The sequence below is a fragment of the Lathyrus oleraceus genome, chromosome 5, assembly GCF_024323335.1.
Source record: "Lathyrus oleraceus cultivar Zhongwan6 chromosome 5, CAAS_Psat_ZW6_1.0, whole genome shotgun sequence".
Lineage (NCBI taxonomy): Eukaryota > Viridiplantae > Streptophyta > Magnoliopsida > Fabales > Fabaceae > Lathyrus > Lathyrus oleraceus.
The window spans coordinates 523,984,583-524,056,671 of NC_066583.1; the positions used below are offsets into that span (position 1 = coordinate 523,984,583).

At 36.5% G+C, this 72,089-nt stretch overlaps 2 protein-coding genes and 1 non-coding gene across 3 annotated transcripts; 2 read left to right on the forward strand and 1 right to left on the reverse strand.

Moving 5' to 3' along the window:
* Positions 1 to 5,415: 5,415 nt before the first annotated feature.
* Positions 5,416 to 7,341, reverse strand: LOC127086031 (derlin-1). Its single transcript, XM_051026716.1, has 6 exons — positions 7,059 to 7,341; positions 6,896 to 6,969; positions 6,646 to 6,739; positions 6,422 to 6,550; positions 6,136 to 6,296; positions 5,416 to 5,878 (listed from the first exon to the last, which is right to left on the reverse strand). Exons 1-6 carry the CDS (start codon positions 7,209 to 7,211, stop codon positions 5,638 to 5,640), a joined length of 852 nt encoding a protein of 283 aa, XP_050882673.1. The 5' UTR covers positions 7,212 to 7,341; the 3' UTR covers positions 5,416 to 5,637.
* An 8,374-nt stretch (positions 7,342 to 15,715) lies between these two features.
* On the forward strand, positions 15,716 to 18,172 carry LOC127086032 (cell number regulator 6). The gene is made up of 5 exons (XM_051026717.1): positions 15,716 to 15,856; positions 15,979 to 16,077; positions 16,861 to 16,975; positions 17,137 to 17,405; positions 17,604 to 18,172. Exons 2-5 carry the CDS (start codon positions 15,979 to 15,981, stop codon positions 17,838 to 17,840), a joined length of 720 nt encoding a protein of 239 aa, XP_050882674.1. The 5' UTR covers positions 15,716 to 15,856; the 3' UTR covers positions 17,841 to 18,172.
* Positions 18,173 to 50,931: 32,759 nt separating this feature from the next.
* On the forward strand, positions 50,932 to 51,038 carry LOC127088685 (small nucleolar RNA R71). The gene has a single exon (XR_007790510.1). It is a non-coding gene; the product is annotated as a small nucleolar RNA R71 (small nucleolar RNA).
* The last annotated feature ends 21,051 nt before the right edge of the window (positions 51,039 to 72,089 follow it).

Below are 72,089 nucleotides of genomic sequence, written 5' to 3' on the forward strand. Positions count from 1 at the left end.
AAATACAAACTGGGTGTAGTATTATCGCCGGCCGCCATGAATCTATCGACTAGTTCATTCTTTACGGATGTTGGATTTTTCGTTATAAACGTTGTGTTGATACGGGAAGCAGCAATAAAATTGAATCGGTTACACGATTCAGTTCCCCGCATCAATGTTACATACATATACCTTAAATAGAAACATAATAAACATTAGACTACTCATTGAAATGTGTAAATAAATTGTTCAACTAAGTAAATAATAGATTGATCGGAGTACCATATGTATGTATGAATGACAGCGATGCCCAATTCTTCGTGTTCAAAAAGTTGTTGCATGTCCTCCTTTGCAATTATTTCGGAATGAGCAATTCCGAAAACACCTTCATCAAAATCTACACTACGGATGGCGCCGTGCATAATATCGGACTCTTCCACCATTTTCTCAAGACGCATCATAATTTGAGATTTTGTCTCGGACGTCGTTGGAATATCGTTACCAGCTTTTTTCAACTTTCGACCGGGAACCTAAAAATTCATATAAATTAAATCATGACTTTTTGTGATGCAACATAATCGTTGCGTATATAATTCAATGAGTATATATATTTGTACCTCTTTTTGAGATGCAACCGACTCGATGCGTCTTGAAATCCCTTTACCAGCTTTATGTGTGGGTCTTGTAGGAGTCTAACATTACCATGTAATAAGGATTGATTAAATATCATAATTGTAGCTGAATTGAAATGTGAATACTAAATATTCATAATCATTTAGAACATATATACCTCGGCATCTGGGAAAATTAGATCTGACGGCCATCCAACAAAGGATCCGACTGCATCTCGCATCAACGTTGTCTCTGAAACAACGTCAAGTAATGGTAGAAGCGCGTCGGTATCTAATACAAGGTCAACCGAAACTTTCATATATCCCACCGGGAGGGGATTATGGTGAAGTAATTCACCCGAAGTGTTGTGCACTTTTCCCTTGCCAACTATGCGATAAGTTGGTGACGATAGATACAACTGACAAGGTGTAATGCCCTAAACCAATAATAAATGTTATTGTTAACGTGTATATGTGTCAAGTAAAAAAGTGATATTTTAATTTCATAATAACATATATAATTACCTCGGGAAATTTCGGTTGACAATTGATACTAGCTCGGTCACTAGTATCTTTTGCCTCAGAACCGCACCTTTCCTCTCTATACCTTGCATTCTCCTTTTGCAGTTCGAGTACTTGTGCCCTTAACTCTGCCAAGGTCTCCATCACCTCTTTGTTTGTAGGATTTTTTGTTTTTGGTTTTTTATAAAATGACGACGGAGTCACACCAAAACCCTTACCCCTCACACGACCGGAATACTCAGGAACATTTAGTACTCGACTAAGTACGCTCCTGCAATCCTGGACCTCGGTTGAAGGTAAGGTTTGGGATAAAGTCTCCTGAAATATTATTAGAGGAGATTAAAAATGAATTATATGTCTAACAAAATTTTCGATATAATTAAAGAAATAATGTTACATATACTTACACATTCGTCATAAACATTTTGAACCGCTTCAACGACATCCCCATCCTTCCCAACCCGAGCAGCCTTCCACAATACGTGCTCCGGAAGAGATGTTGCGTCACTTTTCTCCTCGGCTAGCTACAAATTGAATCAGATTATAAGATCATCAATTATAACATATTGTAACAATGTATAAGCTCACAGCATTTGAATATACTCACAATTCTTTGTTGTAACCGTGCATATCCCGTACGCCCTTTTTTGTACGGATACGCGGGTTTTGATGCCCTTTTCCGATTTTTGTCGCTTACTTCCTGGATAAAAAAGTTTAAGGCATATTAGAACCAAGTAACTTAACAATTGTATAATACCATAATTAATAGACATTACATGGAATTTTTCGTTTCTTCGTTTGGCGACAAAGTTATCCCATTCTTCGGCTGAAATAATCTCCGCATACTTCATTGGCCGTTCTGCTTCAACAAAGTTTCCTTCCTCATCCTTGAGAAATTTGTTGGACAAAAAGGATCGAAATCCTCGGAGTCTTTTTCCGGCCAATTGAATACAATATTTTTGCCGGCTTTCATCGATGTGAAAGGATCTCTAAAAAACATACAAATGGAGTGTGTTATTATAAGTAATATTATAATAATATATGGTCAACAAATAGTCAACAAAAAAAACATATAATAATATATGGTAAGTACCTGTATCTCGGACCATATTTTTTCTTTGCCAACCTTTAATTCCGGACTTCTCCAATTATCACATGTAATCGGAATATGTTGTCGAACAAGGGAACCAATGTAACTTGCCAACATTGAACCGTTAGGCTCAATTAGTTGGTCTTCAGCACTCCAATGTACTTCGAATTTTTCACCCTTGTCTCTTGCACGAATGATTGACTTCATAACAGTCAATCCTCGTTTGATTTCTTTTTCAACATTGTTACGTGATCCACTCGCGTCATGGGTATCGTCTTGGTTAGCCATTTTATCTGTAATATAGAAATGATTCAATAAGACCCAAGTAAGACAATGACCATATTCGTGAAGCTACACAAAAAACACATTCATATACCTTCCATTTCTCTCATGTTACAACAATCTAAACTCTCTCTTTTTTTCATCATTATTGAATACAAACTCACACACACCTACTGCATACAAAAGACCAATGCAAAGTTATGGTGTTTGGAACATGAACAAACTTGCATCCATAATCATCAAACTTCCAAGCACAAGCTCAAACACACTCCAAATGACATCAGTTTTCAATCAGAAATAAAAAACCTTACAACAAGGTGCTCATGAACACCATATAGTGCTCGTTTGCCCTAAACAACATTAATCAACATAATGCACAAAATGTAAAACTCAGTTTAGAAAATGCCCTAATCAAACACCTGAAGAAAGTGAACGGTAACGATGGAGAAGAGAAATACCTTCAAGGTGACGGTAACGATGGAGAAGAAAGTGAACAGCGACGGTGGATGCAGATAACTCAGTGAACGTGAACGCAGCAGCAGAAAAAGGCGACGGCGACGACGACGGTGAGGGAGGGAGAACGAACGGAGGACGAGAGTAATCGCAGTAGAGAGTAATCGCAGTAGAGAGAAAACCCAGTTACGTAAACGAAATAACATATAGAGAGGGAAAATAAAGAGACATGCAGTATATATGTTATAATTTTAATGTTTAATAAAGGGGACCTTAGAGGGCGCTTGTGTAAAAAAAGCGCCCTCTAAAGGGGGCCTAAGAGGGCGCTTCTAAAAGCGCTCTCTAAGGCTTTCCAAAAGCGCTTTATAAACTGGAAATGTACATGGACTTAGAGAGCGCTTTTTTAAAAGCGCCCTCTAAGGGTACCCTTAGAGGGCGCTTTCATAAACGCGCCCTCTATTGGTGTCCCTCCATTTCCTCATTATTTTTTCGCTTCACTTTAGAGGGCGCTTTGTTACAGAAGCGCCCTCTAAAGTGCGCTGTCTATTCCTCCTTATTTTTCTCTTCACTTTAGAGTGCGCTTCTTTAAGAAAGCGCCCTCTAAGATGCGCTGTCTATTCCAGTTTTTGGCGTAGTGAAACTAGCTATAGCAGGAATTTTGACTTCTCCAATCGATTGAAGCATTTTCCAAATCAATTGAATTAGTTCGAAATTGAACCGCAAGTAATTGGGACATCGCCTTCATAATGTGCAATGGCTAAATATCCTTTCTTTCCTATATTTAAACTTACAATCGCTTGTATTTCAAGCTTCAAATTGATTGTGAAAACATGTCAATCGATTGGAAAGTGATAAAATGTATTTATTGAAAATTCCTTTTTGAGACTACCTCTGGCCTATAAATAGAGGTTATTTTTCTCATTTCATAACATTCAGAATCCTGTTTGACACACCTTTCTCACTCTTCCTCTCTCTCTAAAGTTTTGTTTAACTTTCTCTCACTAATGTTTTCGCCTAAGTGCTTTTGTGAGTGAGAAGATAATTATTATTCTGAAAAGGATAGAACTGTAAATTCATCAAGGAAATATCTTGTATACACCTTGGTTGAATACTGTCAAATTAGGAATTTATTTTGGTTAGAAGGTAAACCCGTTAAAAACTTTGGGTTGAGATTATGTGATTTAGTTCCGACTTATGTTCGAGATTAACCTGATATAAAATCTCTTAGGTTCTTGGTCAGCACGTATAAAATCAAGATTAGGTTCGAAAGTTCATCTCGTATAAAAGCTTTCATCAAAGTTCAGCCCGTATAAAAGTTTGGGAGGTTTGAGATCAACCCGATATAAAATCTCATAGGTTATTGGTTATCCCGTATAAAATCAAGGATTAAGGTTCGTGAGCTCATCCCGTAGAAAGAAGACTAACCGCTTCAATCTACCATTTGTGGAGAAGAAGACTAACAACTTCAATTCATCAAGAGAAGACGCACAAGATAAATCTATTGTCTTATATTATTTGGTTCGATGTCAACCATCATTTTCTTGTATAGGGGGGTTCACGAGTCTTTCCTACTAAAAACTCTCAATTATTATCGGAAACTCTCATGATTAATTCTTTGGGAGAAAAGTAGATCTTTTTGTTTTTTGAGCGAACCTCTATACATTGTGGTGTTCGTCTCTTTTCCTTAAACTCCTTTAAATTCCACAATTTATCTTATGCTGTTTGTTTTTTCCACTGCTAAGGTTTTGAAAAGTTTTTAGGCTCTGATATTATTTCTCAAAATATTTCAAATCCAAAATTTTCCAAACCACACAAATTACTCCACCCTCTTATTTGTGAAGTCTTAAATTCAACATTCTCAACACAATCTTCCTTCCCCAAAGACTATAGTATTGTGGTGGAAAAAACGGTGACCGAAGAGAGGATATCATAAGAAGCATCTAAAAAAGTTGTTCTAATACAAGAGAAATCTTATAAGGGTATGATCATTTGGATAAAAAACTTGTAACTAGTAGAAATGAGTGATTCAGAAGAAAAAAAAGAAATACCAATGGGGGATGATTTGGAGGATATGAAAGGCATGAAGGTGGAAAAACATGTTGAAGGAAGGTATGTGTGTCCAGAGTTCACCCTATCTTGATTTGAACAATGATTACTATCTAGTTATCTTCTCCCACAATGAAGATCATAATGTTGTGATCATGGATGAATTTAGTTTATCTATGATCACTACCTAATTGTTAAGGCGCAATTTTATTTTTATTCGGCAAGTGATACTATAGAGAAAACTCATATTTGAGTTTTAATTTCTGGATTGTCAATAAAATATTTATATTCGAAAGTCTTAACTTTTATTGGTAATAGAATTGGTACAAACGTTAAAGTTGATAAGAACATTTTGATGCAACAACGTAGGAAATATGCACGGTTGTGTGTTGAGGGTTTATTTAAGAAAACTGCTTCTGGCTATGCATCATCTTCTATTCATGAAATGGTTCTCTATAGCATATGTTATTTATGGTCTTGAGTACATAAAGTAACATACTAACTAATATAAAACCATAAACCTATTTTAAAGCTAAATCAGGCATCGAGCCAACGAGACGAAACTCGAATCAAGTTACACCATTCATATACAGTTTAACCGATTAAACCGTCCAGTTTCAGCATTGTTTTTAAAACATCATAGGATATACAATATCAACCATTTAAGCGATAACTTTTTCCGCGAAAAGCAACTCCATCACCCTGATTCTGCTGCCGAGTGGAAGAAGAAGAAGATGAATCATTGCCACTTGTTTCATGAGAAGTGCTTCTCGTTGTTGTTTGAGTTCCACCAAGACGATTGCTTCTTCCTCTAAACACAATTCCAGCTGAAGGATTAGATTGCACTGGTGCATTCATTTGAGTACCTTCTCCCCAATATGCCACTACTTTGTGACTAGTTTACATAAGTTAAGGACTATTATGAACGTTTTTGCTAGAGCATATGCCATGTACAAGTCCGCGAATCCCAACTTAACTGACAATAGGTTGGACGCCATCATCAGGGTTATAATTCTAGTATTCACGGTTATATATGTGGACTTTTAGTAGTTATTACTATATTCGTCTACCGACAAAAAAAATGTCATGTACAAAATTTGTTATAATCATTGTTGTGACCAATGCAAGTTGATATATAAAAGAAAAGGATACACTAAAAGAGGAGTGTTGAACTTGAACTTTCCACCAGCAAGAGGATGAAGAACTGTTAAGAAGTAATACAAGTGTCCTGCAAGCATTCCTAGAATGTCTGGCTTCAAAGGGTTTCCAAATATCAAATCAAGACCTAGCATAGCCCATGGAAGGTAAAAACCCTACATAACAAAAATGAAAAAAATAGATAATCACAAGTGTTAGTGTTGGTGTCTGACACATGCATGAACATGCATTTTTTCAGAGTCTGACACTAGTGTCGGTGCTTCGTAGAATTTCATGATACCTTCAATGATACCAAACCGTAAATGTTGATTCGTGCATTCGGAAATTCGCGGCTCCAAACATAGACAATCATGAAAACTAAAGAAACTCCCATGAATGGAGACCATAAATATGGCACAACACTCATCACCTAACAACAGAATCAAACTAAGTAATAGGAACATAAAAAAAATCAACAAATGTACAAAAGTTAAATAAAAACTGTATTTGTTGGAACATATATACCAGAAGTGAGACTGCACCAAATATCAACATCCAAACATAATCTGCAGTTCTTTTATCAAATGGCCCTCTTTCCAGTGAAACACCATATTTTGCTCTATAAAATTCAATATTCAAACCATTATTATGGTAATTTATACGTAATATTTATATAAGTTTCGTAATATTATAAACCCTAATTCATTCGGTATCAGTAATATAGAACTATAACTGCTATACAGTCGCAGATGTATAAGTCAAAGAATATATTTACATCATTATGAGACGAACTGCAAATGGAAATGAAAATGGTCCAAGAAAGAAGAAATTTGTGATAATCCTCCAAATCTGTAACAAACAAAGAAAAGTTAGAATGGTATAGAATATAGATCAATGGTTAATTAAGGATGATGAATATTTTTGGATTACAAACAAACCTGAAAGCGTTTAAACACTAAGCCATAAAACAGTGCTATGCTTCTTGCATCATAAAGATTGAGATAATAAGCAGCTGTGGTCATCAAACATGCTACTCCATAGGTCTTGCTCACAGGTGGGAGAGACCGGTAGTACTCTGCTGGTGTAGACATTATTGAATGAAATAGAGTGTTAGAACATGATGAAGAACAAGAAAGGAAGATATGTTTAAATATAAACTTAGAGTGAGTGGTGATTATGGAAGAAGAGATTATTATGCATTTAAAAGTCTAAGTCTAACACCAAATGATACTCCAATATGTTTTTTCTTGGTTGGAAACATTGGAGTTGACTTGTTGACTTTGAAATAATCTTTGTACACCAATTAGTTGGGTTGTCACTCCCAATTTGAATATTGTGACAGGCAATAAATGCATAAGGACTTAAGATATGACATCATACCACATTTTAGGGTGATAGATTTTTATAAATTTAGTTTGTATGTGTGAGTTTATTACCAAATAACCATATTTCTAATTTTAATTCTAAATTAACCATCATTCTCTATTATTTTCATTCTATTCATTTTTCAAATAAAAATAATCAACTTAAAAAAGACGGTATTCCTACTCGCGCCTCCGTAGAACAAGATAAACGAGGTTTTCCTCCAATTGACGCATCCTTGTAATATATTATTAAAAATTAAATAAATAATTCAATAAGAGGGAGTTTTCCTTCTATTGGTGTCGCACTCTTATAAATTCAAGACATACTACAATAAATCTCTCTCAAAACAGTTGGAATATGCATATCATCACGACTGATCAACTGTTGTAAGGTAAAGGGTGTTTATATGTATGGTCTTTTTCACCACGGACGTCTAATCGCTGTGATAAACTAGGTAGGACGTTAGCTATCACAACGATTATATTAAATAACCGTTGTGATATATATATATGTCATAAGTTCGAAACCCAGCAACAACAATTTAATTAAAGCGTGAATAAATTTAATATTTTACTACGATTATATATTTCCATCATGGTGGTATATATATGAGTTTATTATAAAATATGTGGATTGCTTATTTTTCCTTACCCTCAATAAACATATACAACCATTCAAATTAATTTAGAAGATAATAATCTGAAAAATTAAATTATTCTTGAAAAATAACTTAGACGCTCCACTGTTTTTCGAATTGCATGCATATTATAATTCATCTCTCCCTCTTTAACATATAGAATTTGGTTCAATGCCCTAAGTTCCTCAAAGCAATGTTCATTCTCTTATAGTTTATTTGGCAAAGCATAAATTTATTGACTAATTTCGAGTTGTCATCATCATTATTTTAATCGAGGATGATGATTATTATGAGGACAATGATGAAGATGATTCAAAATTTCTCAACAAATTTGATGATTTGCAATATAAATAGAAGAAAATGAACCGTTGCTTAGAAGAACTTGGGGCGTTGAACCAAATTCTATATGTTAAAGAACCAGAGATGAATTACAAGATGCATGAAATTCGAAAAATATTGATGCATCTAAGTTGATTTTCAAATATAACATAATTTTCAGAATATCATTTTCTAAATCAATTTAAATGAATGCATGTTTAGTGAGGGGTTAGTGAAACAAGTAATCTACATATGCTATAATAAACTCGGCTGATATTAAAAAACAAGGCAAACATTTTGAATAACAATAACATATCAACTCATAAATATTTCAGAAACATACCTTTTATTGAAAAGATTCGTGGCGAATGAAGACGAATAAATGATCTACTTGTCTCAGAATGGAATCCACAATAAAAGATGGATGAAGCTGAAGTGAGAGCGGAAAACTTGTGCCCATGATCTAGGTATTTCACACAAGTATGTTGCTTTCACATTACCTTCGTCCTCCTTGTATTTTTTTCTTCATTGCAACACAAACAATTTGTGAATCACACCTACAAGTCAAAATGTATACTATCATATTAACCCAATTTGAAAACATAAATTGGCATGCGATTGTAATCCTACAAATAACATGATAACCTGATTTGGAAACATAAACTAGCATGACATTAACAACAAAGTTAACATAAATGGAAACCTAAGTAATGTCTAATACACTGATATCTCTATTGAACAGAGATTTTTAGATTTTTAAGAACTAGTGTCATACATGTAACATATATGGTAATTGAGATCCATTTCAATAACAGAGACTCAAGTAGAGATAACCAAAAAACACGAAATTCATGCAAAATGGAAATCCTAAACCCTAAGCTTTCTGCCAAATAAAAACACGAAAATCATGCCAAATAAAAACATATGAAAAACAAAGAAAAATGGAAGAACCTATACATAGAAAAATGGAAGAAAGTGTATGAATAACACGAAAGAAAGCTTATGAAGAAGAAGAAGATTGATAAAATGTATGAACTTGAGTATCTTTTAGTATGGAGAAGCTTATGAGGACGAGTTCGTTGCATGTGGAAGAGAGAGATGTTAGGGTTTTGTTTAGAGAGTGATGACTATTCTAGGCGAAAGCTTGATAACTTCACTTATATATGTGTGTATAAATTATCACCACGACTGTTAACAAAACTCGTAATAAAATGTAAGTACTATTCATAACACTTTCTTATAATAATAGTGGTAATAGGCATTTTAATATTAATATATTTCAATAAAATATAAAATAATAAAATGTCTTTCACAACAGTTCTTATAAAGATTTGTGATAAAATGTATTTCAATAAAATAAAACTCAGGCGGTTGTTATCAAGTCCTTAGTATCTCAGCCCATACACAGCCAAAATATGAGAAGAAAAACTAGCATTAGATTTGTTATTGTACATAAGTTCAATGAGGCTATAGAGCTTTTATATATATAAATAAAATATATTCAGATACAGGGGTCATTAAACTAAAAGAAAAACTTAAATCTTCAGGACCAGAAGCTCTCTTTATTAATGAAGTCTGCAAACTTCATGCCTAATTGAATCTAAGAACTTATCCCAATATTCATTTGACTTGGTATCACTTGATTTCATTAGATCTTCAACAATAACTTCTACTTTTCTTATCTTCTCAGGATTCAAATTGGTGATCGTTATCTTCTTAGTTCCAGGTGTTCCACCAGAAGGTTCAATAATGGTGATGTTATTCCTAACATCTACTGCTTCCTTGGCCTTATTTAACTAAGAATCAATCATATCACCAACATCCTTAGGAAACTCAATTTCTTTGATAGGTATGCTCCCACTAGATTGGTTAGATAAATATTCAAAATTTTGGTTCATGTTGAGAGGAAGAAGCTAACGAGGACGAGTTCGCTTCCTATGGAAGAGGGGAATGTTAGGGTTTTGTTTTGAGAGTGACGACTATTTTGTGCAAAAAAGTTTGATAACTTCGCTTATATATATGTGTAAAACTTATCACCACGGTTGTTAACAAAATCCATAATAAAACGTGAGTATTATTTTAATATATTTATTAGACTATAAGGACAAGCCTTTTTTGTAACGAAATTTTTTAAAAAAATGTTGGTTATGAGAATCGAAACAAGTGACCTTTCATTTATCACAACGGTTGTTATTAAGGACCGTGATGAAATGTATTTTAATAAAATAATAAAAAATTCAGGCGAACAAAAATGAGATACTACTATGATTTTTTAAACGGCCATTGTGATACGGTGTTTTCAAAGATATATTTTGTAGTAGTGAGGGAGGGACTTTCTTTCAATTGGCGCCCCCTTACAATTTCAAGAGGGGGCTTTATTTCTATTGGCACCCCTTGTACAAGTTAGATTTTTTATTTGTTTGAAAGATGGGTAGATTGAAAATAATAAGGGGAAAATGGTTAGTTTGGAATTAGAGTTGGGAAATATGATTATTTGGGTAAAAAAATTGGCATGTGTTGGATTTTTAACAAATGTATTAAAAGTACGTTACAAATAACAAAAATTATTGTATTTTAACAAAACAATAGTATCATGAAGGTAACAATTGGGGTGCCCGAATGTTTTGAGTTAAAATAAAGGGTAAATAAGTATTAGAAAATATTAGATTAAAATGTGATTACGTTTTATTTGAATCTCTTAAATCTCACTGCTGATGACGACGTTTATTTGCTTTTAAATTAATCTCGCATGAAAACAACTATCTAACACAACTGTTGTACCCAATCTCTTATGTATAACTCATTAACTTATAAGATAACTCCCTAATTCCTTGGGCATTGTTCAAAGTTAAATTAGGAAAAAATAGTACGTTAATTCACACATCACGACTTTGAATTATTTATTCTAAATCAATTACTACGACGAACAATTAATGTAGATCATGCATAGGGTTAAGGTCAATAATCCCTAAAATCCTATATTCAATCTATGTGCTCGTCAACACATGCAAAACAAATAAGCAATGCACAAGAAAATAACTAAATAAACATGCAATATCAATTTAAGCAAATCATATGTCTCAGTAGATCAAACAAAAGGTTATCTCCTAAAACTTAATCAAAAGAGAAATTAGAAACTCATGGTAGCATAATTCATACAATAGAGATATAGAAATGATACATGATTTTTCGATAAGAAATTGGTCTTCAAATGATGAAAATCCTTCATTCAAAGACTCCAATGTGTTCTTCCGCCATCAAAACTACTTCAAAAATCGTACCCGAATGCCGCCTTGTAAAACTTGCATTTTTGGCTTTTAAACGCGTCATAAAAATGCATAAATCGTGCCATGGTGCCTTTCCATCGTACCACGATCTGAGTAATTAATGTGGGATCCTGCCACGATATGAGTAATTAATGCAATATCATGCCATGATTTAGGACACAATTTTTCCAGTGGCTGATTCTATTTTTGCCCCACAAATTCTTCATATTTTCTAAGTTTCACCTTGTTTCTTCAACTTCTTTGCTTTCTTCCTATTTCTTCATGAAACTCAGCCATAATATACTAAAAATTGCTAAAAACATATGAAAATTCTTACTAAAATTACATGATGATAGGGTGTCATTAAGCAGTTCAATAACTTCTATTAGTTGATTTAAATATTATGGACTAGAATGGAGCCCAATCCATCAGGAAATAAACCTGTAGCATTAGATATAAAGAATTGATATCCTCATTGCCTCCATCGATCCATTGAAAACAAGTGTGCATACAAAGAACTAAACACGAGTTAATAATCACATAATTGCTCAACAATTATGATTCTAGTCATAACTTTGGTCTCCACACATCATCTATATAAGAGTTTGGAATTCAGACAATTATATCCCATGAATATATAACTTCTCATATATGTTCAACAACTTGAGCGTCAAATGTTTGCAGATACGATCTATTCGCCTAATCAACCCACATAGTTGTTTCTCCATTGGTTTTCCTAAGGAGCCATTCTTCTTGGTTTAATTAAGATTAATGGCACACCCGATGCGTTTTTTATTTCCTTTCCTTTAGATAAAAACCCAAACATTTTCCTCAAACAAACCCAGGAAAAAAAAAGTAATACTCACCTCGTCAACATGATACTTTCTACTTCATCACATGAACCAACGAACCAATCTTAGAGAGACATTCTCGAAGTGATAGTTAATAGAGAGTCACTAATAAAATATTTGATGACACTAGTGTAAGATCGTCCATGAATGCTCATCAACCAAATTCCTTATATTGAGTAATTGGTGAAAAGTTAGAACGGATCTCCGAGAATCCACTTATTCGACTTAGAGGGCTTTCTTTTTCCCATTTATTTATTTATTTATGGGAACAAATTGTATGACATTTGTTCACAGGGTTTTTATTGAAAGGGTTGTGACTGCCAAGTTTTAATGGTTTAAGAGAAACAACCGCTGAGAGCTTTTGGGTTCTCATTACTTCTTCGACATTGTGTGCGAAGAGAGGATGCAGTTGAACCTCAAATGTGATGGTTTTTTCTTAAATTTGAATGCATAGCCAAATTAACTGAACAACTACTCTGCCCCTGGTTCGAATTAAGGTTTTTTGTTCATATAGAAAAAAACACCAGCTTCTAGGCTCAAAGGAGTTAACGAGGGATTAGCTTCCTCATATCTTTGATGTTTAGGAATTGAAACGATGTCTTATATCATCAATAAAGTTTTATTTGAAAGCATACTTATCAACAATTTTGGATATTTCATTTTCACCATTCTCCGTCCAGTCTTTGTTTAAACAAAAGTTTGATAAAGAAACGTGAAGTGGAGAAATATTGGTATTTCTTTTCTTTGTGAAAAAGGAAAGAATGAATATGTGCAGAGTGAATACGAACTGATTGATTCAAAACATGCATGCTTATTTCATTAATATTACCATTTAAAAACAATAAACTCCAAAGCAAACAGTACTTTAACAATCAAAGAAATTGCAAATGGAAATGATAAAGACAACCTAATTATTATTATCAACTATAAGAATAAGCTTTTCGTCTGATTCATCGTCTTCAAAGGATGCTTCTTGTAGTCTTGACACTCACTCGAGTATGGGGTTTCCGTTCACCGTCAGGTTTCCTCCTTGAAGGGTCAAGTACTTCTTGTCAATCAACAGTTGTACTTTAGCTTTGAAAGTGTTACAATCCTCGATCAAGCGCTCTGTTGATCCAGCATGATATCCAGATTGCACATTGGGATCATACCCAAGCGAGAATGTTGTGGTGGTGGCTTAATAAATTTGGGAACCACCAACAAGCTTTGAACCAGATGTGACAGAAGTTGAATGTAGGTCATAGGAATTGGATCCAGCGGAGCATTCCTTATTTCCATATTATTTCAATGTATGCACTGGCTTTGATGCTGATTTTGATATCTGCTGCCCTAGGCTTGTTGATTTGCATGAGGAACGACCCATGGTTGCTGGTATTGAGGACCAGGAAGTTGTGGTTACTGGGATTAAATAGTTGCTACATATGGATGTTGGCCATATGACACCTGGGGCGGAGCTTCCCAGATTGTATCAGTTTCATCCTCCTCTTCCTTTTGAGAATCATTAGAAGATTCCTGTCACTAGTCCGACTACTCGAGGCGCCTTGGAGTTTTCCGCTTTTGAGACCGCTCTCGGTGTATTCTCCAACTATCACGGGGTCAAAGAGCTTGATGAAATAATTCATATCATTCTTTCTAAGTATGGGCTCTGCATGGTACTCAAAAACACATCGACCAACTCCCTATCAAGCATTGGTGGTTGAACGTGAGCAGACAACTCTCTCCATCTTTGGGCATACTCCTTGAATGACTCATCACTCTTCTGAGAAAGATTTTGCAATTGAGTACGACTAGGAGCAATATTAGTGTTGTATTGGTACTGCTTCAGGAACGCCATAGCTAAGTCTTTCCAGGTATGGATATTGTTTCTTTCCAGTTGCATATACCATTCCAATGATTCCCCACTAAGACTATCTTGAAACAGTGGATGAGAAACTTTTTATCATGAGCGTACGCGACCATCTTCTGAATTAATATTGTCAAATGAATTTTTGGACAACTAACCCCTTTGTACTTCTTAAGGTACCTACTGAAATGCATGTAGCAACTATTAAAAGAATCCCAAGGCACCTACAAGGCACATTGGATCTTGACAGCTTGTGTAAACATAAATGCATAAATGGTCTCCAATTGTTGGGATGGACTTACTCTGGGGTGATAATGATGATAGAAAAACACTTTAGGATATGTATTCAAGATTGACCTTGGTTCAATATTTTGATCCTTAATGAATCAACCAATAGTCACATTGTCTACCACAGTAGAACGTGTGATTCTTGCTTCATGTTTTTTCCAAGAAGTTTGGCTAAGGAATGTATTAGCTCACTTAAGAAAGGGTCAATAATCTCATGTGATAACAATTATCACATATATATTTTCATTGCACTTAATTAATTGTTTTTATAGTATATATTATTAAAAAAATTAAATATAAAATAATAATATATAATTAAAAATGAGTGATATAATAAAAAAAACCGATTGTTGTTAACCAAATTGGTATTTAAATTATTTTATTTTTAAAAATTCAAATAAAATGTTAAAATATAAATGCGAGTATTCATTTTATTATCCAAATATAAACTCATACTCATAATAATAATTTAGTTTAGTTATTAAGTATCCAAATTTTATTATGTGTTAAATTTTTATTTGTATATCAAATTTATATTTTAAATTTCATAAAAAATAATTTTAAAAAAATATTTAGAATCTTTTTTTTTTCTATTTACGAAAAAATTATATTCGAAATTCTTTTTTGAAAGAATTGTATTTAGAAATTTTTTTTCAAATAAAAATATTTTTTTTCCTAAATATTTTTTTTTAATTTTTAGTAAAAAAAATTTACATTTTTTTTAAATAATTTTTTTGTTCAGGATTTTTTTTAATTTTCAAAAAAAAAAAATTTCAAATTTTTTTAGAATAAAAAGGTAATTTTTATTTTCAAAAAAAATTATATTTTATAATTTCAGAATATAAATTATTTTTTGTTTTTCAGAATTTTTTTATTTTTCACATTTTTTTTTCATTTTCGGAATATAATTTATTACTTTCAACATAATTCTTTATTTTTAAATATTTTTAATTAAACAATTTAAAAAATCATATTATTAAATTAGTAATTGTTCTTTGTATCAAAAAAATATTAATTTCCAAAAAAAAAAAGATATTCAATGATTTTTTTCGACAAACTTTGTTCATATTCAATGATTTTTTTTCTCGTACCGTTCCTAGTACGCCATGTCCCAACTTTGAAACTTCATTTTCAGATCTTAATTTTCCATTAGAATCTGTGATCAAAGGTGACCCACCACCACACTGCAACCTAGTATTCATTTAGATCTAAACTAAATTTTCTGTGATTCATTTCATTCCATTGTTGATTTCATTTTGTCTTTTGGGTTTGGTTTGTGTGAGAGATCAGATGGAGGAACGGAGCCGTTACGTGAAGCTGACTAAAGATCAGACACCTCATGAAGATATCAACCCTGGTGAACTTAATCAGCCAATTGAGGTTCCTCAGGTTTGAATTTCATGTTTTTTCATTATTCATTTCTAGAATGTTACGTCTTGTTCAGTGAATTACATTGGAGTATGCAACTTGAAACACTGACACGAACACAAACACAGACACCTGACATGACACTGATATCAGACGTGTGTCAGTGTGTTTTGTACACCGGATCTGCCTTCAATTTGAAGTGTCGGTGTGCGACATTGCGGTAACAATGTGTTGAATTGACTTAGAGGCAAAAAAGTCCTAAATAGTGTGGTTACAAATATAAGTGGGAGCATGAATTAATGGGCATAGTTTGTATATGATTTATTGTACATTTGATTTGCCTATGTTTTTTTGTGTGTTTGGAATCGGTCAATTGGGACTTTGTTGGGTAATAACACTACATTCTATGAAGCAAAGACACCTCTAGGATTAGGCGTGTTGCGTTGCTCGACACACGTCGGTGTTCGGCACTTCTATTACACTTGTACAACACGTGTTTGAAAAGTCGAACAAACATCTTAAAAGTATGTTTTTTTTTCTTTGCTTCAAAATTTTTGAATCGTTGACCGCACCTGGACCCTTAGGACTGATACAATACGTGTCGAACAATTCAGACAAGTGTTACTGTTAATTGATTTGTACGGTGGTTTAACTGCTGGTTTTATTGTTTGGATGTCAAGGAATGTAGCTCTTATTGTTTGTATGAAGGACTGTTCTCTAAATCTGTGTGATTGTGCTCCTTTTGGATCAGTTTTGATTTTAGTTAGTAGATGGAAGTCGGTTAATTTCCGTAATACTTTGCAGTTGGCGGTTCCGAAGTGCATGGAATGTGGACAGGCACTTCCAGAAAGCTATGCACCTCCTGCTGATGAGCCTTGGATGACTGGGATCTGTGGATGTGCTGAAGATAGAGATAGTTGTAAGTTAATGCATGACGAAACCGTCAAAATTTGCTCGAATCAGATTGTAATATGATTATTTAATATTGGACTAGTCATTTGTATTAGTAGTATTCGTAACTGTGATGACTAAGCAAGAAATCGCTTCCTTTTGTTACCGTTCGTTCGACCTTAATTGCAGGTTTGACAGGACTGTTTTGTCCCTGTGTTTTATTTGGCCGCAATGTAGAAAGCTTGTACGACGACGCTTCTTGGAATGCACCATGCGTTTGTCATGCCATTTTTATCGAGGGTGGGATCGCTCTGGCTACAGCAACTGCTATCTTTAATGGTATGATTGATCCAGGAACATCATTTCTCATTGTGGAGGGTTTGTTTTTTACTTGGTGGATGTGTGGCATATACACCGGTCAGGTTCGACAAACTTTGCAGAAGAATTATCACTTAGAGGTATGTGTTGTATTTCTTCTTCATTTGTTCTAGTAAATATTGTTTCCGAGTATTACCGACGGCAGTGCTGTCGATGGCGGAGACCCAAAATCTTGCCATACCGTCCGCTTTGTGCCGCTGTTATAGCGGATTATAGCAGAAAAACCTGCAATATCGGCCGATATTAACTATTACATGTAACTTTTTTGATGACTTCAGAATTCTCCTGCTGATCCTTGTTGTGTCCACTGCTTTCTGCACTGGTGTGCCTTGTGTCAAGAGCACAGGGAAATGAAGGGACGCCTCTCGGAAAGTATTTCCTCGGAAACGACCCTCGTAAACGCTCCCCCGATTCAAGAAATGAAGTCTAGTCGTGAAAAGAAAAGTGCCGAGTCCTCGTCCTCTTCCGCTGCTAACAACAGTGAGCATACTAGTTTAGAAATGCGGGCTCTATAAAGTATTACTACCATTGTTAGCATCCAAAAGAGTGGCATGAATTTTGAAATTTTGCTTGATAGAGAATTATCGTCTTTGGACTGAGTTCCCTGAGTTGCTTTGGACTTGGACACGTGGATCCCTCTCTAGCACCGATACCTCTAAAAAAAGTGTGTCGTGTCACTATCGGAGTTTGAAATTGACACCGACATTGACGTATCAGTATCGGTGTCGTGTTTCTGGTAATGCATGGAGTATTATCTTCGTAGATTTGTTGCAATGAATTTTTAAGATGAAAATTCACATGATTTAATGCATGTTGAATTAGACTTCAACCAAAATATTTTCTTTGATTTGTCTGCTAAAATTTCATTATGAATTTTAAACAAATAGTTCCAATGTCTCTGGATCAATTTCTGGAGATAAAAATTATTTGATTCAAAAATAAAATTATGTGCAGTTCTGTTTGGAAGAATCTTGTAAAAAAATCCAATATAATTTTATGTGATTTAATTTGGATTGATTTTTGAATCCTGCAAAAATTAACATAATCATCCAATTGGATATGATTATACGCACCTAAATTTTAAATTTGAACTCCAAAACATTGAAACCTTGTTTAACAAACAAAATCCATTAAAAAACAAAACACAAATGAACTTAAAACTTGTCTAACCATAAACTTCTCCAAATATTGTCAAGATTAGATCTAAAAGGTTGTCAAAACACACTTGTTTACCAATTATCCGACAAAACATAAACACATAGCAAGTTCAATTGGAAGAATGAAAAAAAAAACGATTAACATAAATAGTAATGAAAGAAATAAATGACTGAAAACTTAAAATTTTCCATGACATATACTCTACTGCCTCCGATTCTACCACCACCACATGTTTGTTTTACGATTTTGAAAATCAACTACAGAAGAAATTATCGGATCGAATTGCGGACTAGATTACTCTCTTTAACATGTTTCGCGGTACTGTCCAAAATTATGCAAATCAGTTGAACTACCGCGTCACCTCCAAGATAAAATAACACAGTTCTATACTGTAGGATTACTACTTGCATGATAAATAATGCGTCTAGAAATGCATCATCTGATGATACAAAGATCAATCGAATATGGTATAAATACCACTCGTAGTATCTAATATATCGACCAGTCTTAATAATTTCTTAAACCAAGAGAAATTCCAATAATTCTCTAAAGAGAATTCAATATTGGTCATTTGACCACTAAAAATGATTTCTCAAACAAAGAGAAATTCAAATAATTCTCTAAAGAGAATTCAAAAAATTATACTTGATAATTTCTCAACTCAAACGAGGAGAAATTAACATAATTCTCTAAAGAAAATTTAAGAAACTACTAGAAAAATTCAACGAGTAAAAAAGGAAAGAGGGAGAAATTAGTATTTCGACAATTCGGAAAACACGGAGTTATAATAGTAAGGAAGAAAAAACTCAACAAAAGGAGGAAAAACTCAACGAAAGGAGTTTTTGGTGTGTTTTGGAATGAAATAGAGAATTTTCTTAGACAATGAAGTAGCTAGCTAAGATATCTCACCTGAGCAATGTGAGACTAGAGAGTTTTTCAACTAACACACAATGTGGGACTTGACTTAAGAAACTTTTTCAAGTTCATCTCCCTATATTAGAATATTGATATAATGTTCTAACAATCCCCCACTTGAATTTTAAAAAAATATTTCAGAAGTAACGTCGAACGTTTCTAAGATTATGCACAAACAAAGGTGTCCACTGCTTGAACCTATGTGTAGCAAGTAGGATTCCGATTCAACAAGAGTGACACAATTGTCTTGAACTCTATCTCGAACATCAAACTCGCACACAACCTTTTCTTAAGGTGTATTCTAATAGCATATATTTTAATGTTCTTGCACGTGTATCCCGATTTAGTGAAGGCTCTAGGAACCGGTCTAATTTTCATAATTACATAGGTGAGTCTATCAAGAGTACTAACGTAGCCTAGGTACTCCCTCATACAAAGTATAAATCGCATTAAGAGTTTCTATTATCTCATCCTTTTATCGCTTCAGAATTCATGTTTCTCTTATTTACTCTAGCATGATCACCTCATATTACTCACAACTTGTTATTACCCATTGAACCTATTTCTTGAGATCTCCAGCCATTTAGATCAGATTACCATCATGAGCAACTCATTTCTCTATAGGAATTAGTCTCTTCTTCTTTTTGATGTATTTTGGACTTTCTCTTTAACTAATCCTTAAATTTTCATCAGTGTGTACATGATCCACTCTTACAACCTTTTTCTTAGAGATACAGTCTCTAACAGTATTGTGTTTCCTCCTTATTTGACATCACTTACCGTTATACTAACGGCTCTCAATTTTTGCAATAGCCACGGTACTATTCCAGTGGACCAACACAGTTGTCATAGGTTTTCCCTACATAGGGATCTCAACTAGCAAGCATCTTAACCAACTTGTTCTTCACTAGCATTCACTAATGCTATTATCTCAGGCTCCATCGTGGACTGAGTTAAGATAGTCTGTTTATTTTATTTCCAAGATACAACTCATATATATATACTAAATATATAGCTACTAGTTACTTTGGAATCATTTGATAAGGTATTCCAATTTGCATCATCGTATCCATAAATTACAGCAGGAAATATATGATAATATAAACCGAGATTCACAGTCTTTTTAAGGTACCACACGCCTTTCTCAATAGCTTCCCGATGCTCATTATTCGGTCTACTAGTAAACTTGCACAACAATCCTACGATATATACAATGTCGGGTCTAGTATAATCCGTGGCATACCAAAAACTGCCAATGATGCTCGCAAACTCAATTTGTCTAACACTATCACTAGTGTTCTTAAATAATTTTTCACTTGGATCGTATGGTGTGCAAGCGAATTTATAATCAAAGTAGTTATATTTCTTTAAGATCTTTCCCACATAGTGTGATTGATCCAAAGAAATTCCTTGCTCGAATCTCATGATCTTGATACCAAGAATTACGCTCGCTTCTCCAAGATCTTTCATATCAAAGTTATTGCACAATCTAAAGCCTACAAATCAACATTTTTTTCATTCACAATCTACACAATTAATTACTACTAAACAACTCTAAAATTAAGCAACAAATTCATCATCAAAACCATAGTTTCTTCATTTTGAAGAAACTTGGAATTTGAGCAAAAAACCTCCCAATTTGATCCAATTGCCATCCATTTTCTTTGAATCATTGCACAACATCATCACCACCATAATTCCTACCAAAAAACACACAAAAAAACTCATATTCATTCACGTTCATTTTTAACTAGATTTCAGAAAAGTTGTCAAAATTGTGAAATAATGCTAAATTGAGGAAAAGGAAGTTGCAAGGAGTCAGAATCCGTAAAGAAAAATGGAAAACTCACCTCATCGGAGCTTCGTTGGAGCCTCTCATGAATCCAGGTTTCTCGTCGGAAAGTTGATAGCATTCTTCGTGTTCCTCGTCTAGGTAGCCTTTAATGCTTATTATTTCTTGATTTTCTTTACATTGTTACATTTATGCATACCTCATGATCATTAAGCATCACTGAATTACACAAAAATACCATTAATTTGGATTTCGGAAAATCAAGGGTTTTAGTGTTCTTGAGTTGATCCAAAATGATTAAATCAACTTATTTCAAACAGAATAATATACTCAATAGTTTCACAATATCACCATGATTATGAATCCATAGTTTATTTGGCATGACAGTAGCTAAAATGACCAAATCAAAGCCTTGTGCATCCCACTGTAAATGACTAATTTTCGAAAATTTCAAATGATGATTATTGATTTTCGAGCATGTCATTGTGTTCGTGAGATCGAGTACCTGAATTATCACTATTCATATATGTGATATCGTGAAAATTTGAGACATTTACATATTGATCAAAGTAACCCGTAGTGTATTTTTTTTCAAAAGTAGTTTTGCATTATTGCTATGAAATGTATTTGAGCCTATTTCACTTATTTTTTTCTCATCACAACCCCATACTTACTTGCACCCCTTTCCTTTATTATTTTTGTTTTCATTTTATTTTATTATTAATTAAATAAATTATAAATAAAGTTAACTTTTCTCCAAGATAAAAAAATTAAATGCTTGATAACTATCAAGTTGGTCTTCAAAATATCTCACCACTTCATCATTTCATCAAACCTTTTTAATAAAAATAACGTGAATAAAATTCCTTGATTTTATCAAGTTCTTTTTAAATTAATAGTCTCAAAACTCATTTTTGCAAGAAATAACCGGTTGAAAAAGGTTAGATTGAACGTACTTGTACCTTGTGTATTGTTACTTTATTGTTTCTCGGTCACAATAACTCTCTATGCAATAAGACACTAGTTTAATTTGATAAAAGAAGATAGAGTAAAGACAATAAACACAATAATTTATTTATCAAGTTCGGTCAAGCGATATACTCTAAGGGATATAACAACTCCTTAATTCACTATAATTTCAAGAGTTATTACAAAAGATTACAAACGAGTTATAAGAAAATAGTCACTTAAATTTCCAAGAAAAAACCCTTGTAAGTATTAGAGTGCGCCTAAGAGGGGGAAGGCATGGGGTGGGGTGGGGGATTTAGAGTTTCCATATTTTTAGACTTTTAAAGTGATGGTTCTTATTATCTTACTTTTCAAGAATTATTTAGATGAACTTAAGAAGTAAAGTGCATAAATATAAATGCAGACTGTAAAGAACACACAAATATATCTTGATTCCTCTTTCCAAACAAGAGTACTCCAGTTCCCTCATGCCCCGTAAGATATTTCCACTATTGTTAGATCTTTGTACAAGTCTACCATTAAGATTTCTCTTACAATCTTCTAACAACAACAAAGAAGCACCTTACTTCCTTGATTTCACAAAACATCAACAACTATGGTGGACTTTGAATCACCCACGATTCAAATGACCTTTTTGTTGGTGTAAGCCCTAGAGGCCAATACATTTTGGTACTTGTATCGAATAATAAAAGGCATTCTCTTTATTATGGTTGATTAATAAAGTCCCTGGAATAGATAGTCCGTTTAATGTATTAAGTGTGACTTAATCATGAGAGCACATTAAACATAAGGACACTATTCCTAAAGTATCTGTAGTCGAGCTTTAGTGTGAAGTGGGATAACATTAAAGCATTAAGACTATTATGTTTGTAGACTGATGATCACATCTCATGGATCATGGATAAAGAGTTATCAAGTCTTAAACATAGGTATGAATATTAAGAGTAATATTTATACCGGATTGACCCGCTATGAGAATACTATATAGAAAGTTATGCAAAGTGTCATAAGTTATTCTCATGGTGATAATAGTGTATTCCACTCTTCGACCTGAAACCACTATGGACCCTAGATGTAGAGTCGAGTGCTTTATTGCTGATCCAACGTTGTCCGTAACTGGATAACCATAAAGACAGTTGATGGGTACTCCACAAAGCATGCTGAGGGACATGAGTGACCTAGATGGAATTTGCCCATCCTGCATAACAGGATAAATGTCTATGGGCCCAATATTGAACTGGACAAGGATGACACGGTCTATGCCTTGTTTTCAATATAGACATAAGGGCAAAAGGGTAATTATACACATAATTATTATCACAGATGGTTTTGTCAGATCACATGACATTTTCGTGTCTTGGGTAGCAGTGATGTATTGCTAGATACCGCTCACTGTTTATTATGTTAAATGCGTGATTTAATATAATTGCCAATGTCACGAAAACCTACAGGGTCACACACAAAGGACGGATTGATGAGAGATAGAGTAACTAAGGAATATCGTAAGGTACGGTACCCTTAAGTGAATTATAGAACATCGTAAGGTACGGTGTACTTGAGTAGAATACGAAATATGGTAAGGTACCATGGGCTTAAGTGATTTTGGGCATATTATAAGATATGGGCCAAAATACACTTAAGTGGACTTTTTAGCTTGAAGCCCACACAAGTGGTTCTATAAATAGAACCCTTGTGCAGAAGCAAAAATTGCGGTTGCATTATTTTCGTTTTCTCACACTCTCTCTCTCTCACTCAAAGCCTTCATTCGTATCAGCTAGCACTGAGATTGAAGGAATCCGTTCGTGTGGACTGAGTAGAGACGTTGTCATCGTTCAACGTTCGTGATCGCTTCGTGGATCTGCATCAAAGGTTTTGATCGTCACAAGAGATCTGCACCAAAGGTTTCAACCGTCACAAGAGGTAAATATTCTATCACTGATCATGACCATTCGTAAGGATCTCTAAAGGAGAAAATTTTAATTTCCGCTGCGTTTTGGACCGCAATTCTCCTTCACTTTTTACAAACCATCAACCTCTATGATGATTCTTACATAAACCAAAAATCATACAATTTTTTATTTACAACACATAGAAATCACACTACTTTCTATTATAAATCAAGTTACCACACACTTGATGATCAAATAAAACTTTTGAACAAATATGAATATATGATGTTGTTCTTGAATCAATTCCAATATAGAAAATTGATCTACTCTTTCAATGTACAATTCAAGTATAATAAACCTTAAATGCTTAATTTTTTTTTGCAATAATATAATAATTTATCCATAAAAAGTTATAAGGTTTTGGATTGAGAAAAACAGATTTTGAACTTTAGTTTAAAAACTTGAGTGAAAAAGGTAATTTGAAATTTGAAATTTCTTTTTTAAATACATTGCAAGATGTCTTTTGAATGAGTCTCAATGTTTTTGGTTTGAAAAAGGTTTTATGAAAATTTGGAATGAAAAGGTTTCATATTGGTTCACATTTTTCCAAAATCATAGATGTAATCGGTTACATAATTATGCAATAGGTTACACTGTGTCCAACATTCAAAAAATTGAAGCAGAATCAAACTTCAATCAGTTACACTTATATGAAAATCAGTTACATTTTTCTCCATGGGTTACAGTTTTATGATAATGTAACACCCCGATAATAATATGATAATTATTTAAATTAAGTTAATAATATATTTATTAATTTAATTAGATAATTGGATTATTATTATTATTATTTTGGAATTATTATTATTATTATTGGGATAATAATTATTGGAAAATATATAAGTTGGAATTTAGAAAAATCCCATTTTTGGTAAAAAATTATTTTTCACGTGAAAAGGGAAAAGAGACAGAAAGGGAAAAAAGGGCAAAGAGCCAGAGAACGAAGGTTGAAGGAAGGAAAAGCTTGAAGCTCAAAGCTGCCGGATTAACTCAGGTAAGGGGGGTTTATCATCGTTTGATGGGTCTTATGGGATAGCATGTAATGGGTAGTGATAAACCTCTGATTTTGACTCTGATTGAAATGATATGTGATGAATTTGTGAAATATTGATGAGCGAATTTGGAATGATAATTGATGAAAATTCGTAGGAATTAGATGTAGTAAGGTTAGCAATTTGAGAGGTTGAATGTGTCTGATCTGTATCTGATAAAACGAACGAAAGTGTATGAAAATTTAACTGTAGGAGGTTGGGATTAGAGAGATCTCGTAGCAGAGAAAACCCATTGCAGATCTGGAAATTCTGGTTTCTGGTCATACGCGTATGGCACTAGGCAATACGCGTATGAGATGGCATGGTACGCGTATGGCACTAGGCAATACGCGTATGGATGAGGAAGATGAGGTTTTGAACGTAGATTGGTCTCTGTTGGTACGCGTATGGGGAAGTGGTACGCGTAGCATACGCGTATGAGATGGTGTTACGCGTATGGGATTTGGTCAGGAAATGGGCCATACGCGTATGGGGTTAGGCAATACGCGTATGGGCAGGATTGTGATTTTCCTGAGCTGTTGTTGTGCAGTTTTTAACTGTTCAGCTGAGTAACGTAATTCAGATGATGTATGATATATTAGGGATCATTTCCTGTTGTTTTGAGTAGTATAGGTATTAGTAGAGTGTGCTAATACTGTGGTTGTTATTTGGCATGATATGATATGCTTATGTGATAAAATACTGATGATGTGTGATGGTATGTATGATGCTGTGAGTGTATCAGTTATGTGTGCATTTGTGAATAGACTGTTTTATGGCTTAGAGTGTGAGCATATATCTATTCTTGAATTGTTGTCGATGATGTAGCATTGCTAGGTGATTAGCATGCATGTTGTGGCCTTTATGGTGGTAGCTAATTCCCATGGTGAGGAATTAGTGATGAGTTACTGTGGATTGTTGTTGATGTTTGCATGCTAGGTGATTTAGCGTGCATAGGATGGCCCTTGGGGTGGTAGCTAATTCCCATGGTGAGGAATTAGTGATGTGAGTCACTAGGTCTCAAATGAGTGGGACTAGTGAGCTTGGTAGCCGTACCTGGATTTGGTCGGTGAGGTTGAACTATATGTTCACAAAATAGTCGGTACCGCATGCATGGAGTCTCATTGCATAATATATGTATGACGTGTAATACGAATGGATGTATTCCAATATTACACGTGTGTTTGTGTTGGTATTGTCGTGTTGTTATAATGTATGATGTTTGAGTTGATATGCTGTTCATGAATGTGTGTTTTGATTTGGGTGATGAAGTGTGTTAAATCACTTAACATAACATGATATTTTATAATACTTATTATATCGATTGAGGAACTCACCCTTACAACTATTTTTCAGGTAATGAGAAATGAGTTGAATAGAAGCGCATGCTTGGAGTCTAGTGTAGTCTCCTTAGTGGGTCGTGCTCTGATAGATGTAACATCGGGATGGGATGTTTTTATTTTGTTGAATAACCTTACATGTAATATTGTTACATGTTTTGATTGATTTGATTTCTATCCGCTGCGGTTTTATGCAAATGCTTATGTTTTGAATTAATAAAAGAGCATGACAGATATTTTGGAACATGGTGGGAAAATGTTGTGTGACACCCTTCGGGGCATAATTACTCTGATTGATATTTTTATTATTTTAATTAAATATTTGGGGTATTTAGAAGGGTGTTACATTAGTGGTATCAGAGCATAGTCGGTCGAGTCGAGTCGTAGTTATTCTGTTCCCCTGTACGGGATAGGTGTTGTGTAACCCTATCAGTACTTATTGTTTGGTTTGTTTGGGTTTTCAGAATAGAGATGGCTGGAAGAGGTAGAGACGATGCTGCAATTGCTGAGGCTCTGGGTATGCTAGCTGGAGTACTTGGAGGGAATCCGAATGTGGTGGGAATGGGAGCTGCTCGTCAACTGAGTGAGTTCCAGAAGAACAATCCTCCAATGTTCAAGGGAGCATACGATCCAGATGGTGCTCAGAAGTGGTTGAAGAAGATCGAGAGGATCTTCCGAGTGACTGAGTGTGCCGATAACCAGAAGGTCAGGTTCGGTACGCATATGCTGTCAGAAGAAGCTGATGATTGGTGGGTTGCTACCCGCACTGAGTTGGAATCTGCTGGGAATGCTGAGATCACTTGGGCGATGTTCAGAGAGAGATTCCTGAGGAAGTATTTTCCAGAGGATGTCAGAGGAAAGAAAGAGATAGAGTTCTTGGAATTGAAGCAGGGTAACCGGTCTGTTACTGAGTATGCTGCTAAGTTCACAGAGCTGTCAAAGTATTATACTCCCTATAACGAGGCTACTGGAGAATTTTCAAAGTGTGTGAAGTTTGAGAATGGGTTACGTCCCGAGATCAAGCAGGCTATTGGATATCAGCGGATCAGAGTGTTTTCTGATTTGGTTGACTGTTGCAGAATTTTTGAACAGGATTCCAAGGCTAGGGCAGAAAGCTATCAGCAAAGGGTTGATAGGAAAGGTAAGAATCAGAATGATCGTGGGAAACCGTATGCAGCTGGCAAAGGTTTTCAGAAGCAGAGTGGGATGAAGAGGCCTAGTGGGGGAGACTCTAGCGCCCCTGCTAAGTGTTACAGATGTGGTCAGGCTGGACATCGTTTCCATGAGTGTACCAGTAATGAGAAGAAGTGTTTCAAGTGTGGTAAAGGTGGTCATTTAGCTGCAGAGTGCCGGTTGAAGACTCTGACTTGCTTCAACTGTGGAGAGGTGGGTCATATCAGCCCACAGTGTCCTAAGCCGAAGAAAGAGAACCAGTCGGGAGGCAAGGTCTTTGCTTTATCAGGTTCTGAGACTTTTGCAGACGATCGTTTGATCCGAGGTACGTGTTATATTAATGGCTTTCCTCTTATAGCTATTATTGACACCGGTGCTACTCATTCCTTTATATCTTTGGATTGTGCTGTGAAACTTAAGTTAGAGATATCTGAGATGCTTGGAAGTATGGTGATTGATGCTCCTGCGAAGGGTTCAGTGACTACTACTTCAGTTTGTGTGAATTGTCCTTTGAGTATTTTTGGTAGAGACTTTGGGATAGACCTTGTGTGTCTTCCACTAGTGCAGATTGATGTTATCTTGGGAATGAACTGGTTGGTGTTTAACCGAGTTTCTATCAACTGTTTTGATAAGACTGTGATATTTCCTGAGATTGAAGAAGGAAAGAGTTTGTTTCTATCAGCCAGGCAGGTGAATGAGGAAGTAGCAGATGGGGCAGAGTTGTTTATGCTGTTAGCGACTTTGGAGGCTAAAGATAAACTGGTGATTGGTGATCTAGCTGTGGTGTGTGATTTTCCTGATGTGTTTCCGGAAGAAGTGAATGAATTGCCACCAGAGCGTGAAGTTGAGTTCTCGATTGATTTAGTACCTGGTACTAGACCGATATCGATGGCTCCGTACCGTATGTCTGCTGTTGAGTTAACTGAATTGAAGAGTCAGTTGGAAGATCTGTTGGATAAGAAATTTATTCGTCCGAGTGTGTCACCGTGGGGTGCACCAGTGTTATTAGTTAAGAAGAAAGAAGGTACTATGAGGTTGTGTGTGGACTACAGGCAACTGAATAAAGTGACGATCAAGAATCGGTATCCTTTGCCGAGGATTGATGATTTGATGGATCAGTTGGTTGGTGCTAGTGTGTTCAGCAAGATAGATTTGAGATCTGGGTATCATCAGATACGTGTGAAAACTGAGGATATTCAGAAGACTGCTTTCAGGACAAGGTATGGACATTATGAGTATTCTGTAATGCCTTTTGGTGTAACTAATGCGCCTGGAGTATTTATGGAGTATATGAATAGGATTTTCCATCCGTACCTAGATCAGTTTGTTGTGGTGTTTATTGATGATATTTTGGTGTATTCGAAATCGGAAGAAGAGCATGCTGAGCATTTGAGAGTGGTTTTAGAAGTCCTACGAGAAAAGAAGTTATTTGCTAAACTCTCTAAATGTGAATTTTGGTTAGAAGAGGTTAGTTTTCTTGGTCATGTGATTTCAAGAGGTGGTGTTGCTGTGGATCCTTCTAAGATAGAAGCGGTATCTAAGTGGGAAGCTCCGAAGTCAGTTTCTGAGATAAGAAGTTTCCTTGGATTGGCTGGTTATTATAGGAAGTTCATTGAGGGATTTTCTAAGTTGGCGTTATCGTTGACAATGTTGACTAGAAAGGGGCAAGCGTTTGTTTGGGACTCAAAATGTGAAGAAGGTTTCCAAGAGTTAAAGAGAAGGTTGACTACTGCTCCTATTTTGATATTACCGAGTCCGTCAGAACTATTTGAGGTTTTCTGTGATGCTTCATTGTTGGGTTTGGGTGGTGTGTTGATGCAGAATAAGCAGGTTATAGCTTATGCTTCGAGACAATTGAGGATTCATGAGAGGAACTATCCGACACACGATTTAGAGTTGGCAGCTGTGGTATTTGTTTTGAAGTTATGGAGGCATTACTTGTATGGGTCAAGATTTGAAGTTTTCAGTGACCATAAAAGTTTAAAGTATTTGTTTGATCAGAAAGAGCTGAATATGAGACAGAGGAGATGGTTAGAATTTCTGAAGGATTATGACTTTGGTTTGAATTACCATCCGGGTAAAGCAAACGTAGTGGCTGATGCATTGAGTCGGAAATCATTGCATATGTCTATGTTAATGGTTAAGGAATTGGATTTAATTGAGCAGTTTAGAGACTTGAGTTTGGTGTGTGAGAGTACTCACAATAGTGTTAAATTGGGAATGTTGAAGTTAACAAGTGGTATTCTGGATGAGATCAGAGAGGGTCAGAAATCCGATGTGTTTTTGGTTGATAAGTTGACCTTAGTGAATCAAGGCCAGGGTGGTGAATTCAGAGTTGATGAGAACGGTGTTTTGAAATTTGGTAATCGGGTGTGTATTCCGGATGTTACCGAACTTAAGAAGAGTATTCTGGAGGAAGGGCATCGTAGTGGCTTGAGTATTCATCCTGGAGCTACGAAGATGTATCATGATTTGAAAAAGTTATTTTGGTGGCCGGGAATGAAAAGAGAAATTGCGAGTTTTGTTTATTCCTGTTTGACTTGTCAGAAGTCAAAGATTGAGCATCAGAAGCCGTCTGGGCTAATGCAACCGTTGGCTATTCCAGAGTGGAAGTGGGATAGTATCAGTATGGATTTTGTTTCGGGTTTACCGAGGACAAGTAGGAATTTTGAAGCTATTTGGGTGATTGTGGATAGATTGACGAAGTCGGCTCATTTCATTCCGATCAGAATGGATTATTCGTTAGAGAGATTAGCCGAGTTGTATATTGAGAAGATTGTAAGTTTGCATGGTATTCCGTCGAGTATTGTTTCGGACAGAGATCCTAGATTTACATCGAAGTTCTGGGAAGGTTTGCAGAGGGCTTTGGGAACTAAGCTGAGATTGAGTTCTGCATATCATCCGCAAACTGATGGTCAGACTGAGAGGACGATTCAGTCATTAGAGGATCTTTTGAGAGCTTGTGTTTTGGAAAAAGGAGGTGCTTGGGATAGTTATTTGCCTTTGATTGAGTTCACCTACAACAATAGTTTTCATTCGAGCATTGGTATGGCACCGTTTGAAGCTTTGTATGGTAGGAGATGTCGGACACCGTTATGTTGGTATGAGTCCGGTGAGAGTGCTGTGGTTGGACCGGAGATTGTTCAACAAACTACGGAAAAGATTAAGATGATTCAGGAGAAGATGAGAATTGCTCAGAGTCGTCAGAAGAGTTATCATGACAAGAGGAGGAAGTCACTTGAGTTCCAAGAGGGAGATTATGTGTTTCTTCGTGTTACTCCGATAACTGGGGTTGGTCGAGCTTTGAAGTCAAAGAAGTTGACACCTCGATTTATTGGTCCTTATCAGATCTTGGAGAGGATAGGGGAGGTAGCCTATCGTATCGCTTTACCGCCGTCGCTTGCGAATTTGCATGAGGTTTTTCATGTGTCTCAGTTGAGGAGGTACATTCATGATCCGTCGCATGTAGTCCAAGTAGATGATGTACAGGTGAGAGATAACTTGACTGTTGAAACATCACCTATGAGGATCGAGGATCGAGAGTTGAAGCAGTTGCGGGGTAAAGAAATTGCCTTGGTGAAGGTAGCTTGGGGAGGACCAGCAGGTGGCAATGTGACTTGGGAACTTGAGAGTAAGATGAAGGAGTCTTACCCAAAGTTGTTCGCTTGAGGTATGTTTTCGAGGACGAAAACTCTTTTAGTGGGGGAGAGTTGTAACACCCCGATAATAATATGATAATTATTTAAATTAAGTTAATAATATATTTATTAATTTAATTAGATAATTGGATTATTATTATTATTATTTTGGAATTATTATTATTATTATTGGGATAATAATTATTGGAAAATATATAAGTTGGAATTTAGAAAAATCCCATTTTTGGTAAAAAGTTATTTTTCACGTGAAAAGGGAAAAGAGACAGAAAGGGAAAAAAGGGCAAAGAGCCAGAGAACGAAGGTTGAAGGAAGGAAAAGCTTGAAGCTCAAAGCTGCCGGATTAACTCAGGTAAGGGGGGTTTATCATCGTTTGATGGGTCTTATGGGATAGCATGTAATGGGTAGTGATAAACCTCTGATTTTGACTCTGATTGAAATGATATGTGATGAATTTGTGAAATATTGATGAGCGAATTTGGAATGATAATTGATGAAAATTCGTAGGAATTAGATGTAGTAAGGTTAGCAATTTGAGAGGTTGAATGTGTCTGATCTGTATCTGATAAAACGAACGAAAGTGTATGAAAATTTAACTGTAGGAGGTTGGGATTAGAGAGATCTCGTAGCAGAGAAAACCCATTGCAGATCTGGAAATTCTGGTTTCTGGTCATACGCGTATGGCACTAGGCAATACGCGTATGAGATGGCATGGTACGCGTATGGCACTAGGCAATACGCGTATGGATGAGAAAGATGAGGTTTTGAACGTAGATTGGTCTCTGTTGGTACGCGTATGGGGAAGTGGTACGCGTAGCATACGCGTATGAGATGGTGTTACGCGTATGGGATTTGGTCAGGAAATGGGCCATACGCGTATGGGGTTAGGCAATACGCGTATGGGCAGGATTGTGATTTTCCTGAGCTGTTGTTGTGCAGTTTTTAACTGTTCAGCTGAGTAACGTAATTCAGATGATGTATGATATATTAGGGATCATTTCCTGTTGTTTTGAGTAGTATAGGTATTAGTAGAGTGTGCTAATACTGTGGTTGTTATTTGGCATGATATGATATGCTTATGTGATAAAATACTGATGATGTGTGATGGTATGTATGATGCTGTGAATGTATCAGTTATGTGTGCATTTGTGAATAGACTGTTTTATGGCTTAGAGTGTGAGCATATATCTATTCTTGAATTGTTGTCGATGATGTAGCATTGCTAGGTGATTAGCATGCATGTTGTGGCCTTTATGGTGGTAGCTAATTCCCATGGTGAGGAATTAGTGATGAGTTACTGTGGATTGTTGTTGATGTTTGCATGCTAGGTGATTTAGCGTGCATAGCATGGCCTTTGGGGTGGTAGCTAATTCCCATGGTGAGGAATTAGTGATGTGAGTCACTAGGTCTCAAATGAGTGGGACTAGTGAGCTTGGTAGCCGTACCTGGATTTGGTCGGTGAGGTTGAACTATATGTTCACAAAATAGTCGGTACCGCATGCATGGAGTCTCATTGCATAATATATGTATGGCGTGTAATACGAATGGATGTATTCCAATATTACACGTGTGTTTGTGTTGGTATTGTCGTGTTGTTATAATGTATGATGTTTGAGTTGATATGCTGTTCATGAATGTGTGTTTTGATTTGGGTGATGAAGTGTGTTAAATCACTTAACATAACATGATATTTTATAATACTTATTATATCGATTGAGGAACTCACCCTTACAACTATTTTTCAGGTAATGAGAAATGAGTTGAATAGAAGCGCATGCTTGGAGTCTAGTGTAGTCTCCTTAGTGGGTCGTGCTCTGATAGATGTAACATCGGGATGGGATGTTTTTATTTTGTTGAATAACCTTACATGTAATATTGTTACATGTTTTGATTGATTTGATTTCTATCCGCTGCGGTTTTATGCAAATGCTTATGTTTTGAATTAATAAAAGAGCATGACAGATATTTTGGAACATGGTGTGAAAATGTTGTGTGACACCCTTCGGGGCATAATTACTCTGATTGATATTTTTATTATTTTAATTAAATATTTGGGGTATTTAGAAGGGTGTTACAGATAATACATGATCCGAAAGAGCATGCTATATGAATGATTAGGAAATCTTTAGAGGAGATGAAATGAAGTTTCTTGAGCATATAAAGATTATATAAACATATGAATTTCCAATAAAGTATCTTGACCAATCATCCAATATTTTGATTTCCAAATCTTATGAAAACTTGATAATTGATTCCAATCTTTTTCTTCTTTTATCTTTCTTCAATGATAAATTTTTGTCTTCATCAAAACTACACTAAGATAGATGAATAAGATCTTCTTCATGATCTCCCTCTTTTTAATGATGACAAATTATATTGATGGAATATTTTTACTTGGTACTTAATTTCTCCCCCTATCTTGTATATCTTCCCTTATCTTTCATATTTCCCCATTTGTTTTGAAATTTATGCTATTGTCTTTGGTATCCTGAAAAACAACAAAAACAACCATCTCTCTTCTCCTCCCTTTTGACATTATCAAAAAGAAAAAGAGTAAAATCCAAAGGAGAATAATAATATAAGGGAAGTGATACATTAGATATAAATATGCTTACCTTCTTCACAAAGATTTGATGTCAATGTTGATATCAAATGAAAGTTTAATCCTACCATATCATATATTCTTAAATCTTGAAATATCAATCTTGAATTGACAATAATATCATATGATCTTCAAATACATATAAAACAATTAATAGTGCTTTCTAGGTACCCAATATTCATTGGGTCCTTTCGGGTTAGTTCCATTCCTTACCCATACATATTCACCATAAGTAACACCATAGTTTATTATGTAGTGAGAATTAAGAGTATGACCTTTTGTATTACAATAAAAATAAGTAGGTCTAAAAACACGATTACTTTTATAGACATAAAAGTTATTTCTATCATAAGGCCTTTTATGATGATTTACAACATGTATTTTCTTTGATTCCTTATTGTTGAATTTGCTAGTTTCCTTTACAAAGATAGTTTGACTTGTACTAGGTTTATCAAAATTAGAAAAGCCAAGTCCATATTTATTATTTGAATATCTTTGACTACTTAACACATTTTCTAAATCAATTTGACATTTTTCATATTTCTTGATTACTTGGTTTAGTTCAACAATTTTAGGTTCATGATCTTGACATTTATTGCATGTAGAATTTTCAACTTTTTCTAATTCCACTTTTGTGTTATTAGCTACACTATCTAGATTTAAATTATTTTTCTTTTGTTTTGAGCATTGTCAAGAAAGTTTAAAAAATCCTTCATGTAATTCATGAAAAATATTTTGTAATTCATCATATGAAGGTCTAACACCAATTTCAAAATCACTAACCTCATGTTCTTCATCACTTGAATGATGTGATGCCATCAATTCCTTGTTTGCATGATCTTCATCTGAAGATGAACTTATTTCATTATCATCCCATATTACATATGCTTTCTTTGGCCTTTTTTCCTTCTTGCTATTAAATTTATTCTTCTTTTGAGGTGTAGGGCATTCACTTTTGACATGTATTATTTTTCCATATTCAAAGCAAGTAACCTTCCTTTTTGGTGCTTATTCTTTACTCATTTCCTTTGTTCTTTCATTTCTCAAGAATTTTTCGAATTTCTTGATTAGAGCATCATCTTCATCGCTAGTGGATTGAGATTCATCGTCTTGATTACTATCATGGTCTTTGACTCTAGTTTTCAAGGAAATATTTTTAGAATTCTTTTCTTGATCTTCGTGCTTCTCCAATATTTTCAGTTCTATCCCATGTTTTTGTAATTTACCGAACAATAGAAGAGATTTTAGAGAGACTTTTCTTTTCTGATAATGCTGTCACTTTTAGTTTCCATGACTTTGTTAAATATCTAAGAACCTTGAGATTCATTTATTCATTTGTAAATGTATTTCCAAGAGCCATCAAGTGAATTTAAAAAAAAAAAACTAAATGTTGCACAAGATTCGCTTTGTTGAGATATCAACAGTCCTCGACAACGGTGCCAAAAACTAGATGACTTCTTGGTAAGTGTATCGATATTATCGCAATAATAAAAAGATTGAATCCACATGGACTGCCTTCAAGCAAGACAAAATGTGTGAAATGTATAAAAACTAGTAAAAAGGGTGATTTTTGAGTTTTAGTGCGAAAAGTAAATAAACAACTAAACAGAATCACGAAAAACGGTGAGGTTTTGTTTTAGCATCCCCTATTCCACTATTGTTGATGTTTGATACCTTGTATGAATGATCTTCTCACTATAACCTCATGGAGAATTAACAAAACAGTTATAGCCGATCCCTCACGAAGTAACTTACTAACCACTACTCGGAGTTTTTTATCCCTAGTCTGCCAGTATAAGCAGGGTTGGGTGATGTATAGAACGTTAATTCCATATGCCACTACTTGAGGTCTTCTATTCCTATTCAACCGGTATAAGTATAAAAATTTCCCTAGATCCAACATATAAACTAATGGTCATATTCTCTATGTGCCCAAAATCGGACTAAAAGAGTATCTCACATAAAAAGCATCAAGAACAATAACCAATTGAATGACATTATAGATCAAAAGGTTTATACAAATTCAAATCAACATAGAATCCAACAATATTGAAATAGGTTCATCATAACACAACCTAACATAGAGGAGCTTAACTACTCATAATTCAAATAACAATACCATAATTGGTAGATGAAAATAACATATGAATTCCCTTTAAGTAATGGTCTCCAATGACTTCAAATGCCCTAAAACTCACCCTTGGTGCTCTCCAAATTATGTTTTTTTCTCTCCAATTCGCAACCCTTGTGAAAGTGAAAAAAAATCCCCTTTTATTTGCTTCAGAATCGACCATAACCTGTTAGAAAAGTCCAGAAAAGGGACCACCGCACGCGTGATGACTTGTATCGCGCGTGATGCAACTTTTATGGCCCTACCGCACGCGCGCGATTCAGCGTGATGGGGCATGTGATTATTTCTGAAGCCACACTTTTTTTTGCTCACTTTTCACTCAAATTTTCACTTAGTCCACAATCTTCACACTTAGCTATTTTTTCCTCACTCTTTGGTCTTACTTCTTCATTTTGGCTCATCTTTCATTGTTTTGATCCGATTCTTCGACTATATTTTTGCAATTACAAACTATCATCAGTGATCAAAAATAACTTTTTAACAAATATGAATATATGATGTTGTTCTTGAATCAGTTACAATATAGAAAATTGATATTCTCTTTCAATGTACTATTCAAGTATAATAACCTTAAATGCTCTGAAATGTTTTACAATGATATGAAAATTTTGTTGGGTGCAAGTGTGAGTTGTTTAAAGTCCCACATTGCCTATGAATGGGTGAAATGTTGGATTTATAAGACAAATGATCCATTTATCTAACACCTTAAGGTTTTTGGTTAAGATATGGTGTCTCCCTCTTTTATGGTCCTGGAGCATTAGTCTCTTTGGTGCTCCCGACTTTCTCGGACTCCCCAAAAATGGTATCAGAGTCGTGGTTTGGCTTTTTGGGGTAGCAGGAGCTAGATCCAGTGTTGGATCCTGTTATAGGATGTGGGAGACTCACAATTGTGGGAGAATGTTGGGTGCAAGTGTGAGTGGTTAAAAGTCTCACGTTGCCTATGAATGGGTGGAATGTTGGATTTATAAGATAGAGGACTCATTTACCTAACATATTAAGGTTTTAGGTTGAGATGTGGTGTCTCCCTCTCTTGTGGTCCTGGAGAATTAATCCCATTAGTGCTCCTAACTTTCCCGGACTCCCCAACAGTGGTATCAGAGTCGTGGTTCGGTTTTATGGGAAAGCAAGAGCTGAATCCGGTATTGGATCCTATTATACGATGTGGGGGAGAATGTTGGGTGCAAGTGTGAGTGGTTGAAGTCCCACATCGCCTATGAATGGGTGGAAAATTGAATTTATAAGAGAGAAGACCCATTTACCTAACACCTTAAGGTTTTGGGTTGATATGGGGTATCTCTCTCTCTCGTGGTCCCAAGGCATTAGTCCCATTGATGCTCCCGACTCTCTCAGACTCCCCAACAGAACAATGTTAGGATCGGTTGAAAATATACATGTTGATACTCTTTATGATGGAATATGATTGTCGGTGAAGACAGTGAAAGTTTATATATTATTTTCAATCAAGGTAGTTGTTAGGGTTGGTTGAAAATATACATGTTAAAAAGTCTCACATCACTTAGTTTTATGAATGAAGAGAGAGTTCAAAGCTATATATATGATACAAATTCTTTGAAGTCCCGCATCGCTTAGTTTTGTGAAGGAAGAGGGAGTCCAAGGCTATATATAGGATTCAAGTTCTTCATTTCAAGATGCATATGTTAAAAGCAATTTAAGCTTGTATTTGAATTTCTTTGTTCTCTTATACTCTTGTATTAGAGTGTTGTGAGATGTAGTTAAATATTTGTTTTGGAGGGTGTAGGTGTACTAGGGACATGAGTTAGTTGAGGGTATATTATGTATTGTAACAATTTTCACACAGTGTTATTGTCTGGTTGTCTATGGACAATGGTTGTGGTTTTTTCTTCGGTTTTGGAGTTTCCAAATTATTTTCTTGTGTTGTGATTGTGCTCTTCTTTTTTATCTATGCTTTGTTTGTTTTTCCCAACAAATTTATACAAAAAAAGTTCCAAGGTTTTGGATTGATAAAAATAGATTTTGAATTGTAGTTTAAAATCTTGAGTGAAAAAGGTAATTTTAAATATGAAATTTATTCCTTTAAATAAATTGTAATATGCATATTGAATGAGTAACAATGTTAAAAAAAAATGTTAATGATCAATGGCAATGGTTAGAAAAAGGTTTTATGAACATTTGGAATGAAAATGTTTTATATTGGTTCAAATTTTTCCAAAAAATCACAGGTGTAACCGGTTACACAATTATGAAAATCGTTTACGCTGTGTCTAATGTTCAAAAATTGAAGAAGAACTAGATGTCAATGGGTTACACTTATATGCAAATCGATTACATTTTTGCAATGGGTTACAGTTTTATGTCAATCCATTACACTGATGTAGTTTTTGAATATTTCCTTTTAAAATGCATGATTTGAAAGAGCATGCTATATGAATGATTGAGAAATCTTTAGAGAAGATGAGATGAAATTTATTGAACATTTAAATTTTATATAAACATTTGAAATGCCATTAAATTACCTTGGTCAATCATCCAGTCTTTTGATTTCCAAAACTTATGAAAACTTGATAATTGATTCCAATATTTTTCTTCTTTGATCTTTCTTCAATGATAAATTTTTGTCTTCATCAAAACTATGTTAGGATAGATGAAAACCATATTCTTCACAATCTTATACTCTACCCAAGTGTTTCCTAATCTCTCCAACTCTCTATAAATGAACCACACAATCCCAAGGTGTTTAAAAGTGTTTCTAAATTCCACTTAGATATCTCCAAGAATTTCCCAAATTCTAAATCCCAAGAACAAACACTTTGGAATTTACCCTTGTCTCTCTAAGACTACCTATAGGATTCTCAAATCCTTATTTGAGTCTTCAACTCTAAAATTTTGAAGATTATGATAACATGAATGCAAGTAATACATATTTATAGTTGCTGAAACCCTACATATTCATAACAATCCCAAAACTGAATCCATTAATGAATGGATCCACAAACCGAAATACATAAGCCAAAAACAAACAAATCGATAAAATTAGACAAGATAACCAAAAAAATCAAACCGCCATAGACTGACCTGGACGAGTCGCTGCGTATCTACCTGAACCTTCACTCGGCCCAGCCGCTGCAGACCAACCTGAACTGTCGGATGAGATGAATGTTGACCAACCATCGTCGCCGACTGAGCCTTCTGCCAGAGCTCCACCATCCACCATCGAGCCTGAGTCTCGACCACTGTCGTGCGACTCTAACGGTGTCGTTCGATGCCCTTGATGACCGTCATACTTTATCATTTCTGACCGTCGGATTGCCGCCGCACCCGATGCCCCGTCAATCATTGACCACACGTCTCTCATTACCATCATCCATCTCCGTCATACCACCTTCATGCGGTTCCGACTCTATCTAAAGGCCTAAGGATTGCTTTTACGACTTTGGGGGTTTTGTAATATCGAAATATGCTTTATTTTTCTTCATCACTTAAGATTTTAAGGTCTACTTCAACCAATGTATTAAATGAACATAATTTGAAAATGACCATGAGATGAATATAATGGTCTTCGTCCGTCTAATGGCAGTGTTATTCAGATTTTGTGGATTTTTTAGGCATCAGAAGATATCATCTTATTCAAATTTTGTGGATTTTTGATCGCTGTGATTCGCAAGTGCACGAATAACGTCAAAGTAATATAAAAGAATATCGATCCCACAGAGACCAATCAGCAATCTATCGATTTCTATCGTTACGGTGTTTATCTAAGGCGGTGTAAAAGAGATATTGGGTTTGCAAAATAAAGGTAAATAATAAATGCAGGTAAAGATAGGTTGAATGTAATTCACGTCAGTTAAGTGATGTTTCGATTGTCTAAATAGAACTACTTATGAGGCAATATTTTCTACTCTTGAAAAGAATCCATTTAACAGGAACTGTCGCTTTCGCGTATTCAGAACTGAGTTTACCCTTAAATTAAGGCCTTTTATTTTCACTTATAAAAGGTGCACAGAACGCTAAAGTAGTAAACATATTTTTAAGAAATGAGACTCGTAAACTTAGTTGAAAAGTGATTTTGAATCGGAAAGTTTACCCAAGAAGTTTCTTGATTTTAAACCTATCAACGCGCCCGAAAACAGTTTCAAAAATAGTTTTTCCTTAAAGTGATAAAAATTCCTAGTTACTAAGCCAGGGTGCTTTCGGACTCCTCGAATAATTAAAACTAACCAAGTTTGTTTTAGAAAACTCAAGTTAAAAATCAAAACAACCTTTTAAGTATTTTTACAGATTCCAATATGTGAAACATTACTTTAACCGCGATCTTTACATTCTAACCTTTAAAAGATTTAGGTAGACATGGTAACACAAACGAACACAACGGTGTTAATCATGATGAAAGGTTTGTTTTAGAATGTGAGGCGTAAAGAGCGAGTAAAGTGCGTAAAATAAATAAAGTAAAGTGAGTGCGGAAAATAAATAAAGTAAAAGCGATGCGAGAAATAAATAAAGTCAAAGAGAGTGCGGAAAATAAATAAAGTAAAAGCGATGCGGGAAATAAATAAAGTAAAAGCGATGCGGGAAATAAATAAAGTAAAAGCGATGCGGGAAATAAATAAAGTAAAAGCGATGTGGGAAATAAATAAATAAAGCGATAAATAAGAACCTGCTCCAAACGGAGGCTTCAATTCTGGTACAAAAATAAACCTCCGACTCCTGAAGCTAAAGACGACAGCAACTCGAAGTGACCCAACTCAATCTCACAAAGGTGCGATAACCCCCCGATGTGACGGATTATCGCTATTACAAATGATAAATATATGCTTAGTGTTTTAAAACTAAGTTGGATCATAGAAAACAAAATGAAATGAGCTATTTATAGAGATTCTCAGCAGTTTGTAAAGACCATGGTGCCCTCCAACTTCTCCTTAGTGGGACTTAGTGGGAACGTGATTAACAAAGGAGGCGCCCGCCATCCCTTCATGGCGCCCGCCATGTGTGTAAATGGGGTGGATCATGGGAACGTGGCGGTTACCTCCTAGTTGAGGGCTGATGACTCATGGCTTCCCCTATAGCGGCCGCCATGTGCAACGCCATGTGTGTAATTTCGCCGAAAAACCCTAACTTTAGGTCTTTTTGCTTCATTTCTTCCAAAAGAGTCCGAAAGTGCTAAATATCTGAAAACAAGAGAAAAGAGAGCATAATACAAATAAAATGATAATACAGTCCTAATAAACATGTGGAATCCGAGTAAAAAACACGGTGTAATTCGGTGTGATCAAATTCTCCCACACTTAAACCTTTGTTTGTCCTTAAGCAAAACACTTTATAGTTATGCAAGAAAATCAGTATCAACTAGAGTTAATTCGAGGCAAAAAGACTTACGAGTTTATTAAAGGAATGTATCGATAGGTACTAACAAATTGAACTAAGGGTATTGTAGTGACACTTCCCGCAATTTCGGTCGTAGGCTTCGTTCCTATACAAATCAATCCGCATTACCCCACCATACCTAAGAATTCTTTTTGTTTTCCTAAAGTCCTTTTCATTCAAGTGCAATCACATTAAGCCCGTTATTTGTACATACTCATAGTAAAATGACTGGTTAGTGATTATGATCTTAAGCATGGGGCTCTGATACATAAGTTGGTGTAACCCTTTTATTCAACCTAATTTGCAGTTGTGGGGGATTGGATCGTAATCCATCCTACCAAGTTCAGCACCAGATACCTCTGAACCAACAAGCAAATAGGCTTATTATTTTATTTTTCTAAGCATTGGGGTCCGGTACATAAGTTGGTGTAACCCCTTTATTCAACCCAATTTGCAGTTGTGGGGGATTGGATTGTAATCCACCCTACCAAGTTCAGCACCAGATACCTCTGAACCAACAAACAAATAGGCTTATTATTATTATTATTTTTTTATTTTTCTCCTGCAAGTTCCGCATATGTTTTTATTTTGCTGGGTTAAATGACCGTGTGAGAGACACCTAGCCCGGATTTTCATGCGGTTTGGGAACAAAGCAGGGACTTTTATGATCATTCACTTATTTTCATCGGTCCCCTACGTAGAGCATGCTTAAGTCGGAGCTGACTGCTAGGATAAACTACTTAAGGACCTATTTGAAACAAAAACTGGGGCTACAACATATGGGGTATCGGGATCGACTCTTATAATCATGAAGCCTAAGGTGTTAAGACAATACCGATTTTTGAAAAAGTTTTACCAAGTCTTTTACATCCTATTATAAACCTGTCTTGTAGCCTGAATGTTCAAGATGTATTGGTTTCTTGGCTAAATTTTTATGGTAAGGTTAAAGAAATGGGGGAAATAAGGATACACTTACACAAATGACTCGTCAGACACATGTTATTTTATTAAAAGGAAAAACAAGCAACTAAAATAAACAAAACATACTAAAAGTAAAGGAAAGCGATAAAAAGCAATAAAAGTAAAGGAAAGCGATAAAAAGCGATAAAATCTCCTCCCACACTTAAACCGAACATTGTCCTTAATGTTTCGATATGAGATATGGTAGGAGTAACCTGGTAGAGAGAGAGAGAGAGTGTGAGAGCTAGGGGTGAGCACCGGTACCGTCACCGCCCTGGTCAGGATGTCTGGGTCGTCGGCGTCTGGTTCAAGTACTAAGTCCTTCCTGCAGCTGTTGAGAGCGACCTAGGAGAGATCCTTGGGTGGCCTCGATGAGAGAAAAGTTACGCTCATTAGACTGTCGCATGCATTACTGCTCATTAGTGATCGCAAGCAAAGACTCAGTGACAGTTTGATGTGCTCGCTCACTACGCTGCTGGGAAGCTACCATAAAACTCATATTATCTGATAGTTGTTGGTTTATGGTGTTCAAGAGGGTGTGACGCCTTTCCTCACGAGCCAGATGCTCGCGTCACATCTCCTCGGTGATGTAGAAACCGGGAGTGATACACGCAAAAGGGTTATAGGAAAAAGGTGCGGTGTGTGCAGGTGATGCAGCAGGTATATCATGAGCTGGTGACTGGTCGTGTCGGTCATACTCATCATCGGTTCCTTGCCCTTTGTCTATCGGAACATTAGGTGGCAAAGGACCGGTAAAGGGTGGAGCATCAAGATCGTATGTCCAATTCCTCGCATGTCGCACATCCGTACACTGAGAGCACGGTAGGACAACAATGGGTATAGTTGCACCATGTATCATGAGGTAGAAACTACCTTCTCGTCGCACCTTGCATAATTTATATCTTTCAAAAACTTCAAGTTAATGGTGCGGTGAGGGAGTGGTTCCAAGGTGGCTAACTCAGCGTGTAGATTCAACGCTCTAGCAATAGAGGTAATCAAACCACCGAAAGAGATGGTTCCTCCTTTTTTAAGGATGGCAGACATATGGGCCAACATGAAAGGAACATGATTGATCCTGCGACTAGTGAGGCAACCCTGTAAAAATAGCAATTCTCGGGCATTTACTTTGTTAGAATTTTCCCGGCTAAATATAGTACATGCCAAAAGGTATCTAAAAATACGTATGGTCGGGTTATGGATATTAGAAGCCAAAATTCCTTCAAAGGAAGTGACATTCACATTAGATAATCTGTTCCAAAAAGTAAATGCCTCGAGTGCCCATTCAGCATCTAAGGGCGTCTCATAAATAACACCATCACCATAAGGCATTCTGAGCAACCCGCTAAAGCATCCGTAGTGTACTCGTATTCTACATTAAACATTCTAAAATAAACGGTACCTACCGTGCTAGCAGTGCCAGGATGGACAGTGTAAATTAGGGAACTCAAAAATTCCCTAGTGAACCTATCGTAGGTGGGTGCTTTACTAGCAAAAATATCATGTAATCCTAAATTGTCTAGCATGTGGAATACAATATGATATGTGCCTAGAGTGTACAAACAGTCTTCATGACATACCCGGTAACAAGGATCTCCCGAGTTTGCAATCTTTATAAAATCTTGTTTTGTCGCTCACCGGGCTTTCCTCCACGAAGAGTGATGTTGTTAAACTCCATTCCGGCCATTAATGGAGGTTGTAGAGAAAAATGAGTTTTTATAGAAAAGAAAAGAAAAAATGGAATTTAATGGATTTTTGGTGGAGAGTTGGAGAAGTGAAGATGGAGAACTGTAATGGCTTGTAGTGAAAATGAGAAGCTTGGAAATTTTTATGAATTTTGGTGGAGTTTGGAGAAGAAGAGAATAGGTTTGAAGAGGTTGAAGAAGGTATAAATAGTGAAAAAGGTAAATCTGACTGTTACGTCATGGTGCCCGTCATGGAGTTTATGGCGCCCACCATGTCTTCAGATATGGTTTGGGCCGGCTGTGTTGTTTGCTTCTTGGGCCTCAATCCTCTCGTCTTCATTTTTGTAATGGGGGGTGTATATAGGTATCCACGAATGCTGTTTTTTTTGTTTTTCATTTTAAGCTTGATAAAAATAAAATAAAATAAAATAAAATAGAGTAAAACAAAATAAAACAAAATAAAATAAGGGACATAAAAAACATAATAATTAATATATATATATATATATATATATATATATATATATATATATATATATATATATATATATATATATATATATATATATATATATATATGAAGAGTCAATAATAATTCACGAGTCCAGAGATCTTAGGAAAAATAAAGCAAGCATAATGTCATAGGAAACGATAAAAATAGGCATGAATTATAAGTACGGAAAAATAGGGAAATTCAAACGGTATTTCTCAGTCCATGATGGCATCAACGCTCGGGATATATTGGAGTCTCCTCGACTTCGTAGCCTCGAAGCTCCGTGATCTGGCGTCGGAGATCAGCAATCTCATCATGCAGCATATCAGTCTCGGTGCCGTGTGAGACAACTGCTACCTCGACCTGCAGGGCAACGTCAGTAAGCTCCTGGTGAAGTTCAGCTATCTCCATGCGAAGCTTAACCAATTCGAACTGCATGCTCGGAGTATGGAGATTAGGATTGTTGGTACAGACTTTAATTCTGATCGGTGCAATCTTCAACGCATCTACTGTCTCTCCCTGCCCTTCTATGACGTAGACCCAATTGGCCTGATCAATAACACAAGTCACCCGAGGGTCAGGTAAAGTGAAGTAGTGAATGGTCTCACTCTCAATTAACAACCTGTATTAATTCGGATGGAAAGAGGATCTTCTCATCAGACCACGGTCCAGACCGAAATCAACATCCATCAAGGTGTAGCTGCAATAAGGCGTTAGGTGAGATAGTCTCCTATCGAGTCCCAGGGCTGAGGCTATGTGAGTCACCGTGCTTCCGACATGTATGGGGCTCGCAGCAGAGCAGCATTAAGGTATAAGCTCTCGATCAAGAAAGTTCCACAGTCTACCGGGCGTGACTAAGTGGTATAGTACATGAAGAAGATCTCTTCAGCACTCCCATACGCATCAGGGTCACTCTTCCCCAGGAAGGTGTGGGCAATGATCATCTGGAAGTATCGGAAAGCAGGATTGTGAATCTTGTTGGAGATCTGGGTTGAAGGGTTAGGACTTCCTCCACATGTGATATCGCTCCAAAACTTCTCGACGTCTCAGCTCAGAGAGTAGCTCATGGGGAGCTCGGACGAAGCATCATAGGCAGTCTGGAAACCAAGCAAGTCGCCGAAACACTTGTGGTTGAAGGTGTATTCTACCCCAAAAAATCTGAAGTTAATGTATCCTCCATCACTGGCGTGACCAACATAAGGCTCGTAGACAAGCGAGCTCAGGAACTCCAAAGTCAGGTTCCTGTAAGTCACGTGCATAGCATTTGTATATTCATCCCACTGTAACTGATTGCGTAAGTGCCTGACACTAGGCTCAACGCTCAATGCCTTAATGCAGATCGAGTCGAGATATCTAGTAGGTAGCATCGGGCGCTGTGAAGCATGGTGTAGCGCTGCTCTTGAACTGGGTCACGAAATATTACTGGCATAGTGTCGATATTCTCCATTCCTGAAAAGTTAGATTAGAAACAGAGGACACCTGAAATCACAAATATTATAACTATTAGTCTCCACATAGATATACATACATATAAAATAAATAAATATAAATTGAAAATAGTAGAAGTAAAGGAAAAGAAGTCATGGGTTGCCTCCCATGCATCACTTGTTTAACGTCGTTAGCTTGACGATTCAGACTTTATATGTTAGATGTAGGAACTGGAGGGTCGGTCAGAGTTTGGTCATGACACTCTGTGGGTATGTCACCTCCTTGGTATTGCTTCAATCTTTGTCCGTTTACCACGAATGGATTACAGGAGTTGTTCCGGATTTCAACTGCTCCGGATATCAGGATTTTGGACACCTCAAAGGGGCCTGTCCATCTCGAACGCAACTTACCTGGAAAAAGACGTAATCTCGAATTGAAGAGAAGAACAAAGTCTCCTATATTAAATTCCCTTTTCACGATATTCTTGTCGTGCCAAGCTTTGGTTCTCTCCTTGTATATAACGACATTCTCGTAAGCGTTCTGGCGAAGTTCCTCCAATTTGTGAATATCAAGGATTCACTTCTTGCCAGATGCTAAGTAATCCAAATTTAGGGTCTTGATGGCCCAGTATGCCTTGTGCTTGAGTTCAAAAGGTAAGTGGCATGACTTCCTGTAGACCAACTGGTACGGTGTAGTTCCAATGGGGGTCTTGTAAGCAGTTCTATAAGCCCACAGTGCTTCTGTTAGCTTTTCAGACCAATCTTTTCTAGATATTGATACAGTTTTCTCCAAGATCTGCTTAATCTCTCTGTTGGATACTTCCACTTGACCATTAGTCTAGGGGTGATATGGTGTTGCTACTCTGTGTTTCACTCCATATTTCCTTAGGAGTTTATTAAATATTCTGAATATAAAATGTGATCCACCATCGCTTATGACAAGTCGTGGAACTCCAAATATGGGAAAGATATTGTTCTTGAACATCTTGATGATTTTCTTGAGTCATTGGTGGGTGCGGCTATAGCTTCTATCCACTTGGACACATAGTTAACTGCTACCAAAATTTACTTGTTTCCCAATGAAGATGGAAAAGGTCCCATGAAATCTATACCCTAAACATCAAATAGTTCTACTTCTTGGATGTTCTTCAAAGGCATTTCGTCACGTCTTGAGATGTTCCCAGCGCGCTGGCACCGGTCATATCGGACAATATAAGCATGGACATCACGCCATAATGTTGGCCAATAAAGACCAACTTGAAGGATCTTAGCGTATGTCTTGGATGTGCTTGAATGTCCACCATAGGGTGAAGAATGACAATGCTCTATGATGTTTCTGACTTCTTCTTCCGGGACGCAACGTCGAAATATGTTATCAGTTCCTCTTTAGAAAAGGAGTGGTTCGTCCCAATAGAAGTGCCTTACATCTTTAAAGAACTTCTTCTACTGTTGATAGTTGAGGTCAGGTGGTATGATATCAGCGGCTAGATAGTTCACAAAATCAGCGTACCATGGTACTTTGCTAATCTCTGAAATCGTACCAAGGTTGTCTCTATCAGGTTCAAGGGGAGTGGTATCTATCTTAGCTACTAGTCTGTCATAGGTGAAGTCATCATTTATAGGTAACTGATCTGGCTTTAAATGCTCTAATCTGGAAAGATGGTCAGCAACTACGTTTTCTGTTCCTTTTTTGTCTCTAATGTCTAAATCGAATTCTTGTAGCTAAAGGATCCAACTGAATAATCTAGGTTTTGCATCCTTTTTGCTCAGAAGATAACGGATAACTGCATGGTCTGTATAGACTATAATCTTAGATCCTACAAGATAAGACCTAAATTTATCGATTGCGAAGACCACAACTAGGAGTTCCTTCTCTATTGTTGTATAATTTAATTGAGCGACATCTATGGTTCTACTAGCGTAATATATTACGTGTAGTTTCTTATCTTTTCTTTGCCCTAAAATAGCTCCTATAGCGAAATCGCTAGCATCACACATTATTTCGAAGGGTTTAGTCCAATCTGGGGTTTGCAGAATGTGTGCTGAGATTAATGCTTGTTTTAACTGGTTAAAGGCTTTGATGCATTTCTCATCGAAAATAAATTCGATGTCTTTCATCAAAAGGAAGGTCAGGGGTTTTGTTATTTTAGAGAAGTCTTTTATAAAGTGTCGGTAGAAACCGGCGTGTCCAAGGAAACTACGGACTTCTCTAACTGTCTTAGGAGGGGTAAGGTTTTCTATAACTTCTATTTTTGCTTTATCGACCTCAATGCCTCTTTCAGATATTACATGTCCTAACACTATGCCTTCTTTGACCATAAAGTGGCACTTCTCCCAGTTTAACACTAGGTTAACTTCTACGTATCTCTCTAGGATTTTCTCAAGGTTAATAAGGCAGTCTTCAAAGTTTAATCCACACACCGAGAAGTCGTCCATAAATACTTCCATGATTCCGTTAAGATAATCTGCGAAGATTGACATCATACAACATTGGAAAGTAGCTGGCGCATTACACAGTCCAAACGACATTCGTCTATAAGCAAACGTTCCGTAGGGACAGGTAAAGGTTGTTTTCTCTTGATCCTCGGGGTGAATGGGTATTTGGAAAAATCCAGAATATCCATCAAGATAACAAAAGTAAGAGTGTCTGGCAAGATGCTCCATCATTTGATTTATGAATGGAAGGGGAAATGGTCTTTCCTAGTTGCCTTATTGAGCTTCCTATAATCTATGCACATACGCCATCTGCCTTCTATGCGTTTAGCGACATGCTCTCCCTTTTTATTCTGCACGACTGTGATACCTCCCTTCTTGGGTACCACATGTACAAGACTTACCCACTTACTATCAGAAATCTGATAGATTATACCAGCTTCCAGTAGTTTAAGGACTTCCTTCTTCACTACCTCGCTCATCACAGGGTTGATTCGTCTTTGATGTTCTCTGGAAGGTTTTGAATCCTCCTCTAGTGAGATCATGTGCATACACACGGATGGGCTAATACCTTTTAAATTAGAGATGTTGTACCCTAAGGCAGAGGGTATCTTCTTAAAACGTTCAAGAGTCGATTCGTCTCGTCTTGGTTTAAGGTGGCACTAACTATTACTGGGCGGTTCATTTCTTCATCCAAAAACTCATATCTTAGGTTCTTGGGTAGTTCCTTAAGTTCTTGGGCTGGTTTTTGAGAATTAGGTGAAGGGTCTGGAGTAAGATCCAAACATTTGTTAGTGAGAGGTTCCGTTTCCTCTAACTCGTCATCCTTTTCATTCGGGTTTGAAAATGGTTCAATCTTAGGTTCTCCGTGATCAAATTCTCTTATGCACTCATCTATGATATCGATCGCATAACATGCGTCTCCTAGAATTGGTGCCATCAGGAATTTCGAAGGAATGAACTCCATCTTTTCGTCCCCTACTTCGAAGGTTAATTTCCCTCTTTTAACATATATTATAGCTCCGGTTATTGATAAGAATGGTCTACCTAAAAGGATAGGGATATCTTCGTCTTCTTTTATATCCATGAACACAAAGTCTGTTGGGATATAAAGTTGACCGATCCTAACTGGGATGTCTTCTAAAATGCCTACAAGATACTTAACAGACCTATCGGCTAACTGTAGGGACATCTTAGTTGGTTGCAATTCTCCTAGATTTAATCTCTTACATACAGCTAAGGGCATTAAACTTACACTAGCGCCTAAGTCTAGGAAAGCTTTGTCGATCACATGATTTCCTAAAATGTAAGGTATAGAAAAACTACCAGGGTCTTTCTCCTTCTTAGCAAGTTTATCCTCAGAAATAAAGTTGCATTCCAAGGGTTTTGGATCGTCGAGCCTACGCTTGTTAGTTAAGATGTCTTTGAGAAATTTGGTGTAAGACGGAATTTGGGTGATAGCTTCGGTGAAAGGAATCTCTACATGAAGCTTTTCTATCACTTTTATAAATTTTTGATATTGGTTATTGACTTTGGTTTGTTTAAGTCTTTGCGGATACAGGATTGGTGGTTTGTACGAGGGCGGTGGTTTGTAAGTTTTATCCTTGGCTTCACCTTCTTGGTTGGTTTGTTTCTCGGATTCCTCCGGTTCCTCTTCTTAGTTGGTAGGCATATTCTCTTTAGAAGCTTTGGACTCACTCATTGTTGGGTTCAGAGGCCCTTCGCAAGCGGTCCCACTTCGTAACGAGATAACGTTAGCTTGCCCTCGAGGGTTTGGTTGAGGATATCCAGGAAATTGGTCTCTAGGTGTAGTTTGTGGGGCTTGGTTTTGTGCTACCTGTGAGATCTGGGTTTCAAGCATCTTGTTGTGAGTGATTATCAGATCAACCTTGGTTCCTAATTGCGTTATAAGTTCGTTTACGTAAATGTTTTAGTTTAGGAACTCTTTATTTTGCTGAGTCTGGCCCGATATAAAACTTTCCATGATCTTCTCAAGGTTAGACTTCTGGGGCACAACTTGCATAGGTTGGTTTAGTTTTTGGGCTTGATAACCTTGCGGTCTCTGAGGTGCATTAATTAGAATAGGGTTCTGGTTTTTATAAGAGAAATTTGGATGATTCTTCCATCCAGGGTTGTAAGTGTTTGAAAATGGGTTACCTTGGGTGTAATTCACTTGGTCGGTATTTAGTTCGTTCAAAAGGTTACACTCCGCCGATTCGTGTCCTTTAGATCCACAGAGTTCACACTCTGTGTGGACTACTGCTACAGTGTTAGTGTTTGTAGACATATGTTCGATCCTAAGGGCTAAAGCATCCATTTTCGCCTGCATCATGTCTAGAGAGCTTACCTCAGGTATTCCACCTTGAGTCTCCTTTTTCTCTATTGGTGCTCGTTCAGTTCCCCATTGATAATGGTTTTGGGCCATATCCTCAATTAGGTCATAAACTTCGGGATAAGGTTTGTTCATCAGCGCGCCACCTGCGGCATCGTTGATGCTCATCTTGGTATTATAATGGAGTCCATTGTAGAAGGTATGAACGATCAGCCATTGTTCTAGGCCATGGTGTGGGCAGACTCTTAATAGCTCTTTATATCTCTCCCAAGCTTCGAAAAGCAATTCTCCTTGGTTTTGAGCAAATCTAGTTATTTGGTTTCGAAGAACAACAGTCTTACTAGGGGGAAATATCTAGCAAGGAATACTCTCCTAAGGTCTTCCCAGGTAGTTATTGAATTAGCTGGAAGTGAATCTAGCCATGAACGTGCTCTATCCCTGAGGGAGAAAGGGAATAATCTTAAACAGATCGCATCGGGTGAAGCGCCGTTAGATTTAAAGGTGTCGGCTAGTTGGATAAAAACTTTTAAATGTTGATTCGGGTTCTCAGTAGCGAGACCCGCGTATTGGCTTTGTTGCACTAATTGCAACAAAGACGATTTAAGTTCGAAATTGTTAGCAGGTATAAGGGGGTTTACTATACTCGAACTAGGTTCCTCATCAGAGGGTTGGGGGAATTCCTTAAGAGGTCTCCTATCGCGATTCTCGGCCATAGCTTTCTTAATTCGGATGTGTAAGAGGCGTGTACGAGTATAACGTTCAGATTCCGCTAAAGGATCTACTAAATTTCCGGTACTACGGGTTCTTCGCATTTATCGGCTAATAATGCCTTAGTCTATACGGTGTAACAACAGGGTACGAAAATTGACGAAGTTGGTCCCCGGCAACGGCGTCAAAAACTTGATCGCTGTGATTCGCAAGTGCACGAATAACGTCAAAGTAATATAAAAGAATATCGATACCACAGAGATCAATCGTCAATCTATCGATTTCTATCGTTACGGTGTTTATCTAAGGCGGTGTAAAAGAGATATTGGGTTTGCAAAATAACGGTAAATAATAAATGCAAGTAAAGATAGGTTGAATGTAATTCACGTCAGTTAAGTGATGTTTCGATTGTCTAAATAGAACTACTTATGAGGCAATATTTTCTACTCTTGAAAAGAATCCATTTAACAGGAATTGTCGCTTTCGCGTATTCAGAACCGAGTTTACCCTTAAATTAAGGCCTTTTATTGTCACTTATAAAAGGTGCGCAGAACGCTAAAGTAGTAAACCTATTTTTAAGAAATGAGACTCGTAAACTTAGTTGAAAAGTGACTTTGATTTGGAAAGTTTACCCAAGGAGTTTCCTGATTTTAAACCTATCAACGCGTCCGAAAATAGTTTCAAAAATAGTTTTTCCTTAAAGTGATAAAAATTCCTAGTTACTAAGCCAGGGTGCTTTCGCACTCATCGAATAATTAAAACTAACCAAGTTTGTTTTAGAAAACTAAGTTAAAAATCAAAACAGCCTTTTAAGTATTTCTACAGATTTCAATATGTGAAACATTACTTTAACCACGATCCTTACATTCTAACCTTTAAAAGATTTAACCAGAGATGGTAACACAAAAAAACACAACGGTGTTAATCATGATGAAAGGTTTGTTTTAGAATGTGAGGCGTAAAGAGCGAGTAAAGTGCGTAAAATAAATAAAGTAAAGCGAGTGCGAAAAATAAATAAAGTAAAAGCGATGCGGGAAATAAATAAAGTAAAAGCGAGTGCGGAAAATAAATAAAGTAAAAGCGATGCGGGAAATAAATAAAGTAAAAGCGATGCGGGAAATAAATAAATAAAGCGATAAATAAGAACCTGCTCCAAATGGAGGCTTCGATTCTGGTACAAAAATAAACCTACGACTCCTGAAGCTAAAGGCGACAGCAACTCGAAGTGACCCAACTCAATCTCACAAAGGTGCGATAATCCCCCGATGTGACGGATTATCGCTATTACAAATGATAAATATATGCTTAGTGTTGTAAAACTAAGTTGGATCATAGAAAACGAAATGAAATGAGCTATTTATAGAGATTCTCAACAGTTTGTAAAGACCATGGTGCCCTCCAACTTCTCCTTAGTGGGACTTAGTGGGAACGTGATTAACAAAGGTGGCGCCCGCCATCCCTTCATGGCGCCCGCCATGTGTGTAAATGGGGTGAATCATGGGAACGTGGCGGTTACCTCCTAGTTGAGAGTTGATGACTCATGGCTTCCCCTATAGCGGTCGCCATGTGCAACGTCATGTGTGTAATTTCGCCGAAAAACCCTAACTTTAGGTATTTTTGCTTCGTTTCTTCCAAAAGTGTCCGAAAGTGCTAAATATCTAAAAACAAGAGAAAAGAGAGCATAATACAAATAAAATGATAATAAAGTCCTAATAAACATGTGAAATCCGAGTCAAAAACACGGTGTAATTCGGTGTGATCAGTTTTTTAGGTATTAGCTTATATAGTTTCTAATTCATGATTAATAGACTAATGCATTATTCATGTTGGATAGATTAATGCCTCGAGTCGGGAATGAGCATAATAGACGACAAAACTCTTATTCAAAAAATTTAACACTATTGTAAGCTCAAGATTGAATCAAATCCAAGACGTCTAGTTAAACTTGAATAGATCTTTACCATCTTATTCAAGTGTTAATCAATCAGTTTATTGTGTTTGAAAGATATGAATATTAGGATAAACATTTTTTACAAATACATTCTAATATAATAATTGATATTTTTTAACTAAAAATGTTATTTATATAATAAAGATTATTAACATCATTAATAAAAAAAAATCACATGAAATAACTAAATAAATAATGTTGTAAAGTTACCGGAAAGAGAAAGAGTAAATTATAAACTAGTAATTTTTTATTTAACTGAATACACTTCACATAATAAAATAAATAAAATTATTCTCTCCTTTAACTATTAATATTAAACTTTATTATACTGGATGTGTAAACGGGTAAAAAAATTCCAATGGATATTGATTTTGTTTGTCTTACCTTTTCCGGTATTTTTCTTAGTTGTGGTTTGGAATATAAATTTATTGTATCTCTCTTATAGTTTTTAAAATACTTCAAGTTTTATTGTATCTAATTCAAGTTGGAGGTGTCTTTCATATACACATTAATGAAATAGTTTATCGAAAAATCAAAATATTTGAATTTATATTAAACTTACTTTATATATATATATATATATATATATATATATATATATATATATATATATATATATATATATATATATATATATATATATATATATATATATATATATATATATATATATATATATATATATATATATATATATATATATATATATATATATATATTGATACTTTTCATGTTTATCTTTATTATATTAAAAAACATATTTGATTTTTTGAAAAAGAAGAGAAATTATATTGATATAATTAATACAAATTTTTTCACAATTGTTGTTCCTATTATTAACAAATTAAACTTAAAAAATAAATAATTAAATAGAAATTTCTTATAAAAGTTACAAAATAATAAAATTAAAACAACTAAATAAAATACTCATTTATGATATAGATTCACAAGTTTTTAGTTTATCAAAATTAGTGATATTTTCTAGAAAGTTTTTTTATAGGTTATTAAAAATATTTTAAATATTACAAAAATATTTTAATATGTCATTTTTTAATGTTATTAATAATTATTTAAAGTTGTATTAGTTTTTTTATATCATAGGATTATTTAACACTTGTTTAAATGTTACTAAAGATAATTAGCAATGATTTTTAAATAATAATTAATATTATATATGTTGCAGATAATTATCTATTAGTACCACCATATAAGACATGCATTAAATTGATTGTATGTTTGTTTTTCTCAAAAGAAAATTATGATTGATCTCTTTAAAAAAAGTTAAGTTTGAAGAAATGAAAAATTATTATTTGGCATATTTTTATTAGTTTAGCTTTGATTTGTTTAGATTGATTTAAGAAATAAATTAGATTTAATTCACACTTTAAATTTAAATTAGTTTATATTTGATTTTGTTTAAATTTAAAATCAAAATTAAACTCATCAAATATTTGATATGATAAAATTGCAAATAAAAAATTAAATAAATAATAATATTAGGAAAACAAAACTTCACTCAGAACTCCCTATCTCTTGATATAAAGTTATTAACAAAAAATTTATTTAAAAAAATTATTAAAGAAAGAAATTAGACTATATGCACACAACAAAGTTTTATGTGAAACATTAGCCTTCATTAGTTCTCATCTTTATCGTCTCAATGTCTTACTAATAATTTGCTAAATGCTATAAATTCATGTAACACTGGTGAGTGTATTCACAACATTTTGATTAGTCACAAAATTGTACCAATGACACTACCTAACAAATTTTTATCCCTCAATAGAAAAATGTTGATCTTTGAACACATGTAATAAGGTTGCAGAGATAGTTTCCAGGATTAGATTCAATCTATCTTTGAATAAGATGTACTTGAACACTTTTCGCATTTTCTGTACTTAAGAACATGGAAAATCATTAATTATCTATTGAAAAAACCACACACTAAAAACACTTCAAAACGACTAATTGAATTTATTAATCAATGTGTTATTGTGCTCTCTAACAAACAAATCTATCCTCATTATATAAAACACAAAATTTAGCTCAATGCATTAGACCTAAGTTTGGTTGAAGTGAAAATCATACTCCACACTTAACTTCCTACTCCACAAATCTTAATCTTGCGAAATTCCAATAAATTTCATTTTGATAAAGCAAGAATACAAATCCATTTTGATTTTTCTTAATGAATTGGAATAACTTTCTCGATCTCAACAAGATACAAAATTGAACGCAAAAAGACAACATCAAGTGATGAGCACATGAGCTCGCTTGGTTCGCCCCAATGTGTTTTGGGTATGGATCTCCTAGTTCATGCTAATTACACAAAGATGGATCAACTCACGTGTGAGAAAAAGTAATCGCTACAACACTTGTCCAAGAGTGAAATCACGATCCCTATTAAGAATGAAGATTGATTCCCCATATTCCCACTATCTAACTAAGTATGTGGGTATTGGAATCAGTTATTTAGCAACAACTTGACATAAGGGTCAAGCCTATAAATATCCCAACTACATGGTTGAGAAAGAGATCACTTTTTCATAATTAAAATAAAAAAGCCATCTTGCACTCTATAACGCGAGCATGGTTTGCACTCTTATAACAACCACAAGTACAATTGGTGCAAGTCGTGATTATTGGTAAAACTAACTTGAACCACATAAATATATGAAACTCTAGTCGCATAAATCACCTTTCTATAATGGTCTAACAAGTCAACGCTAGTAGCAACAACAATGATGATTAAGCCATTGCAAAGATGCAAGCCATTATGAAAGATTTGGGTCCCGCCAATGAAGCTTTGCTGACTAACGTCCCACACCTTCAGAAACAATGACAGAACGATGATCTACTAGAGGACGACGAGATCGCAGATCCCAAGCCCCTCTCCAACAAAATTTAGGAGGCCCAGGTTTCAAAAAACTTCAAAATGTTGACCATGATAGATTTTAATGGAAAAGAGGCCAACAAGAAAAACATCCAAGACATCAACACTTAGACTATGATAATAGGTTCCATCGAGTCCTTAAAATGCAAGCTCTTATTTGGAACGTTCAAAGAGGCGGTGCTGAGGTACATGGATCTCCTTAACAATCAGTGACTAGTTATCATGACTTGTCGAGAAAGTCGATCCACCAGTTCTCAAGAAAACATCAAATGGTCTCAACCACCAAACTGTTCAATGTCCGTGAGAGTCACTATGAGAGTATTAAAGAGTATATCTCTAATTTAAATGAGGATACCATCAAAGTGGTCAATCCTAATCAGAAAATGTTCAAGAGAACGTTTCAAATTGGTTTGAAAGTTGTCACTTCAATGAATCTCTCGACCAATAGCCTCTCACTTCCATCCGAGATTATGGCATGGATGAGTGCTACATAAAGAGAGAAGAAACCATTGTAGAGAAGAAGGCTAGAGACGCCAAAGATCACTCCATTTTAAACTTTATCTCCTCCTAACACCCACGCAAAAACCATTACATGTCGGTTATTTGGGACAAGGCAACCATCAAACGCAATGGAAATCTAGGAGACAACTACACGGAAATCAACACAAGGTGATTGAAAATTTGGCATGGAGTACTCCATACCCACGACATTCCACCTCCTTTAACCCAAAAGTGGTAAGTCATAAGGAATAAACCAAAGAAATGGTGCAAATACCATAGGATTAAAGGGCATCATATTGATGACTTCCACCAGCTGAAGAGGGATATAATGCGCATTATCCAAGAAGGCCATTTGAGAAAATATGTCTAATTAAAGTCTCAACAGACTGGGGTAAATCTCACCCATATGGGCGGGACCATCTCAAAACCCCCTACTCCAAAAAAGATAAAGAGCAATAAGGAAGAGGTTAACACAATTAACATCCTTAGCGCAAAAGGTTGGAAGCCAATTATATGCAAGTTTAGGTTGCCAAGATGCATCATCTCTGATAATGGATTCCGTTTGTCAGGTTAATCAATAAGTTATACCATCAGCTTGGGATTCAAACAGAGTTTGTCTCGTTGGTTTATCCACAAGCCAACAGACGGGCGAAGTTAGCAAAAACACTCACCCTCTATAGAATAAAGAAAAAGCTTGATGAGGCCAAGGTTTTTCTGGAAAATCAATAACACGAGGCACACTCATTCTAATTTATTTTAATCAAATTGAATCACATTTTATACTTCTCGCCCATGCCATGTGCTATTTCACTTAAGTAAGACTTTTTAAATGGTTATATGGTCGTACCATATGATGTCCCACTCTTCCACTAAGGAAACACCATTCGTAATGATCTATGGCGTCGATGTCATATTTCTGTTAAAATTGATACATCCACATGGAAGCGTAAGCATTTCAATGAAGAAGGTATGACACACCTGCATGCGTTATAATTTCTTAATGTACTAAAAAGTTATCTAACCTCCTTGTAAAAAATTTATTGAGTTTTTGTATGTAAAGAGAATGAAACAATGATTACATGTGCATCTAATCTGCTCGACGAAGCTCGAGAAATAAAACATGTCAAGGAATTCACATGCAAGAGGAGATGTGTTAAGAGGTAAAATCTAGAGTATTCCTAGAGGGCATTGATGATTTCTCGGCAAGTGTATCAATAATGTCACAGTAATGAAAAGATTGAATCCACATGGATTGCTTTTGAACAAGATAAAATGTCTGCAATGTATATAAAATAGTAATAAGAAGGGGGGGGGGTGTTCGAGTTTGTAATGCAAAAAGTAAATAAGTGTTCAAACAAAATTATGAAAGTGGTCAGGTTATGTATTGAATCCTTTATTTCTCTATTGTTGATGCTTGATGTCTTACTTGAATGATCTTATCACTATAATCCCATGATGAATTAACAAAAAATATATAACTAATCCCTCGTGAAATAACTCACTAATCAATACTTAAAACTTCCTATTCCTAGTGTAAGACCCTAATTTTGTCCCTAAGATCCCTCATGGCATCATAATATTGCATTTGCATTGCCTCAAGGATCACTAGCATCTTGGTTCCCTTTGCCTTTGGGTGGGACTTCTTGAGAGTGGTTTGAGATCACCAAGCATGCTTGAATTGTATATCATTGCTTTTATTATTTTGTTTACTAACCAAAAGCACAAAAATATGTCACTGACATCTTTTGTTTGCAGCTTGAGCCATCACAAGGTCAAGAGCTTCTAGGAGATCATCTGTGCAATGGTAAGGTCAAGAGGAGATGATAGCAAGAATGGTAATGGTTCCCAAAGCTCTCATCCATCAAATATGCCTCCCTAGCATCTCAATTCATCATTTTGATCAAAGCAAGTCAAAGGGTTTGAGGTTTGTTTCTCAACGAAGCCCTAATCCATCTGTGCACCACAATGCCTTGCTCTTGAAGCAACCTCAACCCATGATCAAATGCAATCAAGGGAAGTCCTTTAATTCATCATTTCATGCATATTTGAACTTATTTGAGTATCCTCAATCATCAATTCATCAATATATGAGTCATGGACTTGAGAAGTTGATCAGTCAATTCATTTGACTATTTTGAAATGCACTGAGACCTAACTTTTTATGTGTTGGTCAAATGGAGATGGTTCCTAAATAAAAAATGTTATTAAGGACAATATGAACAACTTTCATGTTCATCAAAAATTGATTTGAGGCTTGGAAGGCCATTTTTCATTCCAATACATTATAGGTCATTTTGACTGAAACCCTAATTTTAGGTCAACTTCCCAAGGACATAACGCATTCATTTTTTATGATTTTTAGGTGGGATCAAATGCATTGGAAATATTACGATGTCTAATTCAAATGTTATGTTGGACAAAATTTCACAATCTCAAAGGAAACACATGTGATAATGCAAAATATTATAGGTCTTTTTAGGCCAAATGCATTAAAAGGCAAAAAAGTCCAACTTCAAGTGCCCATAACTCTTTCATAAAAAATCCAAATGATGCAAAATTTAAGTCCATTTTGATTGTCCTGAAAATATCTACAACTTTGATGTTGGAGGTTTTCCATTTGAGGCTTGCATCATCAAAACAGAAGGGCTTGAACATGGGCCAAATTTAGAAACCTTGCATTGACATGTTTTGCACATCACACTTTAAACTCAAATTTCATAAATTTCCATACTCAAAATGGATTTTTGCCCAACATAACAATTGTTCCTTACATCAAGACCTTTCCAACCATTACTCACATGATCATATTTGGATTTGGCAATTGGTATTTTCGAAGAGTTGAACATTTAGGCATAATTATGGAATTCACATGAAATCTTGATGCACAAGCCAATACAACTCTAATTACACGTCCAAACCTTTGGCATTTGGGTTCAGCTTGCAATTGGCATTGTTTTTGGGCCTTGTGCATGATCATACAAGCCCATGCAAGGATTGTCCATGTTCATGCACACGGATCAATTCATCATTTTCTTGTCACTCCCTTTATAAATAGAGACCCTATTCCATTAAAAAAGGGACGTCTGATTCAACCTGTTATGCTGCACAAATCTCTCCATAACCATTACCAAAGAAGCTAGTTCATTTTCCTCTAAATTTTTCAGATCCAAAATTCAACTACATCTGGTTGAATCCTTGGATCTAAAGCTTCTAGACCTTCATCATTCATCTCACTGATCTTCTGTTTTGGCAAAGAAAGCAAAGAATCGAGCTCAAGTTTCCAGAATTCAAGCTTACTCTTCAACTGGTATTTTCTTCGAATCTCATCATCCATTAACCTATTTGCTTGGATCTTGTGTTGGCTGAAGTCCTCTCAATAGAGGCATCATGATTATGCATTTAATTTTTGAAATCCATTGAGTTCATGATGAACACCAGATTTTTCAACCTCTGATTTCTCACACCATGGAAATCTAGAGTGAAAATGGATGGTACAGGGATGATATACATCATCCCAGCTTTCCAATGATGTATAGATCGCGTGATTTGGTTAAGCTTTGGTTGTCTGCTATGGTGGCCGGAAAATGCAAGCTCATCGGAGAAGAAGGTGCCTCTGGTGGCTGCTTCAATGCCAGATCAAATCTGGACCGTGTGATTGCATTGCCAGATCTAATCCATGACATTCATTGTTATGACTTTTATTTAATCCATGTGTGGTTGCATTGACCAGGGTCTACCGTGCGCGCGCGTCTCCCAGCCTTGTGATCAGCCACGTCAATTAATGAAGTGGGATCCAAGCGCTGTGGATTTTTCTTATTTTTAATTTCTGATTTAATTTCCTTTTATTTCCATTATTTTCAAAAATTCATAACTTCTTTACTTTTAATCCAAAAATTATGGGACCAATTGCATTAGTCTCCAAATAATTTCTAGTTTCTATTTCTGATTTTTAATATTTTTTATTTTGTCATTTGCTATTTTTTGTGAATTTTCTCTTTTCTGGTTATTTTTAATTCATTTTAAATAGTTTTTGATATTCAAAAAATACAAAAATATTTTTCTAACCTATTTGAATGATGATGGATCTATGAAAAATATTCTCATCAATTTTTAAATTGATTTGAGATTTATTTGAGATTTTAGTTCAATTAGGTTATTTTTATTCATTTTTAATTGATTAAAAATAGTTTCTGACTTTTAAAAATGCTGAATTTTTTTTGTCAAACTTTGTTTGACCTTGTTGAACTTAGGATAAATTACTTGGACTTTTCAAGGTTGATTTGAAGTGATTTTGAAGTTTGACCTTTCTTTTATTTTTAATTCAACTTTAATTTTCAATATTAAAAAATGCCAAAAAATATTTTGTTCATTTCTTGACTTCCAATCTTCATCTTACTTCTGTTTTTGATTGTTTGACCTTGACTTTCAATGTCATTGGTCAACATATGAGGATTGGTACATGTTACTTCATTTAATGCACTTTAATTTTGCCATTTTCCATTTCTCTTATCCATCTCCTTCTTCTTCTTCTTCTTTTTCTTTTTGATCAATGAGTTGAAGGCTGATAAGTTAGCATTGATTAGGGAGACTTAATCTTCCTTATTTCAAATCTAATTCATCTTGATCAATTGATCAAGTGAATGACTTTGCATTAAGGATAGGTTGTTTCCTAAATCATGCAAAAGACTTAAACCAATACAAGATCAATTCTCATTTCCTTTTTGGCATGGCAAGTTGTTGGGACTTGGTTCACTAATCAAGACTCCTAACTTGTGTTTGTTGCCTACATTATTATTGACCGGCCTCAGATAGTTGTGACTTCTACATAAGTCCAATTACGATTGCTTAACATAGCGCTAAATTTGCCTTATGGGACATTACCTACTAACACTAACTATTGACTATTAACATTTACTTTTTGCTCTTTAATTTTATGCAATTTACTATTTTTGCACATATTATCCATTTGCTTTTCTCTTTGCTCATTTGAGCACATATTTATGTTAATGCCATTTGCCTTTTACTCACTTGAGCATATAATTGTGTATATATTATCATGCTTGTATTTTGTTTTGATTGTTGTGAACCAAAATGCAAAGAAGCGGACTTAGATTCTAGGACATACCCTATGCAAAGAATGGAGAAATGGACTTAGATTCTAGAACTTTCCCTATGCAAAAATTGGAGTAAATGGACCTTAATGATGAAGATGGATTAGAAGGACCAAATCTCTAAACTCACTCTTGTCCATTCTTGATTTACTTCATGGAACTTTTGATGTGTGTGTTCTTGTGCTAGGGGGTTCCCACTTGAGCTAAGTTGAAGGACCATTGCCATGATCATTCCAAAGTAGAAGATACAAGACACATTGAGGATCTCTTAAGAGGCTTGTTTGATGATTGCTTATGCCTTGTGTGATTGCTTATTCCAAAGGATGAGAGCTACTTGGATCATCAATATGATCTTAAGAGAGGAACTCCACTGTGGTTTTGTTTCTTTATCCCTCACCTTTTTGTTTTACTTAGGACTTAGCCCTTCTTCTTCTCTCCACTCTAACCCAAGCCAAAAAAATTTGTGCAAACATTTAACTATTGTTTTCAAACATTAGAAACCTAAGCCTTATGCTTTTGATTTTCAAACTTTCCTTTCATAACACTTATTTTGAATTGAACCTTTAAATCAACTTTGACCACTTTTGTATATACTTCTAATTGATAAATATAACCCATTCAAATTTCTTTTTGTGGTTCCAAGGACCACTTTCTTAATCAAAATCTTTCATAACCTTTAGCTATTAGGTTTGAGTTATCCTTGTGGTAGATGTAATACTCACCTATATCCTTAGTGATGGACAATGAGTCTTCCATGCTTATTATAGGGTTAACCCCTCACTAGCATGTTGAAGCTATCCTCACATGGTGGATTTGTGGTTTGGTTGAGTTTTCTCTCTTTGATAACAAAAGACCTTAAGGCTTTTGGACCAATCAATTCACCAACTCATTTTGAGATTTTTACCCCGAACTACGAGGTTTTGATCCTAATCTTTTTTAAGATGGTACGTAAGCAATGGGTTTATCCATCCAAACATAAAATGTAAACAAACTTGTATATTCTTTTTCTCATCTCTTCAATCATGTTTGCACAAACAAATTTTTTTCACAAAAAACAACAACCTCTACAACAAGTATGAAAAGGGCTCCCTAGGAGTACCTAGGATGTTTTGGGTGCCTAACACCTTCCCATTGCATAACCAACCCCCTTACCCAGATCTCTGTTCTCTTTTACTAGTTTTTGTTAAAACTATTAGGTTTTTGTTCGCTTTCTAACCATTCCTTTGGATAAATAGAAGTGCGGTGGCGACTCGACTTGTATAATTTACCTTGGATTTAGTCAATATCTCTAATGGTAACGAATACCCCGCTACAGAAAAGTGGTGACTCTGCTGGGGAATATGTTTGCCTAGTGGGTTTTGCCAACTTTTCATGCTTGTTGTATTGTATTGTCTTGTGACATATTTTTGTGCAATTTGGGATTACTGTATTGTATGTAATGATTGAATTGCTTGAATATTAATTCCTTGTATGCTTGGTGATATTTGTGAGATGAGTTCTATACCCGGACTCGAGTGCACTTAGGATAGGAGAATGGCGTAGTCTTATTGACTTGTGTGGAGTTATTCCTTAGCAAGTTGACTTGCAAGTCCATTCACTTGGTGGAGGTCATGTTGGGATCAATAATGTCACACAAGTAAGTTGTGGTTAGACATTACTCTTTCCAATATAGACCTTAGAAGCCAAGGACCTTAGTTTACCAAGCCCATCTTGGCCTATTCTTAGGATGTAGTGCGAAAGTCGTTCAAGTGTAAGATTTGATACGATTATTACGCGATACTACACTCATAAGAGTCTCTCTTGAGAATATTTTTGGAATACGAGTAGTCGTTTCTCCGATAATATCCTAAAGATGGGATGATGACTATGGGAACCTCTTGTAGAACATGTTTGGCAGGTTTAAACCCTAGTACACTCCCTTTGGGTGGTTCTTAACCGAGACTCCATGCTCGTGACTTGCAACAAACCCTTGATTCATGGTTGATCCGTTCATATATCCTTAATATCAATGGAACTTGGGTGTTGATAAGGTGTAAGCCATAATCCACCAAAATGGATGATTGATATTAAGGATGATATGATCCATCCCATGACCTTTGTTTGGTGTGCTTTGCTTGATCCTTGAGTGTGATTGTTGCATTCATGCATTCATGCACTCATTTGCCTCCATATCATTAATGAAGAAAATTATCAAGGAACTTAAGGGGTTTATTTGCAAATTTTCAGACATGGAAAGACAAAGAAGGAATACAAAGAAGTACAGCTTCAGACAACCAGATTTGAAAGAGTTAAGGAATCTGACATCCTATGTATTAGATCCTTTGGGTTTCAAGGCTCGTTTTGGGAAGCTTCTTCCTCTTCTTACTACTCAGGTGGATGAAGGGTTGATGAGTGTATTGGTGCAGTTTTATGATCCCTTGTACCGTTGTTTCACGTTTCCGGATTTCCAGCTTTTACCTACCCTTGAGGAGTATGCCTACCTTGTGGGTATACCTATTCTGGATCAGTTGCCGTTCAGTGGCTTGGAGGGTATTCCTACTTCTCAAGAGATAGCAGACATGTTGCACATAGAAGAATCTCTGGTTGGTGCTCATATGACTACCAAAGGTGGAATTCAAGGTCTCCCTTCTGAGTTCCTCATTGCTGAAGCTACTATGTATGGGAAGGCCATGAGTGAGGACGCCTTTGAGGCCATATTTGTACTTCTCATCTATGGATTAGTATTGTTCCCCAACACCGATAAGTTTGTGGATGTGAATGCTATTAGGATTTTCTTTACTCTTAATCCCGTTCCTACTCTGTTGGGTGATGCTTATTTCTCTTTGCATATGAGGAATGCAAAGGGTGGTGGTGCCATTGTGTGCTGTTTGCCTCTGTTGTATAAGTGGTTTATTTCTCACTTACCGCAGACGGTCGCCTTCAAGGAGAACAAGGGATGTCTACGGTGGTCCACGAGACTTATGTCTCTCACTAATGATGATATCTCTTGGTACAACCGTGTGTATGATGGTGTGCAGATTATTGACTCTTGTGGTGAATTCTCCAATGTACCTCTTCTTGGTACATGTGGTGGGATTAACTACAACCCTGTTTTGGTACGTCGTCAGCTTGGGTTCCCCCTAAGGGATAAACCCAATAACATTCTGTTAGAGGGAGTGTTCTTTCAGGAGGGTAAAGATCCCCAAGGCTTGAAGGGCAGAATGGTTCATGCTTAGCGCAAGATTCACAGGAAAGGAAGGAAAGAGTTGGGTCCTAAGGATTGTGTTGCTATGGAGCCTTACACTGCTTGGGTTAGGAAGAGAGCGTCTGAGTATCTCATGCCTTACGAGTACCCGAGACCTACGCCTTTGGTTATGACTGGGCCTTCAACCCTCCCTGATCAAGGAGTAGAGGAGTTGAGAGACGAAGACCGATCACGTGCTTGGATCCGTGAAAGGGAGGAGTTGCTTCAGCAGATCAAGGAGAAGGATGCTTTGATAGAGTTCCTCGAACATCAGGCTATTGATGATCCTGATGATGTATGGACTTCTCTACTTCCTCAGTCTTCCAAGTTTTGGAAAAGGAAGTACGATCGACTCGCCAAGGAGAAGGCGGATATGGAGGCAGCCTACGAGAGGAAGGTGAAAAGGCTTCGTGCATCTTATCTTCCCGTGTCTCGAGCTTTAGATGATTGTTTCTAGGGATCCATAGGATGATTATTTTCCTTTTCTCTTATATATGATTGACAATGCTGTACTTCTTTTCCCCGATATTATTTGATGAAATATTTCCACATGTGATAAATGTTAATATTTCCAAAATCTGCAAATAGAACCCTAAAATTCCTTTGAAATAAAAAACAAACCATATGCACGAGCATTGCATGCATCATGTGCATAAGCAGGTTTTGTTCCCGGCTTCTTGTCCTGTGGTCTAACTCTGTGTTCTTCATTTATTTTGAAGACAAGCTGACTCACCGGTACTACACCAGAGCCAACATTTCAAGATTGATGGATCATCTAGAACAAGAGAACCGCGAGCTGAAAGAGTAAGTGGCCAGATTGAGTGCCTTAATGGAATCATTCATGGCTGCCCAGAGCTAGTCTTCTCCAACACCTTCAACTCCTCCCCAGAGGACAGTCATCTCTAAGATTGTCTCCTCAACTGTGCCTGCAGCCAGTGCACACTTTGTTCCAACGGCCATGCCAACCGGATTCCCGTGGGGGATGCCTCCCAATTTCATACCTGAGGGTCCTGCTCCCACCTTTGCTTCTATGCCGGCATCTAGCCCGGTCCTTGTTGTTCCTCCTCCTGTCGTGCATACTATGCCCAGAGTAGACGAAACCATCTATCATTCTGAGCCATCTGAAGGCCCAGATGTCTATGAGAAGATGGACGCTATGAACGATCAATTTCTTGAGCTTCACAAAGAATTGAAAAATCTTCGAGGAAAGGATCTTTTCGGCAAGTCTGCTGCCGAACTCTGCTTGGTCCCCAATGTGAAGATTCCTGTGAAATTCAAGGTCCCTGACTTTGAAAAATACAAGGGAAATACTTGCCCTCTCAGCCACCTGGTCATGTATGCCAGGAAGATGTCGACTCAGACCGACAACGAGCAGTTGCTCATCCACTACTTTCAGGACAGTCTGTCCGGTGCCGCTCTACGTTGGTACATGGGTTTAGACAGTGCGAACATCCGATCCTTCAACGATCTTGGCGAGGCCTTCGTCAAGCAGTACAAGTACAATGTGGATATGGCTCCCGATAGGGATCAATTGAGGGTCATGTCCCAGAAGGACAAGGAGACATTTAAAGAATACGCCCAGAGGTGGCGAGAGTTAGCAGCACAGATCGTGCCTCCGCTAGAAGAGAAAGAGATGACTAAGATCTTTTTGAAGACCTTAAGTTCTTTTTATTATGAGAGGATGATTGCTAGCGCTCCTTCTGACTTCACCGAGATGGTGAATATGGGGATGCGTCTAGAAGAAGGGGTTAGAGAAGGACGTCTAACCAGAGAAGAAGGCTCTTCTGCCAAATGATATGGGGCGTTTGCAAAGAAGAAAGATGGAGAGGCACATGTTGTGACCTCCCATGTGAAACCAAGAAGACCCTCTGTGAGGAGGAAGACTGTGCGTCCTGCCAGTAACCAGCACCAGGTGGCTCACATAGCACCTGTTTTCAGAGATAATCAGCAGTATCAGCAACATAACAGCAATCAGTAACCACATTCGTAATATCAACATCAACAGCACCGACCGCAACAGCAGGCCTATCAACCTCGAAACAGTAATCAAACCAGCACAATTTACGAGAGGAAAAGGGTCACCTTCGATCCTATTCCGAATACATATGCAGATTTATATCCCTCTTTGATAGAGAGGAAGTTGATTACTCCGAGAGATCCACCGACTATACCTGCTAACCCCCAGTGGTGGTATAAGCCTGAGTTACACTGTGTTTACCATTTGGTGCTCCCGGCCATGACGTGGAGAATTGTCACCCTTTGAAGACCAAGGTTCAAGACCTTGTGAGATGTGGCATTCTGTGTTTCGAGGACGTAGGTCCTAAAGTAAAGAAGAACCCATTGCCCGAGCATGGGAAGTCTGTCAATATGGTCCAGGGTTGCCCTGGCAAGTACAAAGTCAAATATGTCAGTCATATTCGACAATCTCTGGTTGAGATGCATCGTTTGCTATGTGATTATAGTCATTATGAGCATGACCACGATAGATGTCGAGTCTGTTCGATCAATCAAAGAGGTTGTCGCCAGGTGCGCAAAGATGTTCAGGAAATGCTGGATGAAGGAGTTATTGAGATCCTTCAAAACAGAAATGTTGACGAGGATGAGCCCGAGGTCAACGTAATTTCTCCAGTGTTTCGGATCCCCGAGCCTGTTATCATCAAGTATGATAGTTGCAAGCAGAAGGTTTCTCCTGCATTGACCATCAAGCCGGCCAGACCAGTACCTTACTCTTCCGAAAAGGCGGTCCCCTATCGCTACAATGTTGTCGCGGTAGAAAATGGGAGAGATGTATCCTTACCATCTTCCTCTATTGTTAACATTGCAGATGTTAGTGGTTTGACCCGCAGTGATCGTGTATTTTCAGCACCGCCTAAGCCTCAAATTGATGCTCGTGTTGATGCTGATTCTGTTGAGCGCCCGATTAGGAATGCTGCGAGCACTCCGAATCCGACACTTGTTGCTGAGCCCTCCTCTACATTGAAGATTCCTGCTTCTGTTGGCCCGAGTGGCAATATGAAAGAAGACTGTGATGAGATGCTGAAGCTCATCAAAAGGAGCGAGTACAATGTTGTAGACCAGCTTCTACAAACGCCATCCAAAATATCGGTGTTATCATTACTTTTGAATTCAGAACCACACCGAGAGGCTCTGCAGAAGGTTTTGAATGTGGCATATGTAGATCACGGTGTCACAATAGAACAATTCGATAGCATTGTTGCAAACATTACTGCTTGTAACAACTTGAGTTTTTGTGACTCTGATCTCCCTGAGGAGGGAAGAGACCACAACTTGGCATTACATATATATATGAACTGCAAAGACGACGCCATGTCCAATGTGCTGGTGGACACTGGGTCATCGTTGAACGTATTGCCAAAATCCACTCTCTCGAAGCTGTCATATCAAGGGCCTCCCATGAGGCAGAGTGGAGTAGTTGTGAAGGCTTTCGATGGGTCTCACAAAACTGTGATTGGGGAAGTGGATCTCCCAGTCAAAATCGGACCAAGTGATTTCCAGATTACCTTCCAGGTTATGGACATTCACCCATCGTATAGCTGTCTCTTAGGCAGACCATGGATTCACGAGGCAGGCGCCGTGACATCAACCCTACACCAGAAACTGAAATTTGTGAAGAACAAGAAACTGGTAATGGTAGGGGGAGAAAAGGCTCTCCTGGTTAGCCACTTGTCTTCCTTCTCATACATAGATGTTGAGGATGAAGTTGGAACTCCTTTCCAAGCTTTATCCATTGCTGAGCCTATTGAGAAGAGAACTCCTTCATTTGCTTCCTATAAAGATGCAAAGTTGGCCATTGAGTGTGGTGCAACTGCTGGTTTAGGGAAGATGATTGAGCTAGAAGACAACAAGTCTCGGGCTGACATAGGTTTTTCTTCTGGGGTGTTCAACGCGCAAGGGTTGTTCAAGAGTGGAGGTTTCATCCACACCGGTCAAGGAGAGGAAGCTGCTGCTGTCTTGGAAGAGGATACAGAGGATTCTGGCAATTTCATCATCCCTGGTGGGGTCTGCAACAATTGGGTCGCTGTGGATATTCCAACAGTCATCCATAAGTCGAAGTAATGTTCATTGTGTTTAAAAACCCTCCTCCGATGCCAAAAGGAGGAGTGATGACATTGTTGGCGCATAAATACAATGATATTTTCATTCAATAAATTCATGTTAAATGTTTGTTTTTCCAATTATTTTCCCTTTTTGCTTTTTTTTGCATGAAATTGGTGATCACATAAAACCTTAAAATAAAATCAATCTTTTCATCTACATAATGATTTGCCTTGTTTGAATTCTAAAGCTTTTCATATCCAAAATCATTATGCAGGTTGATCAAACCCATTGAACATAATGACCCAACACCATCTCCCAACTTTGAATCCCCTGTATTTGAGGCGGAAGAAGATGATGATGAAGAGATTCCTGACGAGATTACCCGTCTACTTGAGCATGAAGAGAAGATCATTTAGCCGCATCTTGAGAATCTGGAAACAGTCAACTTGGGGTCTGAAGATTGTGTGCGAGAGGTAAAGATTGGGGCACTCCTGGAAGAATCTGTTAAGAAGGGGTTGATCGAATTGCTACGAGAATACATTGACGTCTTCGCCTGGTCATATGGAGACATGCCTGGTCTGGATACTGATATTGTGCAACATTTTCTACCTCTAAAGCCTGAGTGTGTGCCTGTGAAGCAGAAGCTCAGAAGAACTCATCCTGACATGGCAGTGAAGATCAAAGAGGAGGTTCAAAAGCAAATTGATGCAGGGTTTCTGGTGACTTCTACATATCCTCAATGGGTGGCCAATATTGTGCCCGTGCCTAAGAAAGATGGAAAAGTCCGGATGTGTGTGGACTATAGAGACCTGAATAAGGCTAGTCCGAAAGATGATTTCCCTCTACCACATATTGATATGTTGGTAGATAACACAGCTAAATTCAATGTCTTCTCATTTATGGACGGATTTTCCGGATATAATCAGATCAAAATGGCACCCGAGGATATGGAGAAGACAACATTCATCACACCTTGGGGAACATTCTGTTATCGAGTGATGCCCTTCGGTTTGAAGAACGCCGGAGCCACGTACCAACGGGCTATGACCACCTTGTTTCATGATATGATGCATAAGGAGATCAAGGTATATGTTGATGATATGATTGCTAAGTCAAGAACGGAAGTTGAACATGTGGAGCACTTGTTAAGCTTTTTCAGCGTTTGAGAAAGTATAAGCTTCGTTTGAATCCCAACAAGTGTACTTTTGAAGTCCGTTCCGGTAAGTTATTGGGCTTTATTGTCAGTGAAAGAGGTATTGAAGTTGATCCCGCAAAGGTCAAAGCAATACAAGAGATGCTTGCGCCCAAGACTGAGAAGCAAGTCCGAGGTTTTCTTGGCCGCTTGAATTATATTTCTAGATTCGTATCCCACATGACTGCCACATGTGCGCCGATATTCAAGCTCCTCCGGAAAGATCAGTCCCATGATTGGACCGAGGATTGCTAGAAAGCTTTTGACAGTATTAAGGAGTATCTGTCCGAACCTCCAATCCCGTCCCCGCCTGTGGAAGGAAGACCTTTGATTATGTATCTGACTGTTCTTGAAGATTCAATGGGCTGTGTCCTTGGTCAGCAAGATGAATCAGGAAAGAAAGAATATGCCATCTACTACCTGAGCAAAAAGTTCACTGATTGTGAGTCTCGATATTCAATGCTTGAGAAGACCTGTTGTGCTTTGGCTTGGGCTGCTAAGAGCTTACGCCAATACATGTTAAATCATACGACTTGGTTGATATCCAGAATGGATCCAATTAAGTATATCTTCGAGAAGCCTGCTTTAACGGGGAGAGTTGCCCGTTGGCAAATGTTGTTATCTGAGTATGATATTGAGTATCGAGCTCAGAAGGCTATTAAAGGTAGTATCTTGGCTGACCATTTGGCACATCAGCCGATCGAGGATTATCAGTCAATTCAGTATGATTTTCCGGATGAAGAGATTCTGTATTTGAAAATGAAAGATTGTGATGAGCCTACACTCGATGAAGGGCCAGAGCCGGGTTCCCGATGGAGTATGGTGTTTGATGGCGTTGTAAATCAGTATGGAAATGGTATTGGGGCAGTAATTATTACTCCTCAGGGCACACATATTCCTTTTACTGCAAGGCTAACTTTCAAATGCACGAATAATATGGCTGAGTATGAGGCATGCATCATGGGATTGGAAAAATGTATTGATCTAAGGATCAAGCATCTTGATGTATATGGTGATTCGACCCTCGTTGTCAATCAGATTAAGGGTGAATGGGAAATGAATCAGCCTGGTCTCATTCCATATAGGGATTATGCGAGGAGGATTTCAACGTTATTTACTGAGGTTGACTTCCATCATATTCCTCGAGACGAGAATCAGATGGCAGATGCTTTTGCTACACTTGCTTCGATGATTGTGGTAAGACTTTGGAATGAAGTTCCCAATATCACTGTGATGCGCTTGGATAGACCAGCTCATGTGTTTGCAGTTGAAGAAGTGAAAGATGATAAACCGTGGTATTTTGATATCAAATGTTTCCTTCAGAACCAGTCTTACCCTCCTGGGGCATCTGTGAAAGATAGGAAGACTCTAAGGAGATTATCAGGAAGTTTCTACCTCAATGGTGAGGTACTTTACAAGAGAAATTTTGACATGGTGTTGCTCAGATGCGTAGATACACACGAAGAAGACCTATTGATGACTGAGGTCCATGAGGGTTCATTTGGTACTCATTCCAATGGACACACCATGGCCAGAAAGATGTTGAGAGCAGGCTACTATTGGCTGACAATGGAGTCTGACTGTTGCAAATATGTGAAGAAATGCCATAAGTGTCAGATTTATGCGGATAAAATTCATATTCCCCCGACACTTCTGAGTGTGATTTCATCACCATGGCCTTTCTCCATGTGGGGAATTGACATGATTGGCATGATATAACCGAAAGTGTCCAATGGACACAGA

Bases quoted from the DNA above. Each gene is read 5' to 3' on its own strand.
- LOC127086032 (XM_051026717.1), top strand. From the start codon at position 15,979: ATGGAGGAACGGAGCCGTTACGTGAAGCTGACTAAAGATCAGACACCT. The intron at 16,078-16,860 runs GTTTGAATTTCA...AATACTTTGCAG, and splicing joins AGCCAATTGAGGTTCCTCAG to TTGGCGGTTCCGAAGTGCAT. The intron at 16,976-17,136 runs GTAAGTTAATGC...CCTTAATTGCAG, and splicing joins TGCTGAAGATAGAGATAGTT to GTTTGACAGGACTGTTTTGT.
- LOC127086031 (XM_051026716.1), bottom strand. From the start codon at position 7,211: ATGTCTACACCAGCAGAGTACTACCGGTCTCTCCCACCTGTGAGCAAG. The intron at 6,740-6,895 runs GTAAATATATTC...TGAATTTTATAG, and splicing joins GCAGTTCGTCTCATAATGAT to AGCAAAATATGGTGTTTCAC. The intron at 5,879-6,135 runs GTATCCTTTTCT...TATGTAAACTAG, and splicing joins TTCAACACTCCTCTTTTAGT to TCACAAAGTAGTGGCATATT.